A 59,571-nucleotide genomic window follows, 5' to 3' on the forward strand; every position below is an offset into this window, starting at 1 on the left:
GAGGGGCGCGCGCGCCAGACGACGGGCTGGGGGAGCCCTAGGGAGCCACTATAGGGCAGACGGCGCGCGCGTCCCCGAGGGCCTAGGAGCCGCGAGGCGGCGGCGGCGGGCTCGCGCGCGCGGTGCCGCCGCTGGCTCAGTTCTCCTCTCCTCCCCTCCCCCCGCGCCGCCCTCGCTCTCCCCCGGGCGGCCGGAGACGGCGGCGGCGTCTGCGGGAAGCCGTGTGTCTCCGCAGTGACGTGGGCGGGCCGAGGGCTCGGTGACGTCAGAGGGCTGTGTGTAGCGATGTGTGTGGGGTTCGGAGCGGCGCCGGCACAGCCAAGGGGAGCGGGCGAGCGGCGGCGGCGGCGGCGGGCACAGGTGCGGCCTCGGCTCGCGGGGGGCGGACGCGGCGGTAGGCTAGGGGCGCGCGGCTCCCGGGGCGCCCGACGGCGGCGCCGGGCGTCACGGGGAGTTAACAAAGATCGTCGGGCTTCCTCGGGTGCGGAGGCCGTAGTCGGGGGTCCGGATGCTCGGGTCCCGGGTGGGGTCGGGGCCACTGGGGGGCGCGGGCCGGGTGTCCCACGGCGGGTCATGCCTCGCTGATCCCGGGTGATGGCCGCGGGCCGGGGCCAGGTGCTGCACTTGACTGGACCCGTCGGGACCCCGGACCCTGGACGCCCGTCACTGTCCCTTCCCGCCCCCCGCCGCCCGTCTGCGCTCCGCGGGGATGCCCCGGGCTCGACCCGGTAGGTCGGCGCTCAGCGACTGGGAGGTCCCGGCTCGGCGCCCCTCCCGCCCGCTGACCCCTCTCTCCTCTGCCCTGGGCAGGCGAGGGGAGGTGCAGCCTTACGGGTGCTGGGGTAACACCCGAGAACTTCCCGGGGAGAGGGTGCGCGGGGGATTTCCACAGTCCTGCCTGCGGCCCCCTTAGCGGGGCGGTGTTGGGAGGGCACCGGGGTGTTCCGAGACTGCGGGGGGGGGGCGGGGTTGGGGGGACTCCTTTTCTTCCACTTCCCACTACCCGCTTGCAAGCCCGAGGCGTCCCGGGTCCCTTGCCCTCCTCTCCCCGCCTCCGCCTCGGGGTTTTAAGGTGGGTGAGTGGCTTTGCGTGGGCCGAGGATTTCAGGGTTTGAGGGCTCCCCATTCTGTCATGCCTCCTGCCCTCTTGCTTGGCCTGCGTAGGCTGAGGTGTTCCTGTGGTGGGCGAAAGTCAGTACGTTGGCTAGTGGCCTTGGTACTTAACCCTTTGGGTCTGTTTTAAGGTAAATTGCTGGGAGTTTGGCTGGCAAAAATTTCTGTTCACTGGATTTCTTTTGGATTTTCTCTCCAGAAGGAAGTGGAAGAAGAAGCTTTGCTTTTTCCCTCTTCCTCCATTTGCATTCTTTGTGAGGTCTGTCTGCCTTGTGCTTTTTGTCCCGGATTAGTCTTATTCAAGGATGGAGATTCCCAGGAGTGGAGTCTATAGCTTTTGGCTTCCGTTAAGCAAATTCGCTAACCTTTTAAAGGGAAAGTTAATTTTCGCCTACAGCTATTCCAGAAAAATAACGTACACTGACTAGATGAATTATGCACTTAAGATTGTGACTTGCGTGTAGTAGATGTGTTATAACTGATATTTGATTTTTAGATGAAACTGGTGGGTTTTTTGTTTTTGTTTTTTAATTAAGAGATGAAGTAATAGGTTATTTTAGTTAAAATAGGTTATTTTAATTAAAATCTCATAACTGAGGAAAAAACCTCTAGTATTGAGTTTTGGGTGAGATGATCTGTTTAAGGTTTTTCCTTTTCTGGGTTGGAGTAACCCTCTCCCTTTTGAGGGATATTACTGCTCCCTTTACTCATTCGCCAGTTGCTTTCCTATTTAAATGAAGGTACTTCTAATTAACTGGTGTTAGATTTAAAGAAATCACTCAAGTGTCACCTTTGGTAAAGTGAACTCAGTTTAAGATTAAGAAACTAGTTTCAAACTGACCCTTTGGCCTCTGGAACAAATTCAAATGTAACTCTTCCCCAACCCCCTTCTCTTCCAGATTAATTAAAAGAAGAATGAACAGTAATCCTTGAAGATAAATGGGCAGATTTTTCTTTAGGTTTCATTTTTAATCACAGAAATTCAAGTGGAGTCAGAGTCTCTTGTTACTGGTGTGAGGGTTTATTCAAGCCTTCATTTTGTCCACACAGACCAACAGATCATCATTTTTAGAGAAGATATCCCCCCCCCCCCCCTTTTTTGGTGTCCTTGGTGCCAAATACTAAATTTGGGTGTATAATTTGACACAAGTGATTTTTGACACAAGCATAAACTTTTTGGGTTTTGTGCCTAAAACCAAACCAAACTGTTGCATTGAACATGGACATCTTGAATTGAGAGAAGTGGTAACTTTATTTTAGTACATATACCTGGAGATTAAAAAAAACAAAACCAAAAGGTTTCCTTGGAGGTGTGCCTCTTAAAATTATTTTCTTTGCTATTAGACATAATTTTTTTATAGCACTGGTAGTGCTTATACTGAAGTATTAGCAGAACCAAACAAAGTTGCAAAATCTATTGAGTAGTGTAGGGATCTCTTTGGAAATTTAAATTTTCTTTGAGAATAAGTTACCATAAGTATTGGTATACATCAATTCTCTCTCAAAATAAGCAACTAAATAATAATGCAAATTTCAGACTTACTTGTTTAACACAATAGTTTTTAGCAATGGAAAACCTACAGACGAATTTTTCTTTGGTTCAGAGCACAAATAAAAAATTGAATGGGATGGAAGATGATGGCAGCCCTCCAGTGAAAAAGATGATGACAGACATTCATGCAAATGGAAAAATGATGATAAACAAGTTGCCAACAGTAAAGAAGGAACACTTGGATGACTATGAAGCACCAATGGAAACCGATGAAGAGCATGTCAAGAGGACCTGCCCCTCTGTGCCTGAACCTTTACATTTAAATCCTAGTTTGAAACATACTTTGGCCCAATTCCATTTAAGTAGTCAGAGCTCTTTGGGTGGACCAGCAGCCTTTTCTGCTCGGTATTCCCAAGAAAGCATGTCACCTACGGTATTTCTGCCTCTTCCATCTCCTCAGGTTCTTCCTGGTCCACTGCTCATCCCTTCTGATAGCTCCACAGAACTCACCCAGACTATGTTGGAAGGGGAGTCTATTTCTTGTTTTCAGGTTGGAGGAGAAAAGAGACTCTGTTTGCCCCAAGTCCTAAATTCTGTTCTCCGAGAATTTTCACTCCAACAGATAAATACAGTGTGTGACGAATTGTACATCTATTGCTCAAGATGTACATCAGACCAGCTTCATATCTTAAAGGTCCTGGGAATACTTCCATTCAATGCCCCCTCCTGTGGGCTGATCACATTAACTGATGCACAAAGACTATGTAATGCTTTATTGCGGCCACGCACCTTTCCTCAAAATGGTAGTATACTACCTGCAAAAAACTCATTGGCCCAGTTGAAGGAAACTGGCAGTGCCTTTGAAGTGGAACATGAATGCTTGGGCAAATGTCAGGGTTTATTTGCACCCCAGTTTTATGTTCAGCCAGATGCTCCATGTATTCAGTGTCTGGAGTGCTGTGGAATGTTTGCGCCCCAGACATTTGTGATGCATTCTCACAGATCGCCGGACAAAAGGACTTGCCACTGGGGCTTTGAATCAGCCAAATGGCATTGCTATCTTCATGTGAACCAAAAATACTTGGGGACACCTGAAGAAAAGAAACTGAAGATAATTTTAGAAGAAATGAAGGAGAAATTTAGCATGAGAAACGGGAAGAGGACTCAATCCAAGGCAAGTTTTTTTTTTTTCTTTTAAATAGCAATTTTGTACACTGGTAATGTTGTACTTTGACATTGTCTATTTAGAATATAACTTAAACTATTACTGCTCATTCAACAACAGCAAAAAATATTGATCTGTATAATATGTTTGTATTACACATTTTAGGCTGTGAAGTGCTGTCCTGTGTGTGTGCTCATTTGATGTTCCAAACAACCTGCTGAGAGAAATGGGATTATTCCCATTTTACAGATAAAGAGAATGAGGCTCAGAGAGATCAAGTGACTTTCCCAAGGTTATATAATCAGGGAGTGGAGGATTTGGGGCTTTTTTCTCGAGTCTGCTTTCTTTTTCACACATTTTGCCTTTTGATGACTGAATCAGTTGTTTTCTTAGGACTCTTAGTTTACACTTTGGTCTTATCTCCATTTGCAAATGGTGTATAGCTAGCCAAAACAATTCTGGTGATGGGCTCCGAACAGTATTTTTCAAAGGTATATTTAGGATCTCTGACATTGTTTCTGTAATTGAATATTCAGACTTCATCAATATTGGAAACAAATGCAAAAGACAGATTGATCTGAAGACTTTGTGATTCTAGTCGCCAAGATTTTTTTAAAGAGAGGAATAATTTAGAAAGTTGTGACAGCTAGAGTAAAGATTATTCTAGATTAAATAAATATGAATATAAAAACTTACCAGCAAAGAGATTTTAAAGTTATTATTTTCTCACTGCATTATTTGGTAGGCTAAATGAGTGTCTTTATTCCAAGAGTTTGAATACCTGGCTAATAAGATTTAGGCTATTAAATATTCAGTGTGTGGATCTGGTTTTAAAATATTTTCCTACTTGAATAAAATCAGTATAATAGCTAACACTGTTAAAATGTACTAAGCATTGTTCTTGAACAGTTTTACACACATAATTTTATTTTATTGGTACCACAAAAAAGTTGGCTGTATTTCATCTTAAAAATCTAATCTTTCCACTGTTAATTAGCTTTTATTCCTTGAAAGAGTATCTTTTCTCCTCACAGAAGAAATAAATGAAGTGTACTAAATGACTGAAGGTTATTTATAGCAAGACTAGAGCTTAGACAAGAACCTAAGGTTTGGTGTCCTGTCCTTCAATAGGGTATCTTTCCCTATTGGGGGAAATTTAGTTACAATGTAGGTCTAATACAGTGATTTGCTTCTGAAGCCCAGTGAAGATACTTTCAGACTTGAATTCAGGGTAGTTTGCTCCTTGCTGAATCCAAAGCATCAATACTTTGAAATTCCTTGCCTGTGGCTACTAGATAAGTTTATGTTGTTCTGGTGCCATTATTAACTGATTTTAAAGCATAGTTGACCTCAAGCCAGTTCTCATGTTGTTGGACTTGCTTACAACTGGCCTGGTCACAAGCTGAAGATTGTGCTTATTATTAGAATTGTTTATATTCTCAAAATGTGGAATGCCCCCCCTTAATATTTATGGTATTTTGCCCTAACCTAACTAGAACTCTTACATGTCTGTAGGTGGCCACACTATTTGCTAGATGTTCTTGGTCTGATCTTGATTGCTCTGACTTAAGCATTTTGGGGATAAACTGCTTTGCCTAATGTTCCTGCTCTGTGTTTATGAGAAAAAAATACCTGAGAACCATGATAAAGGTTAAAAAAAAAGGTGATGAATTTACTTAACTGAAACTGAATGTGCTAGGGTTTGGTTAAAATTGAAACCGTTCTTCATCTGGATGTAGTCCTTTTATTGTATCAGAATTTATTAATTTGAATTCAGTTTTTATTTGGGGAAGATGTGAGATTTTTTTCACCATCTTTTTACTATGTTATTTTTTGCAGTATTTGCTACAGTGTTTTTGGCATATTTTGGTACTTTTTCTAATTTAATGTGAATTTTAAGCAATTTAAGAGAATTTAAGAAAATTTCCAATAATCAAGCTTTTCAGAAAGAAGTTTGGGGGCAGTTCATGTATAATAATGTGTGCTTGCCAATTCACATTTTGGAAATATGTTCCTCAAAACATGTTAAAGTATTTCTTTTTTGAAGTTCAGATGAGAGACCAGTCCCAGATGGGTTGCATGCTCCTGGCTGTGTAACTGATAAGACAGTAGAATCAGGAATTGAATGCAGGTCTTCTGACTTGACGTCTAGAAATTTTCACTACTTTTCCCTAAAGCACACTCCATAGCAGAATCTGAATTTTGAGAAACATTAACTTTTCTTGTCAACTTACCTTCGTATAATGGTTCTTAAGCTCTCTATTAACTTTTATATAGTCTAAGACCAAGGTATTTTACTGGGAAGGAAGTAAGGAGAAGGTCTTTTGACTGGGGAACATTTTTCATTATCTTCTGTGAGTCATTGAATTAGTTGCCCAACAAACCAAGTAGATCCAGAGGAAGATCATTTTAAAAGTCAAAACAGACTTTAAAAAAAAATTAAAGAATAACCTACCATATAGCTCAAGGAACTCTGCTCAATGTTATGTAGCAGCCCGGGTGGGAGGAGAATTTGGGGGAGAAAGGATACATGTGTATGTATGGCTGAGTCCCTTTGCCACCCAACTTGAAACTATCAAAACATTGTTAATTAGTTATGCTCCAATACAAAACAAAAAGTTTAAAATGCTTAAAAAATTAAAGGATATACTAAATATATTAAGTTTTTATCTAAAGGGCTTTAGGTTTAATCTGAACACTAATGTAATTGGGTATGTTTAGTTAAAGAGTAGATTTTTGCTTTTAAAAAACCCCCTCAAATTCAGTAGGCAATTGTTTGAAATGTAGCAACTGTTAAATTATTTCTAAGGATGAAAGTTATATTGGTCATGGTCACCAAACTATTTGCATAACTATATTGACTGCATAGTTAGGACTTAGATGAGAGAAATAAGTGGGATATGGTCAGTGTTCTAAGTGGAGAACTGACTATTCTTTGCAGACACCAGAGATAACAGTATTTTGAACTCTTTCTTAGGTCACCACAAGAAATAATACTTGATATTAGATCTGTCTAGCTTGCTTCGCAAAATGGTGTTATAAAAACTAAACTATCTCTTCATATCATTTGAGTTTTTTATGTTTTTATTAGAAAAATGATTATAGCATTTTACAGTGTGCAAATATATGCAAGAATATAATTTTTGATTCTTTTCCAAGCTTCCAGTGTTATTTGATCTAATTCTGATTTTGTTGAATGTTTCTATCTGGAAAAAGGTTTGCCAAGCAAACTGATCATTTGTAAATAAAATTTGAAGGGTAATGTTTACTTTAGATTATTTTCAAGCACATTAGAGTAACCTATTTGTAGTCAATTGATAAGATCTTTATAGGTGATTCTTTCCTGTTACAGCATGTGGCCAACAATCTCCAGTTCACTAAGTAAAGATGATTTATGCCCTTATTTATTTTTAGGAGTTAAAATTTGGATTTCTAGCATTTCGACTTGACTGTAAAATAGTATGGGGTTTACTCTACTTAGGGAAAAGGCCCTATGGATTATCTGTGACGCGAATAGATTACCTAAAGATATCAACTTAGAAGTTTTCCTCTTAAAGTCTATTCAACATTTCACTTTTTTTTTTAGTTTTGCATTTTTCTTCCAGTTCATTTTTGTAGAGGTCATTTGAAATAATACTACGAAAACTTTCTCCCCTCTTGTAAGCTATTTTTGAGAGCTACTTTTGTTTAGAAGTTGTGTTTCTTTGTACAGACCTAAATGAGGGAAGGAAATAAACTAGAGAGGATGGGTAACTAGAAGAGTTGTGTTGGGACAAAATATGTAACAGTAATTAATAATTGTGATAGATGTGATGGTACTTTGTTACATCAGAGGCATAGTTTGCATTTTATGATTAGCATAAACTTTTATCGAGTGGTGGTAAGGTCAGAATCAAATGAAGTGTTTGTGCTCATAGAAAGGACCAGTATGAATATTTTTGTCTGACTTTCTAAAATTAACAACTATCTTATTGAGTTTAGAGACTCCTGTTTTCCCAGAATTTAGTCTGGTGTTTGTCATGTCAGTTACTCAGGGAAAAGGAAACTTTTAAACTGAACAAATTTTTAAGAGAGAACGCTGTATTTTAGAATAATTGGGTTTTTTTTTTTTTTTTAAATGATAGTTTAACCCTTAATAAACATATAATTTGCAAGTAAACTATTGAATAAGACAACTGATCAAATGAGGGAATGGATGTAAAAGTATTTTAAAAGTTGAGTCTAGAAACATACCATGATACTTCAAACTATTATTGAAATATTTACTAATATGTAGTTTTAGATTTTTCCTTTCCCCACTTTTTTGATTTATCTAGAATTATCTGAAGATATTTCTAAGTAAGATAACTGAGTATTGGGCTCAAATGTATCTCACATTAATGGTTTGTATACAGTAATTATACTAGTTGGATATTTGTTTCCTTACCAGAATGAAGTTTGCAAGAACAAAGTACAAAACACATTTGTTATAAAATATGTTATAGGGACATTTCAAGTGAAATCATTAGAATGGCTTTGGGAATAGTGCCCCCTTATGGTTTAGAAATACAGTCTATTCATTTTTATCATTAAAAAATGGTAGAACATTTGAAAATGTTAACATTTTAAAAAAGGCTTCTGATAAAAAACTTTATCCTTTGGTCTGAGAAATGGGGAAAAACTTCAAGGAAATCAAGTCTCCTTAAGAAACTTTAAGGAAGAAAAGGGATAGGCCTGAATCAGTGCATAGTCAGCTAAATAGTGTTCTCGTAGCTATGCATATGTTATAATTTATGTCAGTTGAGAATAAGGAGGAAAGCAAGAATTGGATAATTTTATTGCCTTTAGAATTCTGAAAGCAGAACATATGGAGCCAGAACTCAATTTGATCAAGTAAAGAGGTAAAACTAGTTTGGGAATATGTATTTTGTTCCATGTGTAAAATTTTGCTCTTTTGAGGTTTTATGTATGCTACATATACATTAAGGTAATGTAAGGATTTTATTTGACTGCAAAAAAACTTAAAGAATATATAATTAAACCTTAACCATTTTTAAGGGTGTGGCTTAGTTCCATCACTAAATAAAGTACCATAGCCCCATGTTAGGCAAAAGAGGAATGAATAGGACAGATGTAAAGTTAGTTTCCCTGGAGGGGGCCATGGTGGCCCATTCCAGCATTCTTGCCTGGAGACTCCTGTGGATGGAGGAGCCTGGTGTGCTGTAGTCCATGGGGTTGTGAAGAGTCAGCCATGACTGAAGTGAATGAGCGCGCACACACACACAGTTAGTTTAAAACTCATTTTGATTCCGAAACAGAAATGGATCACAGAAGAGTGTGTGTAAAGACTAGCTGGAGGAGGCTCCCTAGGGCAGGAATTCATCTTGTAGTTTCTAAATGTAGAAGGTGGTAGATGCTTAACAAAGGTTTGGATAAAACTGAATGAAAAGTCCTAGCAGCCGTAGAAAGCTACTAGTGATTTTCAAGGAGGAAAACAGTTTAGTTTTAAAGCAGTACAGCATTTTGTTTTTATTTGTGGTATTGAATTTATCTTACGATTTCAAATAGCCCTAAAAGTATGTATTTTGATTATCTTACGGGGACAAAGAATACAAAAATTAAAGAAACTTAACTAAAAATCACTTTCGTACATAAAAATAGGGCTTTTACTTTTTTTTGAAAAGGTATGTGATTATGGAAGCACTATAGGCCCATTATAAAAGTGCAAAGAAGAAAATAGTTTTCTCATCATTTCACCATGGAGTGATAACCTCCATTGGAATTTATTCCTTTATACCTGTAATGGTTTGTATTACAGATCTGCGCAAAATCATCTGTAGAGTGCACTTGTTAATTTAGGACTAATTGTTGAAATAATACATTTGGACCAACTGTAGAACTTGCAGTTAGAGCAGTAGTCATCAAATTGCAGTTTTTCATCTGTATACCCTTTCCCATCCGGGGTTCTCTGAGGAGAATTAAGCCCTTTAGAAAGATTGTATATAGTGCTGTTCTAAGTACTTTGGAGCGAAGTTAATTTAATGCATACAATGGAAACTTTGCAGAATTTAGGCTTAGTTCTCTTGAGAACCTCAGTTGAGAAGGATGGGAGGATGTAAAGGAAGTCAATTTAGTGGGTCATCAGCACTTTAAAAATACATGAAATAGAGTAAGATTTTAAAAGTGCAATCTGTAGCACATAGTAAAATAATTCACATTCTGATGTTAATTTACATTATTTGAAGGTCAAAATAATCTTAGTTTTTTAAAAGCGTATATGCTGAAATGGAATAGAAAAGCAACAATCTATCTACATTTACATAGATTAACTTTTGACAGAGAGTTTAGTGAAAGGATGTATATGACATGTACATTTTCAAATAATTTGCAATATTAAGTGAACTAGACACCATAGAATTCCACTGTAAAGAAGTTAATTTTTTTTAAGTCCCAGAAATTAACAGGATTTTTATTAGTTTGTTCTGATGGAAAAGGGAGTGATGTCGTACTACTGATTTTTACATGTCCTTTGTTTCCATGAAGGATTTAAATGATAATTGCACATAAGAATGTGAGCCTTTGCTTTTCCTGTGAGAGTTTTTAAGCACTTTAAACCTAAAATTGGCTTTGTGAGGTAGATGATACCATTTTGTAGGGTTGAGTAGCAGGAGACATTGCTGATTGCTGCTTGTTATGGTTGTTGCTTAGTTGTTACGTTGTGTCTGATTCTTTGGGATTCTGTGGACTTGCCAGGCTCCTCTGTTCATGGGATTTCCCAGGTGTGGGTTGGAATTTCCTTCTTCTGGGGATCTTCCCCATCCAGGGATCAAACCCGTGTCTCCTGCATTGGCAGGTGAATTCTTTACTGCTGAGCCACTGGGGAAGCCCATGATTTCCTGCAGATCATCTTTGATAAGTTAGTGGAAGTTGTTAGATCGTATTGTTACAGGTTTGTATCAGCTTGATTAATAATTACAATTAATCATTACAGTGATTATTTTTACAGTGAAATGAGGCACAAAACTAAGTCTTAAAATCTCTTAAGCACCTATTGCTACCTTGTAACACTATTCCTATTTCAGTTGTTGAAACACTCATTCACAACATGTTGAAAGTATTCAGGAAACCGGATCCTATTCTGAGAGATTCAGTTTCTTTCAGTAAGAGTATGTTGGCAGCTGTCTGATAGAGTGGTAGGGTGTCTTGTGTCCTGAAATCATTTATGGACCACTTGAATGTCTTAGTATTATATATAATAAAAGGAACTTGGCAGGGATATTTGCTTTATACTTAAGGAGTTATTGCTTGTGAGTTCAGTCGTGTATTTACTAAGGTTGCTAACAATTTATGTTTGACTTGTACAAAATAATGTGTATTTAATATGCATTATATTTTACTTAATGTAAGCACACCATTATAGGAGGATAGACTATGAAATTTACCAATCTACCAGTCCTTCATACATGTACTGGCTTATAAATACCAAAATGTACAAATTAATCTTTGTCTTTCTAAATTCTATTTAAAAAAATTCTTTTCCCACAGATTAAAAAAAATCTAATCCTGATTTTTTGAGGGGAACTTTTAAAATCCCATCAATACTTGGAGATACTGTCTTGATCACTTTAGTTCAGCAGTGTTTGTCACTCAGTTCAGTCGCGTCTGACTGTTTGCGACCCCATGGATTGCAGCACGCCAGGCCTCCCTGTCCATCTCCAACTCCCGGAGTCCACCCAAACCCATGTCCATTGTGTTGGTGATGCCATCTGACCATCTCATCCTCTGTCATCCCCTTCTCCTCCTGCCTTCAGTCTTTACCAGCATCAGGGTCTTTTCCAATGAGTCAGCTCTCCACATCAGGTGGCCAAAGTATTGGAGTTTCAGCTTCAACATCAGTCCCTCCAATGAACACCCAGGTCTGGTCTTTAGGATGAACTGGTTGGATCTCCTTGCAGTCCAAGGGACTCTCAAGAGTCTTCTCCAACACCACAGTTCAAAAGAATCAATTCTTCGGCACTCAGCTTTCTTTATAGTCCAACTCTCACATCCATACATGACTACTGGAAAAACCATAGCCTTGACTAGACGGACCTTTGTTGGCAAAGTAATGTCTCTGCTTTTTAATATGCTGTCTAGGTTGTTCATAACTTTCCTTCTACGGAGTAAGCGTCTTTTAATTTCATGGCTGCAATCACCATCTGCAGTGATTTTGGATCCCAGAAAAATAAAGTCAGCCACTGTTTCTACTGTTTCCCCATCTATTTGACATGAAGTGATGGGACTGGATGCCATGATCTTTTGTCATGTTTGTCATTAGGGTTTAATTAAAGATCACAATATTAATCTGCCACTATAATTAGAAACTAAGAGTGCCACCTAAATTCAAAGTTTACTATTGAAGATAAGTCTGGGAGTTTTAAAGAGTTTTTGTCTTATTGGTCTATATTTTTTTTAGTGCAAATTGGAATATATAGGTACTAATGGTGCTGAGTGGATGAAATTGCTTTTGTTACTAAAAGGTGATGACAGAAATTCTTATTGGTCTTTTTGTAAATGAAACCAAGTTCTCTATATTATTTGTCATTGTGAGACTAATAAGCATTGTACCGAAATACAGTAGTTCTTTTATCAGGACGCCTGATTATTAAAAGGTCATGTATATATAACACAGTAAGTTGAAATTTAGAGAAATTTTGTGTAAAACATTTTCTAATATTTACTTATTTAAAATTCTTCTACTGTACATTTTGGACTTGTTTAAATTTTGCTTTCTTAGACGTATTTGTTGTTTTATGACTTAGAGAAAGAACTTTAGGAATGAAATCATATGTCTGAAATTTTACTTATGTGTTTCCGATGAGGATGCCATCTGTTCATTTTGTGGTAGATAATGATGGGAAAGTTGAATGATAAAAGTATTTTAAAATGTTAAGGCTCTGACTCGAGCTACTAAGGGATATATTTCTTTTCTTTGCTAAATAATGTAGTCTGTTTTAGTGTTTAATTACTTGAAGGGAATAAATTATCCTCATATTGAAAGGTAAAAGAAAAGGCAATAGCTGTGTGTATCCTGGTATCTCATTTTTAATTCCTGATCAGTAGTAAGTAGCATTACTGCTCTGCCATTTAATTACACTATTATTTTTTTGAAGACCTAATTTGTATGTTGCCACAAATGCAGAATAGATGAGAAGATCTGGCATGACTGTGAATGTTCTGTTGTGTACTATGTGCTTTTCTTAATTGTTTTTAACATGCAGTTAGGATAATTTGCTGTAAATGTGTTTATCGCTTACCACAGAATATTAGGTAAAATTAACTCCCAGCATTTTATCATGGTTAGTGTTGTGCAGTTCCCCATCATTTATATTATTTAATTTGTAAGTCTGATCTCTAAAAATGCACCCAGAGACAGTTGAGATTCTTCGGCACTTCATGGAATAAAGGGGTATTAGTAGATGTGAAAGAGACTAGTAGCAGAGTAGCCTTAAAGGGGGCCACCCTGGGAGTTTAATGAGCTACGCTGTCATTCAGAATTCATTCAGCGAATATTTATTGAGTCCCTACTGCGTTGCCAGGCGTGGTGCTAGGTACTAAAAATACTAAAGTAATTAAGACAGTCCTTGACCTCAAGCTGCTACTTAAGCAGAGGCCGGATAACCACTCCTCAGGAGTTTTGTCTAGGAAATTCAGACATTTGCGAGAGGACTGCACTAGGTGATCTTTAATTTTTTAAGAACCCCCTCCTCTGGGTCTCTCTTCCTGTGTAGGTGCAAGAATAGGAGGCAAAGTAAAGGTCAGAAACGAGAGGGATGGGTGTTGGAAAAGAAACAAATGTGCTAACAGCTACTCAGGGTGGCATTTGAAGTTAGAGATGTTATCAAAACAAAACTAGACTGAGTTTGGATCATGAATAAAAAAGTAAAACTCACACAAACTTATCAAGCTATAGAATTTTGAAATGAACGTGATCAAAATTGAGTCAGATCTGAAGTCAAGATCTTTGGCTGAAGAAGTTTAGAATTTGTTATTCTGAAGACTTAAAATTCCAGCTATCCATAATAGGAAAAACTTTTAAATATAAATATCAATTTTAATAGTTTTAATTTAAAAAATCTGGAAACAGTTGATTTCTTGGGCAGTAGTACATCCAGGATGTCTCAGATATAAAACTGATGTAAAGTGGAGCTTTCTTTATTTTCTAAATAATAGAATTTAACAAATGACCTCTAAAAAGGAATTTCTCATTTAATTTGAGCTGATCTTATATTTCATTGATTTGTTAGAATGAGCTTTTTGTTCATTAACACCTCTTTTATTACAGTGTTGGGGTGAAAAATGTTCTGCCTAAATGAGTTTTCTAGATAATGAAACTGTTCTCAGCACTGTGTCTTTTTTTAAAACTTTAACCTTTTTTAAAATCTAAAATGTCAAATACTGTTCAGTCTAAGTGTATGTATGAGTGCGTATGTATATGGTATGCTACTTATAAGTATAAATATTGACTATAATTATGTCATATTGACTCAAGACGTCTTAAACGTCAGATACTCTGTTGGAATAAGGATAGGGAACAGTTGAGATGTGTTATTTTTCCTAGCCTATGTATGATAAAGCTCTCAGATTGTCTTGTTTTTGAATCAGTTTTTGTGTTTCTGTCTTGTAATTCTTCTCTCTCTGTAGGCTGTCAGCTGGCACCTGGCATCTATCATTTAGTATTTCTGTTGCCAGCAGTCAGTTCCCCTTCTAATTTATGGTAGAACTAAGCTATAGGCTGAGAAACTATGTAAACAAATGATTGTTGTGTTTTTTAAATAAGCAGTTGATGTTTGCCCCAGATCCTGAACTTCTTTAGAACACTTGACCAGGATTGTGAAGTTTTAAAACAAATTCTACTCTGTATATAGAGTCTAGAGGCCCTCACTGAATACTCACCTGTTAAATCCTTTCAAAATATTATTCTTTTCCCTATAATCTTATGGCCTTGTTAGTCTTTTAAATTCCTTGCCCAATAATTCTTAACAACATGTTGATTTCCCAGTATGTGTGTGTAGGGGGAGGGGAGACATGTAAAACAAACCAAATGAGGAAGTTAGTAACCACAGGTTATTTATTCTTTCTCAGTTTCTGAGCCTCAGTTTTCTGATCTGTAAAGTGGAGATAATTGTACCTACTTAATAAGCTATTTGTTAGAATTAAGCAGGATATAAAGTTCTTATCATGAACTTTGAGGTAGCCAGTTACCCTCTCCTTTTCCTTTACTTACAAGTGCAAGGCTAAAAAGAGCTTTTCATATATGATAAAATGTGGTTTACTGATAAGTGTTAGCAGACAAAGTGGTTTCAAAATTTGGCAAAGTATTGTTGTAGGATGTTGTCTAATATAGTATGCGAAGAAATACTATAGGGATGGAGCGGGTAGGTTATAGTTGATTGTAGTAGCAAGAAGAAGAGTCAAACTTATCAATGCTTTACATTTGCAGAGTACTATTATTTAAAATGGATTTTTAACACAGATTCCATAAGTATGATATTTGATGAAATCATTTCTGGTAATCCATGTTAATATACATGCTGAAGCTGTTCTTGTGATGGGGTAGTTAATGTCTCTTTGAGTTTTAAGTGACTAGACATGGTATTTTAAAGAAAAACTGCCCTATTTGAAGATGATTCTTGAATTACATAATTCTTTACTAGTCAGTGTTCTCCAGAGGCAGCCTACGGCTCTGTTGAATAAACACGTAAGATTTACCATCACATCTTCCTTCAATAAACTTTTCCACTTCTACATTTTTCTACAGATAGATACACCGCCAGGAATGGAATTGCAGTCATGGTATCCAGTTATAAAACAGGAAGGTGACCATGTCTCTCAGACACATTCATTTTTACATCCCAGGTGAGTGGGTATTAGCTCGTTCATTCCTTCATTCAACATCTATACAGCAGCTGCTTTTCTAGGCTCTGGGAATTCATTATATCATTTTAGGGTTTTTTTTTTTTTTTTTTTGCTAATTCAGGGAATGAATTCTAAATGCGTTGAATATTTGAATTAACTTCTTTTGTGTGTTTCCATGTTTTTTCCTGGAAATACGTTATTTCCTTTTTGCCCTAAAGTGGAAAAAATGAAAGTTTTTAAAAATTTTCCTTATTTCCCTTCGAGAGGTAAACCAACTCTACCAAGAGTGTGGTGTGCAACTTTGATATTTTAAAATGAACCTTTTTTGGAACTTAGAGGTTTTCATAGTAGCTGCACCCCTCAAAATCAATGTTCATATTTTCAATAAAGATGCACCTTAGATTATAAACTTTTTATTTAAAAAACCTAGACTTTCATCTGTTGCTGTACACATTTATCTCCCCAAGTACAGTGATGAAGAATCTCAGTCTTACTTACATTTGTATAGTTCCTTCTATTCCTTTTACATTTGAAATAAACTTTGGAGCAGTATTAAACCTGTCAGTTTTCTTAGCAGGATACTGAGTTTTCACCCTCAGAATTCATGTAATTGGTCAAGAGGGACAATATAGATGTCCTGTACAAAGAAAATGTAATGTAAGAGGAGATTATTTAGAACTTAGAGGATGAAGTGTTAGGTCACTTAAATGGTTGCATCTTTTGGCCAAAGGTTAAGCAGATTATAGTTAATCATATGGTACTTAAATATCTAGCTCAAATTTGTTCCATTAGTCTCTCAGATAATCTCTTGCACACTTTTATGTGAACTTTGAGCAAAATTGGTATTGGTGGTTATCCCTTTGATCCTAGCTTTGCTTGATTTTATTATTGCTGTTTTATCAAATTAGGTAGGAAATATCGAGTATTTTCAGAAGATTGCTTTGTGGAGTTTGATCCAAGGAGGATAGCCCAGTATATGGGCAGTGTTCAGAACGCGGATTATCTTCTTGAAAAGGGAGAAGGGCCCTGGGAGCTCTTCGTTGGGGCTGCGGTGAATCAGGCCATAGCCATGCAGTGTGGCCTGAATCGTCCTCGCTATAGCAAAGAGCGTGGACTCCTTGCTTTGGAGGGGTGGCACACAGGGAAACGGTCCTCCGAAGTGTCACGTAGTCTGTTTTCTCTCGGCATGAACATGACCGACTCAGGGTTGTTGAACTGCTCTGTAAAGTACTTCTTGGTTTTAGTTCTCATGAGGTTTTGAGGGAAGGAAAACTGGTTTTCTTTTCAGTGAGTATCTTTGTACTGTTTAGAAACTACTTTTTGCAAAATAACAAATATCCTCATAATTTTGCTCTTTGTGCCTCAACTACTTAATGACATTTTCAAGAATTCTTTTCTAAGACCCTTATTTTCTGAATTGTTGCGTTATATTTTTTAGTTAAAAAAATTGTTTAACTATAGAAATTGATGTTAATATATTTTTACCTAAATGTAATATGTATCTTATTTTGCCATTCTTTGTTTTCAGCTACTACTTATACATGTGTGATAAAGTGGTTGCCCCAAATGTGTCACTTACTTCAGCTGTACCCCAGGCTAAAGAGATCACAAAAACAGAGGCAAGCAAATCTATACCAAGACAGTCAGAGAAGCCTCACAGTAGTGGGAAACATCAAAAAATAGTGTCTTATCCAGATGTCTCTCTGGAGGAACAGGAGAAAATGGATCTAAAAACAAGTAAAGAATTATATAGCTGCCTAGGTAAGTATTCAGAAATTACCTTTTAAAAATCATGTACCTAATCAACATATTTATCCAGCATTTTCAAAAAGAGGGTTTCTTTTAATAAGAGACTTTTCCTGATAATTGAAGCTTATATCTTAAAAAAAAAAAAAAACCACCTTTCAAAACTCTGAAGTCTGGGAAGAGCCCACGTGCCAGGGAGTAACTGAGCCCATGCACCACAGCTGCTGAGCCTCTGCTCTAGATCCCAGGATCGGCAGCTGTTGAAGCCTGCACTCCGTATAGCCTGTGCTCTGCAAGAAGGGAAGCTACAGCAATGAGAAGCCTGCACACTGCAATGAAGAGTAGCCCCCACTTGCTTCAACTAGAGAAAAACCCGTCTAGCAACGAAGAGCCAGCACAATAGATAGCCAAAAATAGATTAATAAAATTATCTTTAAAAAATACACGATAATCTGTAAAAGTATTGAATCAATTATGTTGTGCACCTGGAACTAACATGATACTGTTAATCAACTATGCTTCAATTAAAAAGAGAAAGTGTACTAAGTGTAGTTAGGCATAGGACTCAGAGACATTAAGTTGTGGAATAAGCAAGGATTGAAAATGAATAGCCGTGGGAGCCATGCAGATGGCATAAATGCAGAATGCTGGCTGGACATTAAAAAGAAAAAAGCTGCATAGCTCCAGTGCCTTTTAAAATATGGTCTACCGAAAAAGATGTGTCTGCTCACATGTTGCCTATGTTACCCTCTCTGTAGCTGCAGAGTTTTGCCTACAGCTTAGGCAAATGTAACAGTTCTTTCAGCTTTCTCAGAGCAATGGGAGAGTCCTTTGGTTATGTAATTGTTTTCATAGATAGTTGCAATTCTTTGGGGGGAGTTTGTACGTTAATTTTGAGATCTTCCTTGGATTTAAGTATAGCAAACAATAATTAGTAACATACCTTTATACCATGTTTGTATTATATTTCCTAAAGTATTGTAGAGGCTTTAAAAAAATTGAGGTGTAATTCATATACCATAAAATTTATCCTGTACAATTGAGTGGTTTTTAGTAAATTCACAAAGTTGTGTAATGATCACAATTAATTTCAGAACATTTCATCAACCTTAAAAGAAATCCTGTAATCCAGAAGTTACTCTTCATTCTTCCCTTTTACCAGCCTCTCATCTGTTTTCTGTTTTTATGGATTTGCCTGTTCTGGACATTTCATATAAAATGATTGTATAGCATGTGGCCTTCTGTTGCCTGGCTTCTTCCACTAAGGGTGTTTTCTCAGTAGATGTTATAGCATGTATTAGCACTTCTTCCCTGTTTATGGCTTAGTAACTTCCTGTTGTGTGGATGGATAAGACCCTGTTTTGTTTATCCATTCATCAGCTGATGGACATTTGGATGTGTCCACATTTGGCTGTTATGACTAATGCTGTTATGAACACTTAAGCACAAGTTTTAATGTGAACATATGTTTTTATTTCTCTTGGCTATATATTTAGGAGTGGAATTGCTGGGTCATATGGTAACTCTATGTTTAATATCTTGAGGGACTGCCAAACTGTTTTTCAAAGCAACCATACCATTTTCATTTCTAGCAAAGGTCTCTGAGGTTTCCAGTTTCTGCACATCTTTGCCAACAGTTGTCATTGTTTGTCTTTTGATGAGAGCCATCCTAAGTGGTTGTGAAGTGGTATCTCATAGTTTCGATTTGCATTTCCCCAAGTTGACTAATGATACTGAATATCTTTTCATGTTTTTATTGGACATTGCAAATTTCTCTTTTTTTTTTTAGTGTTTATTTTACTTATCTGGCTGCGCCAGGTCTTCCTTGCGGCACATAGGTAGGATCTTTAGTTGCATGTGAGCTCTCAGTTGCAGCGTGTGGACTCTAGTCCTCTGACCAGTGATTGAATCCAGGTCCCCTGCATTAGGACTGCAGAGTCTTAGCCATTGGACCACCAGGGAAGTCTACATTGCAGATCTTTGGAGAAGTACCTGTTGAGCTCCTTTGCCTGTTTTTAAATTGGGTTGTCTCTTTATTATTGAGTTGTAAGAGTTACTTGTACATTTTGGGTGCTAGAGCCTTACCAGATAGAGGATTTGCCATTGTGTCAGTTGTCTTTTCATTTTCTTGGTAGTGTTCTCTGAAACACAGAAGTTTTAAATTCAGATGAAGTCCAATTTGTTGTTTCTTTGGTTGCTTACTTTAGGTGTCATGTCTAAGAAACCATTGCCTAATCCAGTTAAGAATTTTAGCTCTTAAATTTAAGTCTGTGATCCATTTTTAATTAATTTTTATATAAATGTGAAGTTCAACCTCAATCGTATATAGACACAAGTTGTCCCAACACGGTTGAAAAAGCTACTGTTACTCATTGAATTGTTTTGGCACCCTGTTAAAAACCAGTTGCCTGTAAAAGTATACATTTATTTCTGGACTCAATCTTTATGTCAGTACTACACACGGTTTTGATTTCTGTAGCTTCTTAACAAGCTTTGAAATTGGAGATTGTGAGTCCTCCAGCTTTGTTTTTCTTTTTCAAGATTACTTTGGCTATTTTGGTTTCCTTTTATTTCCATATGAGTTTAGAATCAGTTTGCCAAATTCTGCCACACAGCCAGGTGAGATTTTGATAGGGTCTGCATTGAAAAAGTAGGTCAGTTTGGGACTACCATTTACTGTAGTCTGTTTGGGCTGCTGTAACAAAAATAACATGACTGTGTGACTTATCCTGTAGGCACTTACCCTTTCACTGCTCTAGAGGCTGGGAAGTCTAAGATCAAGGCACTAGTGGATTTGGTCGCAAGGGTTTGCCTCCTGGTTCATAGATGGCCGTCTTCTCATTGTGTACTCTTAATTGTGGGAGAGTTCTCTGGAGTCTCTTTTATAAGGGCATAAATCCCATCATGGGGTCTCTACCCTTATGAACTAATTATCTCCTAAAGGTTTCATTTCCTAATACCATCACACTGGGGGTTAGGATTTCAGCATAGGAATTTTGGAGATCACTGACTTCCAGATCATGGTATCATCTTAATGATACTAAGTCTTCCAATCTGTGAACATAGGATTCCTTTCCATTTATTTAGGTCTTTTATTTCTTTCAATAATATTTTATAGTTCTGTTGTATAAGTTTTATACTGCTTTTGTTAAATTTATTCCTGAGTATCTTTATTATTTTTTTTATTTCATTTATAAATGAAGTTATTTTCTTAATTTCATTTATGAATCATTCTAGTGACTTTTGACAGAGTGGTATTTATATTTTGTTACTTCTTTTTTTGCCTTTGAAGATCCATCAGTCTCAAATAATTCTACCAGCAAAAAGAAACCTGAGTCTACCACTTGCAGCTTAGCCAGAGACACAAGCAAGTCAGGAACTGACTGTGATGTTGCAGCTTCATCTCCACTTCTTGTCAAAGATGTCGTTTGTGAGGATGATAAGGGAAAAATCATGGAAGAAGTAGTGAGAACTTACGTAAAACAACAGGAAAAACTGAACTCAATTTTACAGAAGAAGCAACAACTTCAGATGGTAAAATTGTTATTTAAATGATAGTCCATTGTGAAAAAATAGTTTTTTGCATATTCTTCAAGATGAGATGCTGTAAATGCATTTAACGTTCAGTTTTATACTTACAAGAAATATTAATATACTTTTAAATTTTTAGAGAAAATAGTTTTCAAGATAACTACTTATGTATAGAATTGATATGACACCTCAATTTTATAATAGATATTTTCTGTCCTGTTTTTTTCTGAATTGAAAGGTTTGATGTGACAGAAATAAAGTAAAAATTATATTGTGACTCTTTAAATTACAGGAAGTTGAAATGTTGAGTAGTTCAAAAGCTATGAAGGAACTTACTGAAGAACAGCAGAATTTACAGAAAGAGCTTGAATCTCTGCAGAATGAACATGCTCAAAGAATGGAAGAATTTTATGTTGAACAGAAAGACTTAGAGAAAAAACTAGAGCAGGTAATGAAGCAAAAATGTACCTGTGACTCAAATTTAGAAAAAGATAAAGAGGCTGAATATGCAGCACAGGTAAGAATTACACAGTTTGTATAGTGTTGCCTTTTCAATGTGGAAATTGAAGCTATTACTTTAATTTCATTAAAGAAATTACTTTTTGTTAAAACTCATTTCATTTAGGCTAGACTTCAAAAAAGATAATTCTGAAAAAAAACAAAAACAGATAATTCTGTTAAACAATTTTATGCTGTATCATTCAAGATGATTGTTTTGATCTTGGTTGTTGCATTACTTTAAATTTTTATTGGATTTCTGTAGTTTAGTTGTCCTAATTGCTAATCTCTAGCTATCTGACTATCAGTGTTATTTTAATGTAATATATGGGCTTTCAAATCAATGGCTTAACAAACATAAACTGTTGCCTACTATGTTCACAAGCCCTGGGGCAAAAGTGGATAGTAGCTCACAACTTGGGAAAGATGAACAAATAACTCCTAATCTGAGCATGCTGTGGTAAAAGGTATACTGAGGTGTAAGGCATAATGAAAGTGTTCCAAGTGTTCAGTTCCCTTGACCCTTTGTTTTGCCCTCATTTTAAGGTCATTTCAAAGTCAGGTTAATAGTATTGGATACTCAAGAGATTATAATATGCATGAATAGTTCATTTTTGCAAAAAGTGGTTTGAAAGTAGGTCTTTGCCATGATGTGAGAAGTAATGGAAAACCAAAACTGAATGAAAAACTGACAGAGTCTTCTAAATCACACAGCTGGCAGAGCTGAGACGGAGATTGGACCATGCTGAGGCTGATAGGCAGGAACTCCAAGATGAACTCAGACTGGAACGGGAGGCAAGACAGAAGTTAGAGATGATGATAAAAGAGCTAAAGCTGCAAATTTTGAAATCATCAAAGACTGCTAAAGAATAGAAACCTTCAAAGAAATCCATCTGTGTGTTCCCAACAGGGTTTATTTTTATTTGTTTGTTTACTTTGGTAAATGGATTCTGAACAATTTATCTGCATGAAATAACTAGGCATTCTATCCATTTGTAGATCAGAGAAAGTGAAGAGATTATATATTAGTATATAAATTTTTACATTTTCCAAATGAATGAAAATGTATGTTTCTTTGTACTTTTCTTTTCAACCAGCTTCAAATCAGTACTTTGCAGTTTCAACTATTAGATATGATGCCTATATTTCTAATGCAGTTTAACAGTTGCATACTTTTTTTAAAAGCTGCATTGTGTGATGGAAACTAGTTTTGATCAATTTTGTTATCCATATTTTAGACTCAATTTTAGATACAATGGTGGCTTCATATTTCATATATAGAGCTACTCAAGGAGTTTTCCATTTTTTTCATTAACACAATCTCCTTTCTAAGTTGAAAGTATACTCATTATTATAATCAAAATTTTTTATTTTGTTTTGTCTTGTGGCATGAATTTCCACCAGTTCCTTTCTATTTAATGTCTCTTAAGAGACATTTTGTCAGTAGAGGAATTTCATTGATGAGGTTATAGCACACCCCAAGGGGAAAGATAATATGCTTTCTTATACACTGCTGCTAAACTCAAGAAGCAGTTATAATTAGATTTTCTGTTTAAATGTGGTTATATTTAGAGAAAATTTTTTATGCAGCAACTTTCGAAGAGGGAATAAAATGTCATAATTTTTGAACTTTTGTTTATGTTAATAGTGAAATTGTGAAAATATTAATGTACTTGAGAAAAACTGATACCATTGATGTACATCGGTTTCTATACAATCCATAATCCTGTACAGTTTTTATATGTAGTTGTGAGTCTTACTGAAATTTATATAATGGATTTGTTTTCCTTTAAATTGTAAGATATTAAACACTTTGAAGGTTATTTTGGACTTTTGTATGTTTAAATGTTAAGTCTTACCAAATGTGCACGAATGGACCATTTTCAGTTATTATTTAATATCAAAATCATGAATTTACAGTCAACTAGTAGTGTATGATAGGTTAATATAGGGAAGTTTACTTATCTGCTACTAAGAGGTTTTTAGATAGTTTTTAGAAGACAGGAATTCCGTAGTTTGGGGAGGGACAACTTCTTCTGCACTTTTTTTTTTTTTTGCACAGAAAAGTCTGTCATTCTTTAATGGCAAATTTCATGTTAGTTAATTCTTGGCTTAAAAGATACTAGGTAAAATTCTTAGTATGCATTTTTAAAAAGAAAGTTTCCTGAAGCTACCATTAATTGACATTATTATCCCATGAATTTAATTTTTATATTCTTGTTTATGGTACTATATGAAATTACTTGAGAGCTAAATTTATTTTTTAAATAAATCAGCTAAAGTTAAGGTTTACTCTTCCCATCATAGACAATAGATGCTTGGTATAGAACTTCAAAAGTAAGTAGGTTATCATTTAACCAGTTATTTTCATATTTTGCTTAATGGTACTTACATAGCCTAAAAGAATTTTTGTACTTCCCAAAGTATAGTTTCTTTACTAGCGTATCATCTAAATGTGTGTTTTCTATTTTCCATTTAAGTTTTACTGTGCTAACCCTGGAATTTAATTGGTTGATCCTTGGAATCTCCTTAAGGAAGAACACATGTTAAAATGACATACAGGAATAAATATTAAAAATGACATATGCTTCTAATACTTTTTATTTGCCTTTATCTGGAGAAAGAAAAACAGAAAGATATTTTATGACACAGTTTAGTTTTAGTTTGTGGATTAGTTGCGTCACAGCTAAGCTTTTTGGGAGGTAAAACTCAAGCCTATATAATTTATTTTTCTATTTCACTCAAAATCTACTTATGTTACTTAGTTTAAATGATAAGCTATTGAAGTTTCAACTCAGAACATCTAAAATAATTTGTTTAATTGTTAAAATAAGTTTTTAAAAATTCTAAGCAATGCTTAATCACTTTTAAATTATCATAAGCTCTTAATTTATTAGCTTTGAATAAAGAACTATTTTTTCTAGTCCTTCACATAAGGGAAACTTGCCACATGAAATTGTATAGTCTTCATTTTTCAGAAGATACATTGATGTGCCATCAGTTTCTAACTTCTTTGAAAATAGTGATTTTTTTTTAAGTCAACTGTAAATAGTATGCCTATTCTAGATAAAAGTAATTTTAAGTTAAACTGTACAACATAGCTTGAAAGTATAGAGATTTTGTAATACTTTACAAGTGGCCTCTGCTAAAAATATCTTATTCATATAATTATTCTATTCTTTGCATGCTCATTTTGTGTGTTGGTTGTTAGCTTAAAGTTTGTTTTAATGTTAACTTTTGTGTGCCAACTCATCAGGCAAGCAGATTTTCCCTCAGACTTCATGATATTTTTCTTTTTAGGAAAAATATAAAAGTATTTACTTTCAAAAGCTGCGTTAAAAGAACGACATATCAGAAGTGCTAGAACATCTTTGAAAGGAAGAAAAGATAGAATATTAGTTGACTGGGTGATAAGTGATGTTAAATTTGAATGATGATAGTTTCTGTATTCTAAACTTGATGAGAAAAAGGTACCAAATCTATTGTAAATGTAAAACCTGCTATCATTGAGAAAGCTCTGAACAACCCTGGTTTTGCAAATAACACTTTGAAAGAATTTGACCAATAATGTAAGTTTGGCTTGTGCTTTAGTTTTGTAAGGCATACTCTTTTGCTTGAATTTCTGTGTCCAGGAGAGTTTGGATGTTTTTTGGTTCTTGAACTAATTTTATAATATATTTAATATTACCAATTTTAATATTACCAATAATTTAATATTACCAGTTGAGATATAAAATCATTTGTACATATTGAATTAAAAACCAGTTGCTAAAATAGGTGTAATAGACTGAGTACAATGATACTTGCAGGTTACCCATATGTTCTAGAAGTCATGACAGAACAACCAGTTTATTTACACGTCTTTGGTTTCTGTTTGAAGAAAAGTGAAGTGATAAAGAAACTTGAGCAGTATAATACATGCTCAGAGTTATTTCCCTATAAGTAGTAGTAAAGCTGGTGCTGAAGATTTTTGATCAGTTTCTAAAATTTTCTTCTCAATGATTTATGTTTTGATTGCTTAGGGAAGAATCCTTACTTTTATTTGCTCTTATGCATTTAATCTGCACGACAGCATATTACAGATTAATAGAATGAAAAGTTGTGCTCATACTGTACATTTATTTCTGTGCTTAAAACTACTTGTTAGTTTTTATTGAAGCTGCCAGCAATAAGGGACACGTTACTGCTGTATTATACATTGTGAGATTGAATAAACAGCTTAAATTTTTTTCCTGGCATAAGACACTTAAGCATTTCCATTATTGGAAGGAATTTGTATGGGTATTCTATATTGCATCTTGTTTAAAAGGACAGTCTTTTTTTTTTTTTGTAAAATCCATTTTAAATGGCTTCTAAACTACATAATGCAATTTGGAGCCTTTTTTTTTTAGTGATAGTAGTAAATGTTTTATATAGTGCTACTGTGTTTGAATTAAAGAGAACAAATGTAAAAACTGAAATTAAAAAATTAGGCCCAGAAAACAAAATAGTGTATTTAGTTGAATGTAAAAGAAATTTATAAGATTTTTTTCCTTTAATATAGATACCTCACTTGAAAATAAAGCACAGCATACTTAAAGTAGTTATAGTTAAAAAAAAAAATCCTACTAAAAGAATTGCTAAATCTTGAACAACTCTTGGGGAATTGTAGTTTGGGAGAAATAGAATATACTTGCTTTTAACCATCCTGTTAGAAGTATTTATTTATCCTGATAATTTTAAGCCAACACAGTAGTCTTAAGTTATTTCTGAATTTCTAATCTGTGAAAGCAGTAAATGAAAGATCTGTTGTGCAACTGTTGAAACAAATTGTTGACTACATTGACCATAATTCAATTTAAAATCTTGCCAATGATGTACAGTTTTATGGTTAAAATTGCTGTGGTTGGTTGCATTACATGACACACAGAACTGTCCTCTACCTCACGTGAAATAAGTATTTTATATGGTTTTACTATAAAACAAGACTCATCTATCTGGTCACTTAGTTTACAAATTTTGAATTATATTTATTGAAACATGACATACTGTGCTCTTAGCTTATACCTCAATTGTATTTTGTGCTGTTTTCCATTTTCATGCCTTGTAAATAACTTGTATAGATTGTGGATCAAATTCCAAATAAAAACTTTTAATGCCAGTGAAATTGATTTAAGCCTTCTTGGTATCCTGTGTGAACTCGACTTTCTTATTTCTTAAGATTGACATTTTCTCCTTTGGTTCCTTTAAAGTCTATTCATTACACAGCAAGTGACTAGAAACTTTTTAAAAATAGTAAAATGTGAAATTCTGTGTGATTTTGTTTTATTCTGTTAGCCATACTGCACGACATCTGGGACTCTAGTTCCCTGACCAGGGATCTAACTCTTGGACCCTGCGTTGGAAGCACGGAGTCTTAACTAGTAGACTGCCAGGGAAGTCCCCTATGTGATGTTTTATGTGATGAACATCTTAGCATTTTGTGTTTATTCTTGCTTTAACATCCTTTCCTCCCTCCACCTCAGGTATTAGTTATCAATTGCTATATAACACATTATTTTAAAAGCTAGAAGCTTAAAGTATCACATGCAGTGTCTGAGGGTCTGAAGTCCAGGAGCAGGTTGGTTGAACGTGATGGCTCTTAGAAGGGTACTTCTATGGTGTTACCTGGGGCCGAAGTCGAATGAGAGCTTGACGGCTGTGATCTGCTTCCCAGCTCACTCACAGGGCCGTTGATTGACAGGAGCTCAGTTCCCACTGTATGAACCTGTCCATGAAGCTCTTTCAGTCTGGTGAATGACATCCCTCAACTGAGTGATCCAAAGGAGGGAAAGAGTGATGCCACAATTTCTTTTATGATCTAGACTCTTAAGTCATATGCTGTTAGTTTTGCCTTATGCAATTTGTTAGAAGTCAGTCACAAAGTACAGCCTGCACTCAGTTGGAGGAGATTATACAAGGGTATGGACCCCAGGAGGCAGGGATCACTGGGGACTTAAGAGTCTGGTTACCATATCCTCCAAATATTTTTGTGTGTGGCAAAATGTACATATCATTAATTTTACTATTTAACCATTTTAAAGTAATTCAGTGGCATTAAGTATATTCACAGTGTTGTGAAATTATCATCCCATATCCAGAACTTCTTAACTATCCCAAACAGAATCTCTGTACCTATTAAACAGTAACCCCCTATTCCCCCTCCCTCCAGCCCTTGATATCCTCTCCTATTTCCTATCTCTATGAATTTGCCTATTATAGGCAATCCACATCTACAAGTGGAATCAAAATATCCTTTTTCTCATTCTGCGTTGTGTTTCACTTAGGATAATGTTTTCAAGGTATATCATGTAGCATGTATCAATTTCATTCCTTTTTATGGCTTTATAACATATCATTGTATCTGTATACAACTGGAGAATGTCTATCCAGCTGCTTTGCCCATTTTTAAACTGGGTTTTTGTTGTTGTTGTTGAGTTGTAAGGCTTTATAAAATGTTAAGGATATTAATTACTTATCAGATATATGATTTGCAAATATTTTCTCCCATTTAAAAAAAAAAATTATGTATTTATTTGACTGCACTGATCTAGTTGTGGCATGCAGGATCTAGTTCTCTGACCCCATGTCCCCTGTGTTGGGAATGTGGAGTTCTGGCCACTGGACCACCAGGGAAGTCTCTCTCTCATTCTTGGGGGTGTGTTTTCACTCTCAGTAGTGTCCTTAAGTTTTGATCAAATTCATTTTATCTATTTTTTCTTTTGTAGTCTGTACTTTTGGTGTTATATCTAAGAAATCATTGCCAAATCCAATGTCATGAAGCTTTCTCCCTTTGTTTTCTTCTGAGAGTTTTTATTTTTAGTTCTTACTGGACTTGTGTTAGTTTCCATTTCAGATTGTTTATTGCTGGTGTTTAGAAAGTACAGTTGATTTTTGGGTGTTGATTCTGTATTCTGGAACTTTACTAAATTTTTTTATTAGCTAACTGTGTGTGTGTGTGTGTGTGTGTGTGTGTGTGTGTAATCTTTAGGGTTTTCTGTGTGTAAGATCACATGACTTGGTGGTGGTTTCGTGGTGGTGGGCTTCCCTGATGACTCAATTAATAAAGAATCCTTACCTGCAATGCAGGAGATGTGGGTTTGACCTTTGTGTTGGGAAGATCCCCTGGAGAAGGAAATGGCAACCCACTCCAGTTTTCTTGCCTGAAAAATCCCATGGACACAGGAGCCTGGCAGGCTACTGTCCATGGGGTCAGAAGAATTGGGCACAACTTAGTGACTAAAACCACCACTACCAAGATCACATCACTTGGGAATAGAGATAATTTTACTTCTTCCTTTCCAATTTTGATGCTTTTTGTTTCTTTCTTTTGCCTAATTGCTCCAACTAGAACTTGCAATGCTATGTTGAATAGAAGTGGTGAAAGCAGGCATCCTTGTTTTTGCTCTTATCCTAGAGGGAATGCTTTCAGTCTTGTACCTCTGAGTATGATGTTGGCTGTGGTTTTTTCATATATGGTCTATATCTTGAAGAAGCTCCCTTTTATACCGAGTTAAACGGATTTTTTTTTTCTTTAAATGATGAAATGGCGCTGAATTTTGTCAAAGGTTTTTTTTTTTGTATCAGTGGAGATGATAATGTAGTTTTTCCCTTCATTTTATTCCTGTGATATAGTACATTGCTTGATTTTCATAAATTGAACTGTCTTTTGCATTCTAAGAATAAATCTCACTTGTTTATAGTGTATAATCATTTTAATGTGTTATTTATTTATTTGAAATAATTTGACATACAACATCCTATAAATTTAAGGTGCACAACAAGTTCATTTCATACATTTATATGTAGCCTATTATTCTTCTTTAGGCTATATATAGCTTAAAATTCTTCAAGAGATGGGAGTACCAGACCTCTTTACCTGCCTCCTGAGAAATCTGTGTGCAGGTGAAGAAGCAACAGTTAGAACCGGACATGGAAAAATGCACTGGTTCCAAATTGGGAAGGGAATACGTCAAGGCTGTATATTGTCATCCTACTTACTTAATTTATATGCAGAGGACAACATGAGAAATGCCAGGCTGAATGAAGCATAAGCTGGAAACAAGACTGTAGAGAGAAATAATAACCTCAGATATGCAGATAATACCACCCTTACAGCAGAAAGCGAAGAGGAACTACAGAACCTCTTGATGAAAGTGAAAGAGGAGAGTGAAAAAGTTGGCTTAAAACTCAACATTCAAATAATGAAGATCATGGCATCCAGTCCCATCACTTCATGGCAAATAGATGGGGAAACAATGGAAACAGTGACAGACTATTTTCTTGGGCTCCAGGATCACTTCAGATGGTGATTGCAGCCATGAAAATAAAAGATGCTTGCTCCTTGGAAGAAAAGCTATGACCAACCTAGACAGCATATTAAAAAGCAGAGACATTACTTTGCCAACAAAGGTCCGTCTAGTCAAAGCTATGGTTTTTCCAGTAGTCATGTATGGTTGTGAGAGTTGGACCATAAAGAAAACTGAGCGCTGAAGAATTGATGCTTTTGAACTGTGGTGTTGGAGAAGACTCTTGAGAGTCCTTTAGACTGCAAGGATATCACACTAGTCAATTGTAAAGGAAATCAGTCCTGAATATTCATTGGAACAACTGGTGCTCAAGCTGAAGCTTGAATACCTTGGCCACCTGATGTGAAGAACTGACGCATTAGAAAAGATCCTTAGGCTGGGAAAGATTGAAGGCAGGAGGAGAAGGGGATGACAGAGGATGAGATGGTTGGATGGCATCATCGACTTGATGAACATGAATTTGAGCAAGCTCCAGGAGTTGGTGATGGACAGGGAGGCCTGGTGTGCTGCAGTCCATGGGGTTGCAAAGAGTCGGACACGACTGAGCGAGTTAACTGAATATGCTGAATTTGGTTTGTTAAATTCATGGATGTTTGTAGCAATAGTCATAAGGGATACTGGCCTGTAGTTTTTTGTATGTTGGTTATTTTGCAGTGTCTTTGTTCTTGCGTGCTTGCATGCTCAGTTGCTTAACTCCTGTCTGACTCTTTGCAACCTTATGGACTGTATCCTGCCAGGTCCCTCTGACCAGGGGATTCCCCAGGCAAGACTACTGGAGTGGGTTGCCATCCCCTCCTCCAGGACATTTTCTCAACCTAGGGATCAAACCTACATCTCCTGCTGCAGGTAGATTCTTTACCTCTGAGCCACCAGGGAAGCTCCATCTTTGTTGTTGGTATTAAGTTAATCCTGCATCATAAAGTGAGCTAGAAATTGTTCTCTCTGTTCTGATTTTTTTGCAAGAGTTTGAGAAGGATTGGTGTTAATTCTTCTTGCAATATTTGATAGAACTCACAAATGAAGCCATCTGGTCCTAGGCTTTGCTCTGTTGGGAGGTTTTGATTGCTGATTTAATTTCCTTAGTAAGTTATAGGTTTATCTGTCTCCTGTTTCTTCATGAGTCACTTTCATTTGTTTCTAGGAATTTGTCAGTTTCATCTAGTTTATCTAATTTGATGGCATACAATTATTCATAGCGTCCTCAAAATCCTTTTATTTCTGTAAAATAGTTTAAAGTGTTCCTATTTTCATTTCTGATTTTAGGAATTTGAGTCTTTATTTTCCCCTTAGTCAATATAGGTAAGGGTTTGTTAATTTTGTTGATCTTTTCAAAGAACCAAGTTTTGATTTTTATTTTCTTTTTATAGTTTTTATTTTACTTATTTCCACTCTATATTACTTCCTTCTACTAGTTTTGAGTTTAGTTTGCTTTGTTTTTCTGGTTTCTCAGAGTTTGATTTGAGATCTCTTTTAACGGATGCTTTTGTAGTTATAAATTTCCATCTTAGAAAATAAAAAATAGTTACAAACCAAAATTGCAATAATTCTGGCTTTTATGTTTGTCCATGTATTCACCTTCACTGGAGATCTTTATTTCTTCTTACTTCTTTAAGTTACTGTCTAGTATACTGTGTCTAGTGTACTGTCTACTGTGTCTTTTTATTTCCATTTAAAGGATTCCCGTTAACATTTCCTGTAAGACTGGTCTAGTGGTAGTCAGTTTTTGTTTTTTTTTGTGCATGTGTGTTAGTTGCTCAGTCGTGTCTGACTCTTTGCCACCCCATGGACTGTAGCCCTCCAGGCTCCTCTGTCCATGGGATTCTCCAGGCAAGAATATCTGGAAGTGTCTTAATTTCTCCTTCATTTTGGAAGGACAGTTTTGCCATATATAAATTTCTTGTTGAAAAGTTTTTCTTTTGGCATTTTACATCATTCCACTGACTTCTAGTCTTCAAGGTTTTGACTGAGCCACTGTTAGTGATCTTACTGAGAATTCCTTATTCATGATGTTACGTTTCTCTAGCTGCTTTCAGGATTCTCCCTCTATTTATGTCTGTCAACAGTTTGATTATAATGTGTCTTGGTGTGGGAGTTTACTTTATGTGCAATACATTAAGCTTTTTAGATTTGTAGATTTTAAGTATTTTGTCATATCTGCATTGTTTTCAGGCATTATTTCTTCAAATAATCTGCCATTTTCTCTCTTCTTCTAGGACTCCCATAATTTTTCAGAATTTGGTTTATTTTTAGAATTTCTATTTTATTGATATTCTTATTTTGTTCATAAGTTATTTTCCTGATTTCCTTTATTTTTTGTCCACATTTTCCTTTAGCTTTTTAAGCATATTTAATACCTTTATTATGAAGTCTTTGTCTAACAAGTCCAATGTCTGGACTTTTATGAGGGTGGTTTCTGTCAGTTCATTTGCTCTTTGTAAAGAATTATATATTTCTCTTTTTTTTTGTATGATTTTTTGTTACTGAAAATTAAGCGTTTGACAACTATAATGTGGTAACTGGAAATCAGATTTTCCCTCTTCCTGAAGGTTTGCTGGTTGTTTTTTTTTTTAATTATTATTGCAGTAGGCTGTGATAGTCCACTTGCTTTGAGATTTTTCCACACTGTTTTGCAAAGACTATTCCTGATTGTGTGTGCTCATGAAAGTGTTTATTCCTTTAGCTCATGTTCAGCTAATGTTTTGACGGAGTTCCTTGAATGCCAGGAGCTAAACAAACAAAACAATAACAAAAACTCACAAAACAGAAAAGCAGAAAAATACAAGATCTAACTACTTCTCTCAGCCTGCAGCTTGGCTCTAAGATGCTCCTTCAATACTTAGGTAGGCTTGCTCTGATCCTAGGAATCAGTCCAAAGTGAAAACTTAGGGACTCTTAAGTCTTTTCCGGGTATGCATCTTGCTTGGGCTTTCTAAATTCCGCATCTTATAGACAGCTGTTTTTGAATGTTCTAATTTCGCAGAGAGTCTCATCCTAATACCCTCCCGTTCTTAGTCTGTTGGTTCTTTACACCTGTGATATTTTGTCCCAGGCATCTGAGTCTATAGTTCACCTTGCATCTTTTACAAGCAGTACCGACTGCTTTTTCCATCTAAGTTCCAAGTTAGGCAAATTGAAGATGAAAGTCTTGTGTTGGTAGTACAAGGATTCCCCAGAGAGGTCAGATCAGATGTACATGATGGTTTTCAAATAAGGTCTGCTTTGCTCCCTTGTTAAAGAGAAGAACTGGCAACAGGGCTGCTGCTGCGCCAGGATAGAAAGGTGAAAAAAAGTGTAAGTTGCTCAGTCGTGTCTGACTCTGTGACCCCATGGACTGTAGCGCACCAGGTTCCTCAGTCCATGGGATTTTCCAGGCAAGAATACTGGAGTGGGTTGCCATGCCCTTCTCCGGGGGATCTTCCTGACTCAGGGTTGAACGTGGGTCTCCTGCATTGCAGGCAGACTTTTTCTCTGATCTGAGCCATCAGGGAAGCCCTAGGAAGGTGAAAGTATGAATAAAAATGTCCCAAACTTTCCTATCATTTTGAAGATGGCTTTTCTTGATTGGATGTTTGCTTGGTTGCTATAAGCATTTGACTGTTTTCCAGAGCAACAACAAAGTTGGTCCTGACATTTTCTTGTCTCTCTCTTTCTCTCTTGGGGCTTCCCTGGTGGCTCAGATGGTAAAGCGTCTGCCTGTAATGCAGGAGACCCAGGTTCAATCCCTGGGTCGGGAAGATCCCCTGGAGAAGGAAATGGCAACCCACTCCAGTACTCTTGCCTGGAAAAGTCCATGGACTGAGGAGCCTGGTAGGCTACAGTCCATGGGGTTGCAAAGAGTCGGATACGACTTAGCGACTTGACTTTTCTTTCTCTCTCTTTGGATCTTTTTGTGGGAGAATGAGAGCTTGGAGTTTCCTAGTTGATCATTTTTCTTACCACTCATCTATTTAGCCACAGTCTTTTTATAACCTGATCCTGCAAGTGATACACCATCACTTCTGTCATGTGCTGTTCATACAGACTCACCCTGGAACAATGTGGGGCGAACTACACAAGAGTGTGAATCCTAGAGGTGGGGATCACTGGACATCATCTTGGAGGTTGCTTACCACAGGCTAGGACCAGAACTTTCCTCCAAAGTGATTTGGATTGAGGCTGCAGCATTTTAGACATTCAAACTAGAACTTTGGTTTGGAAAGCTTTAAGAGAAGGTGTTTAACTTAGATAAAAATGATTACTGTTTGCCTGGCCTGACACTGATACTCTGCTAGATATTGGACTTCCTAGAATGAGTCAGGCACAGCTTTGGCCTTTGAGGAACTCCCAGACAGCTGCATAGCAGAATGACTCAGTCATATACAGAGGGCTAGGGAAACATGAGGAGTAAACTTCACTCAACCTGGGGTGAGGAACGTTCCAATTCCAAATGATACCTGGACAGAACTTAGAAGTGAGCTGGAGAGAGAGGGAGCTGTGGCTGTGTTGGGAAGCTTTCTAGGGAGAAGGAACTATGTGAGGATAGGTTGGAGGCTAGTAATGAATGACATATTATGAAAGTGAAAGAAATTGTTAGTTGCTCAGTTGTGTCCAACTCTGTGACCCCATGGACTGTAGCCCACCAGGCTCCTCTCTCCATGGAATTCTCCAGGCAAGAATACTGGAGTGGGTTGCCATTCCCTTCTCCAGGAGATCTTCCTGATCCAGGGATTGAACATAGGTCTCCTGCATTGCAGGCAGATTCTTTACTGTCTGAGCCACCAGGAAAGCAAAAAATTCAGTAATGAATGCAATATTATACTTTCTGAGAAACAACTCACACAGTTAAATTAGAAACCAGATGGTAAAATATGGATAATTTAAGTTTTGTTGAAAACATGCACAAGGTATTATGGGAACTGTTCAGAACTTCATCAGAAGAGGTAGGATAGTCATGTCACAGGAGGTTCTTATGCTAATTTTGGGTGACTGAAAATTAGCTGGGTGGAGAGGTCACTTCTTGCAGGACGAAGGGCAGGTATAAAGCATAAGGGATGAGACTGTGATGTTTCCCTACGAGGAACTACCAAGGGGTTTATTATGACTGGTGTGGATGTTACGTGGGGTAAGGGGCTATACAGTGGAGGGAAGAGGTATTGAGGGGGTTGTGTCATAAAAGGCCTGTATCCTGTATCCTCAAGGGCTTGAATTATATTCCAAAGAGGACTGCCAGTGAGGTAGTAACATGATCATCACATAGTGTACAGGGACATGAGTATTCTTTATAGACCCTTAAAATAATGAGTATTTTTAAAATGTGAAAATCTTTAATTAATTTATTTATTGGCTGTGCCACATGGCTTGTGGGATCTTAGTTCCTAGACCAAGGATCAAACCCTTGCCCTCTGCAGTGGAAGCATGGAGTCCTAACCACTGGACCACCAGAGAACTCCCCCCAAATATTTTAAATTTAAAAATTAAACATTTTTTTCTCATTATAAAATCAACTCATGTTCATTACGGAAAGTTGGAAAATGCTGAGGCACAAAAGAGAAAAACCCATCAATATCACTACTCCAAGGAACTGCTTGTTAACATTTCAGTGTAATTTTCCAAATATATTTATATATATTTAAAGATCAGTCTCCAACTGCACAGATATTTTGAAATTAGCAGTTTGCACTTTGAAATTAAAGTGTGATAAGATATCTACTTCTTAGTTGAACACCTAATTGAAATGTAAATTGAAAAAGTTAATTGAACACTTTGATAATAATTTTTTAAAACTTTTTATTTTGTGTTGGGGTATAGCCAGTTAACAATGTTGTGACAGTTTCAGGTGAACACTAAGGGAGTCAGCCGTACACATACCTGTGTCCTCCCTCCCCCAAGCTCCCCTTCCATCTAGGCTGCCACATAATACTTCTTTTTAGATAGACTGTTAGAAGCTGATCAAAGAATATACATATTTTATTCTATTTGCCATATATTGCTGCATTACTTTTGAAAAGAGATTTGCCAGTTGTGTTATTGACATTTTTTGATGTTCATTCTTTGAATTGGTTATTTTTATTGAATCATTTTCAGTAGCATTAATGAGAGACTGTGCGAGCCCTCTAGTGGCCAAGCTAATTCCTGCAAAAATATTGTCAGTGGATTAAAAAGGAATTGAATTTAGTTTTCAAATCTTAATGGTAGAAAGAGGAGAGTGGCTAGAAATAGCTGATAAAAAAGGGATTATCCTGTAGTCAGAGAAGAGATGCCATTGGCTTTCCTTTCAAATTCTTGCTCATCTGCTGTTAGACTATGACATGTTTTGAATTTCACAGCTTTGTAAGATGAAGGTTGAGACTGTTAATTTCAAACAGGTTTACAATCAACTGATTAACTATTTTTGGTGTAAAAGCTAATACATATTGAGTACTTACTATGTATTAGGCAATGCTGCAAGCATTTTACATGTAGCAATGCATTCTCCATGGCTATTATGAAATAATTACTATTCTTAATACCATTTTACTGACAGGAAATAGAATTTGAGTTTCTAAACACAGTTACTTATTACAAAGGTTAAATAAATTGCCCAAGCCTGTATACCTAGTAAGTAACAGAGCCAAGATTCCAACCAGTGCCCTTAATTTCCCTTGTCGAATGTCTCCCTGGAAACTTGGTGTCCAAGAATGTTCTCATCCAGGATCGTTTCATAAAATAGAATCTTTATTTATGTAAGAAACAAACAGTAAAAACTATTGGTGTGATTGAGACATAAGCTTCTCTTCTAGCCATTTAAAAAAATGGAAATAGTATAATATTGATGCTTCCTCAGTAGCTCAGCAGGTACAGAATCTGCCTGGCATGCAGGAGCTGCGGGAGAAGATTTGGTCCCTGGTCTGGAAGATGCCCTGGAGGAGGAAATGGCATCCCACTCCTGTATCCTTGCTGGGAAAATCCCATAGATAGAGGAGCCTGGTGGACTACAGTCCATGGGGTCGCAGATGGCGGCATAGACCACAATAGGCCTTCACTCTGCCTCTTGCCCTCTTCCTGCTGCTGCTGCTGCTGCTAAGTCGCTTCAGTCGTGTCTGACTCTGTGCGACCCCATAGACGGCAGCCCACCAGGCTCCCCCGTCCCTGGGATTCTCCAGGCAAGAACACTGGAGTGGGTTGCCATTTCCTTCTCCAGTGCATGAAAGTGAAAAGTGAAAGTGAAGTCGCTCAGTCGTGTCCGATTCTTAGCGACCCCATGGACTGCAGCCTACCAGGCTCCTCCGTCCATGGGATTTTCCAGGCGAGAGGACTGGAGTGGGTGCCATTGCCTTCTGCCCTCTTCCTAGACCAGCTATAATCCGCACCTGATTTCTTCTGTGCTGTTTTCGGAGTCCCATCTGCTAGAGACTGTATTGTGTCCTACCATTCATACGGGGAAACCTAATCTTCAGTGTGATGATGTTTGGAATTGGTGTCTTTGGGAGGTGATTAAGTCGTGAGGATGGAGCCCTCATTAATGGGATTGGTGCCTTTATAAAAGAGATCCCAGAGAGCTCCTTTTTGTTCCTTCCACCATGAGAGGACACAGTGAGAAGACTGCTGTCTATGAACCAGGAGGAGGACTCTAAGCAGCTGGTGCCTTCATCTTGGATTTCCCATCTCCAGAACTGTAAGAAAGAAGTTTCTGCTGTCTATGGTATTCTGTCATAGCAGCCTAAACAGAGTAGGACAGCATCCCAGTGAAACCTGGAGGCTTGCAAATTCAATCTCCTTTTTGGAAGGATCCTTCAATTCACCTGGGAAGTAGGGGCTTCCCAGTAGTACCAGCAGGAAACTGGTGGTAAAGAATACGCCTGCCAGTTCAGGCGACATAAGAGACTTGGGTTTGATCCCTGGGTTGGGAAAATCCCCTGAAGGAGGGCATGGCAACCCACTCCAGTATTCTTGCCTGGAGAATTCCATGGACAGAGGAGCTTGGCGGGCTATGGTCTGTAGGGTCACAAAGGGTCTGAGACGACTGAAGCTACTTAGCATGCATACGTGCACTTCAGTTCAGAAGCATCCAACAGATATTTACTGAGCACCTTTATGCTTGCCAGGCACCGTGCCAGACCCAGACTTCAGTGACCAACCAACCAGACAAAACCCCCAAACTCCCAGGGCATTTAATTTTTTTTTAAGGGGCAGGTCAGAAAAGATAAATGTTTTATGTTTTTTTATATTTATTTTTATTGATGTATTTATTTTATTCTTTATTGCTTTATAACATTCTATAAGTTTCATGTGTATAGCATTATATTTCTAATTCCATATACCACAACATTCTCCCCGCTGCAAGCCCATTCCTTTGGAAGCTTTGCTTTCAATGTGGGCTTTTGATACCTTGCCAGTATGATATGCATTTGTGCCCTAACTGAATTACACTGTTTGATTAACTATTTTTAGGTATAAATGGTAGAGGAACAGTTAACCAGGCTGCTTCCTTTTTTCAGTTTCTAGCCATTATTATACAGTTGACACCTTTTACTCATTTTGCCTTCCTTCTGCCCCTTCTCCTGATAATCGCTACTCTGTTCTCTGTATCTACATGTTTGTTTTTGTTCGGTTTACTCACTTATTTTGCTTGTTCTACATACGAATGAAATAATACAGCATTTGTCTTTCTCTGACTTATTTCACTTAGCATTAATACCCTCAAGATCCATTCATGTTATCACAAAAGGCAAGGTTTCACCTTCTTTAAGGCTGAGTAGTATTTCACTGTAATACACCACATCTTTTCCCATTCATCTGTTCATGGACACTTTGGTTGTTTCTATATCTTCATTATTGTAAATGGCATTTCATTTTTAAAGCTTGTGTTTGATACCTTAGTTTACACTATGGATTTGCACTACAATATTTCTAAAAATGTGTGTGTATGTGGAATTTTTCCATTACCAAATAGAAAAATCCACAAGAGAAATTTCTCCTTTTAAAAAGGGATCCTATTAAAAGTACATTATTTTTAAATGAATAATCTCACCTAAGTAATTTCATATATGTTCTGTTTTCATGTTTGGTTTCCTAAAGAGATGCCTCTTAATATATGAGGAGAACTTTCTCAAGTAAATGTACATTGCATTTGGATCGAATGGTCATGCATTTGGAATTTGTGGTTAATCATGTTTCCCTGTGAGTCAGGCTCCTTTACACAGAAAATGTTTTCACCAGCTATGCAGTGATAAAAGATAACCACTAGTAGGCGCTGCGAGCCCATGCCTTTGAAAGCTTCGCTTTCAATGTGTACTTTTGATGCCTGTCAGCAAATACATTTGCCAGTATGATATGCATTTGTGCTTTAACTGAATCACATTGAGTTTGATTAACTATTTTTAGGTATAAATGGTAGAATAACAGTTAACCAGCCTGCATCGTTTGTTCAGTACACATCTGGGGTTTAGGACACTGGCCATTTCTCTAATCTTCCCCTTTAAATATCTTTAAATAAGAATAATGTTGAGAAAAGTATGCTCAAACCACAGGAAAGACCATTCTTATATTATTCATAATGGAAAGAATGTTGGACTTAGGGACAGAAGACCTGAATCAGATTTCAGGTGTACCTTACTATTAATAGCTCTGCTATATACTAGAGAAATGTGAAGAGATGGCAAAATTTTCTGAGAGAAAATTAACTGGAAAAACCTCTGTCCGGGAGGTCTGGGGATTCATTGTTCTCACTCACTTGCCATAACTGGACTCTGAGAGACTGTTTCTCACAACTAAAAGGATACCCGGAACAGTGGTAGACCTAGAATGTCAGTTTATTAAGTTACACTATGTTGGAAGTCAGATTCTAATTATGAGGAAGGCTTAGGGGAGCAGAGTCAAAACCAAAGAATGCAGATGACTTTAGGAAAAGTCCCTTGGCTAAGACAGCTTGAGGGACTTCCCCACTTTACAAAGAGCCTTGCCAAAGGGACCACATCCTTGGATTCTGTGGCCACCATACCATCTGCATCTCCTGTGGATAGCAGAGGATTCTCATGGTCTCACTCTGCTTTTTGGCTCCCAGTTTTCTGTGATTGCAGGGCTGCCCAATTTCCTTTCCAAGGGACACACTCTCTTTATTGACAGCTAATTCCTCCAAACAGGGTATTCTTTGCTGGCCTCCCTTGAGCAATCTTCTGTTCATCTGTGCTGTGATTGTTTACACACAATCTCAGGATTGTATCTCCCATTAATAGAAAATGATAATAATAACCTAATTATATAAGTTTTAGTCTTTATCAAAGGTAACTCATATTTCCAGTTAACCCGTATTGCCTGTGAATAATACTAACAGTAGCTGACATTTCTGAGAATCCATCCATGCTGGTGCATAATTGTTAAAGTTATCTCAGTCCATCCAATAAACCTGTGGGGACATCTGCTAGTCTTACTTTAAAAGATGAATCACATAGGATAATGGACAGCCCAAGTGGTAAAGTCAGACTATGAACTCAAGAAATTCCATTCCAAGATCTTAACTTCACAACTCTTTCTACCAGTTAGTGCCTAAGTTCCGAAATCCGGCTTTACAAAGCCTCTGTGTGTATGTGTGTGTGTGTGAGTGACCTGTGGGAGATCTGAGCATTGTTGAATTATGATTGGTTTAATTTTTATCATTAGAATGTCAATTCTGTGCTCATGCCAAATGCATGAGATCAGATTTCCTAACTGCTGTTTCAATGAATGATGTTGCTAGGGTTTTATATTTATATTGCACTTCATAGAAAAGCTATTTTTTATGTTATAAGGAAATACCTGAAAGCATCCAGGTCAATAAACCCTGGTGATGACAAGCCCCCAGACACAATGACTCACTCCAAAAAAAGGACATAGTCCTATAATATAGTAGTTTCCACAAATCAAACTTGTATGAATTCAAGAACACATAAAAGTACCAAAGCAAGAGTTCTGAATTTAACGTAGATAAGAATTCTATATACAAGAGCATATGTAGCACATACAATAGCAGCCCAGGTTCCCTGAGGCCTTACTTTGTATCAGACATTGTTTAAAGCTTTAAACACGTAATCATTATGATTACGTGATGATTAACTCATGTTGTGATTATCACAGTTCTTGCACTTGATACTTTGGCATCTATTACAGAGGTTTTTCTGTCTATGCACTTGATTTCTTTGGGGTCTCCTTGAGGCAAGTCTTCTCTAGGAAACATGGTGATTTACCCTGACACCCAACAGAGATAGAGGGAAGCTTAGTACTTGTGACTTATGATTCATATCTTAAGAGTGTTGAGTAGGAAGTTTTGTGTTTGCTGAAATTCTTCTCATCTTTAAATCTCATGATTGTTGATAGAAGGATACAAGAAGCCAAATGTGTGAAAGAGAGTTAAAACTGTTTAATGTAAATATAGCCCAAGGAGGACTTCTCCACATGATAGAAAAGTACATATAATAGGTCTTTATTGAATGCATGGTGAGAAGGTGACTTGATGATGTTGACGGTGGTAATGATGGTGATGGTGATGATGGTGGTGGTGGTGATGAAGGCAATGGAGATGATGGTGGTGGTGATGAAGGCGATGGAGATGGTGGTGGTGATGATGAAGGCAATGGAGATGATGGTGGTGGTGATGAAGGCGATGGAGATGGTGGTGGTGGTGATGAAGGCGATGGAGATGGTGGTGGTGGTGATGAAGGTGATGGAGATGATGGTAGTGGTGATGAAGGCGATGGAGATGATGGTAGTGGTGATGAAGGCGATGGAGATGATGATGGTGGTGGTGGTGGTGATGAAGGTGATGGAGATGATGGTGGTGATGAAGGCGATGGAGATGATGGTGGTGGTGATGAAGGCGATGGAGATGATGGTGGTGGTGATGAAGGCGATGGAGATGATGGTGGTGGTGATGAAGGTGATGGAGATGGTGGTGGTGGTGGTGGTGATGAAGGTGATGGAGATGGTGGTGGTGGTGATGAAGGTGATGGAGATGATGGTGGTGGTGATGAAGGTGATGGAGATGATGGTGGTGGTGGTGTGGTGATGAAGGCGATGGAGATGATGGTGGTGGTGATGAAGGTGATGGAGATGATGGTGGTGGTGATGAAAGTGGTGGAGATGATGGTGGTGGTGGTGGTGGTGATGAAGGCGATGGAGATGATGGTGGTGGTGATGAAGGCGATGGAGATGATGATGTGGTGATGAAGGCACTGGAGATGATGGTGGTGGTGATGAAGGTGATGGAGATGATGGTGGTGGTGATGAAGGCGATGGAGATGATGGTGGTGGTGATGAAGGCCATGGAGATGGTGGTGGTGATGAAGGCGATGGAGATGATGGTGGTGGTGATGAAGGCCATGGAGATGGTGGTGGTGATGAAGGTGATGGAGATGATGGTGGTGGTGATGAAGGTGATGGTGATGATGGTTGTGGTGATGAAGGTGATGGAGATGGTGGTGGTGGTGGTGGTGATGAAGGTGATGGAGATGGTGGTGGTGGTGATGAAGGTGATGGAGATGATGGTGGTGGTGATGAAGGCGATGGAGATGATGGTGGTGGTGATGAAGGTGATGGAGATGGTGGTGGTGGTGGTGGTGATGAAGGTGATGGAGATGGTGGTGGTGGTGGTGGTGATGAAGGTGATGGAGATGGTGGTGGTGGTGATGAAGGTGATGGAGATGATGGTGGTGGTGATGAAGGTGATGGAGATGATGGTGGTGGTGGTGTGGTGATGAAGGCGATGGAGATGATGGTGGTGGTGATGAAGGTGATGGAGATGATGGTGGTGGTGATGAAAGTGGTGGAGATGATGGTGGTGGTGGTGGTGGTGATGAAGGCGATGGAGATGATGGTGGTGGTGATGAAGGTGATGGAGATGATGGTGATGGTGATGAAAGTGGTGGAGATGATGGTGGTGGTGGTGGTGGTGATGAAGGCGATGGAGATGATGGTGGTGGTGATGAAGGTGATGGAGATGATGGTGGTGGTGATGAAGGCGATGGAGATGATGATGGTGGTGGTGATGAAGGCACTGGAGATGATGGTGGTGGTGATGAAGGTGATGGAGATGATGGTGGTGGTGATGAAGGCGATGGAGATGATGGTGGTGGTGATGAAGGCCATGGAGATGGTGGTGGTGATGAAGGCGATGGAGATGATGGTGGTGGTGATGAAGGCCATGGAGATGGTGGTGGTGATGAAGGTGATGGAGATGATGGTGGTGGTGATGAAGGTGATGGTGATGATGGTGGTGGTGGTGTGGTGATGAAGGCGATGGAGATGATGGTAGTGGTGATGAAGGTGATGGAGATGATGGTGGTGGTGATGAAAGTGGTGGAGATGATGGTGGTGGTGGTGGTGGTGATGAAGGCGATGGAGATGATGGTGGTGGTGATGAAGGTGATGGAGATGATGGTGGTGGTGATGAAAGTGGTGGAGATGATGGTGGTGGTGGTGGTGGTGATGAAGGCGATGGAGATGATGGTGGTGGTGATGAAGGTGATGGAGATGATGGTGGTGGTGATGAAGGCACTGGAGATGATGATGGTGGTGGTGATGAAGGCACTGGAGATGATGGTGGTGGTGATGAAGGTGATGGAGATGATGGTGGTGGTGATGAAGGCGATGGAGATGATGGTGGTGGTGATGAAGGCCATGGAGATGGTGGTGGTGATGAAGGCGATGGAGATGATGGTGGTGGTGATGAAGGCCATGGAGATGGTGGTGGTGATGAAGGTGATGGAGATGATGGTGGTGGTGATGAAGGTGATGGTGATGATGGTGGTGGTGATGAAGGCGATGGAGATGATGGTGGTGGTGGTGATGAAGGTGATGGAGACGATGTTGGTGGTGGTGACGAAGGTGATGGTGAAGATGTGGCGGTGATGGTGATGAGGGTGATGGTGATAATGATTATAATGATGATGATGACAGCTTACACTTGCAGAGCACTCATTCTAGGCTAGGTAGTGTTCTCAGTGGAGAACAGGTATTAACTTATTTACATTGAGAAGGCACTGTCAGCCTAACTTTTAGGGTAACAAATGAGACACTTGAGTCCTTTAGGAATTTTCAGAAAGTGACAGTTAGGACAGGTTCCCAGGAATAGTCAGTGAGGAGGGGTGAGATGGGAGGGTGGAATCTATCCCTTCCTTGCTATTGTACTCAGCCAACTTACCCTCTCTCATGCTGCCTCTTCATGAGTACCATGTATAAACAATTGTTCCTAGGACAAAGGACAACTTGTTCCTACGTTTAAACAAATGTAGCAATCGTTTAAATGAGATAAGTACATACGCAAAAACACATTCATCAGGCTTCCCCGGGTGGCTCAGTCGGTTCAGAATCTGCCTGCAATGCGGGAGACCTGGGTTCGATTCCTGGGTTGGGAAGATCCCCTGGAAAAGGGCATGGCAACCCACTTCAGTATTCTTGCCTGGAGAATCCCCAGGGACAGAGGAGCCAGGTGGGCTACAGTCCATGGAGGACTGAGCAACTAAACACAGCTCAAATACAAACACATAGTACATGACACAGCTGCACAAATGTGAGTGGCTACAGACAGCAACAATGGTGGTGTTGTCATGTCAATGGCCATGGCCACCTCTGATGATTTGGGCAAAGGTTCATTTTCTTTCCGCCAGTAACTAGGATATGCTGAATGCTTCGCGGCTGTTCTTTAGGGTAATTCTCAGCTCATCAGTTACCATCATGGGTCGAGGCGGAACTGTACTGGGCTCCCCCTGGAGTCCCACGGTCCCTGCTCTCAGCTGGGGAAAAGGAGTAGGGAGAAGCCGAGGAGGGATGGAGCGAAGCGGAGACCCAGAGATAGAGATGAAAGAAGGGCAGCAAGAAGGGAAATAATTCTCAGCAAAATAGAACTCGCGCCCTACGCGGGCCCTCTTGTCGCTCTTCATCACTGGGACGTGGTTCGATTTATTTTATTTCCAAACTTTGCTATTTCCAACACTAACCGTGCAAAGCCCGCCCGCGGGCCCCCCTTCTCCCGCTTCCCTCCACATCCCACTCCGGACCCCGCCCTGCAATTGGCCAGAGGACAGGGAGCCGTCGCGGATTGGAGCTCGCCGGCGTGGTCTGCGGGGTTTAAAGAGGGGGGCGGGGGCGAGCTGCCCAGCCGCTCTGCTATCCCCGCCGGGTGCCCGTCGCGCAGCTGGGCTTGTAGCCTCTCTTGGCCTCCCGCCACCTCCAGCGTCCCGCATCGCGCCGTCACCGGCCGGCGGCTCGAGAGCGCGGGAGAGGGGCAGGCGCCGTCCAACCCGGACGCGGGCACAGCTAGTAAGGGGCGAGGCGCGGGGACGCCAAGCTGGCTACGATGGTGGCCACATGCCTGCAGGTAGTGGGCTTCGTCACGAGCTTCGTGGGATGGATCGGCATCATCGTCACCACGTCTACCAATGACTGGGTGGTGACATGCGGCTACACCATCCCCACCTGCCGCAAGCTGGACGAGCTGGGCTCCAAGGGGCTGTGGGCCGACTGCGTCATGGCCACGGGGCTGTATCACTGCAAGCCCCTGGTGGACATCCTCATCCTGCCGGGTAAGGACCCCTCCCCATGCCCCGCAAGTGGCTGCTCCTGAATAAACCCTTTCCTTCTGGGCAGACGCGGGAAGGGGGCATTGGGAGGCGTTCACAGAAATATGTGGGCGCTTGAAGGTTTGGGGGGCACCGTTTGACATCTGCAGTACCACTCGGTTGAGGAGGAATTAGGCAGCCCTGAGATTAACCTCTCTCGGTCTCAGTTTTCTTATCTGAAATTTGGGATGACAGTGGTGACCACTGGCCGAGTCACCCTGAGAAGGTAATGAACTGGGACGTGGACACACAGTTGGAACTCCGTGCATGTTAATTACCTCCGCTTCATCCGCAGCCTGCTCCCACCGTCCATGATAGATCAGAAGTACTTCCACACCCCCCATCCCTCCCCACCTCTCCCAGGCGCCCTGCTTTCCCAGTAAGAATGTACCCACACGGGCGAGGAGGAAAAAGAGAAACAAAAGCATTCCTGCGATCGGAACAGGCCCAGGCTGAGTTTCCCAGTCCTTGTGGGACGGCCGAGGTGTCCTGGCCAAGTTAAGATCTTCCTAGCTGCGCCCGAAGGGTCCCCGCGGTCCCCGCGGCCTGTCTCTTTCCCCCCACCCTCTGCCCCTCGAATAGTAATAGTAATATTAGTCGGGCCTGCCGCGACTCCCCTTCGCGGCTCTGCACCCTGGGGTCGGACAGAGAAGAGCGGGTGCGCTGCAGGCCCCACCCACCCTAGGAAAAGGCGCACCGCCGCGGGCCGCCCCCTCCTCTCCGGGAGCGTCCCACAGTGGGGCGGGGAGGGAAGCTTGCCTAGTCTCCTCTTTCCCCGACGCCACTCGAGTCCCATCCTTACTTGCTGCCCCGGTGAAAATTCTGGGCCAGTTTCAATTCAGATTTAAACCTCTAGCCAGTTGGGTGATCGACAAGGTGTCGGGCGCCCCTGTGGGTTTTCTGCTCGGAATCTTGGCTTATCCCTGCCCTGGCGTAAGCACCACTGCCTTCTGGGCCGCTAGCCTTGAGGATGGTGCGCCTCTGAAGGCCTTTCCTGGCTTCTTTAACAAGCGGAGTAACTGGGGCCCCAGGCCGCCAGTCTGACTGAGATCCTTTGGCTTTTGCCTTCCCTGGGTGAGCCTTTCGCTCCCTCCCTCCTAGAGGCTCTGTGTGTGTGTGTGAAAGTCGCTCAGTCGTGTCCGACTTTTCGCGACCCCCATGGACCGTAGCCTCCCAGGCTCCTCTGTCTATGTGATTCTCCGGGCAAGAGAGCTGGAGTGGGTAGCGATTATTTTCTCCAGGGGATGCAACCGGGTGGAACGCGTGTCTCCCGAGTCTCCTGCATTGCGGGCAGGTACTTTACAGTCTGAGCCTCCAGGGAAGCCCCGCCTCCTCCCCGCCCCCTCCCCCCCAACCCGTCCCCCCTCCAGGCTCTGCCCTTCTTTAAGCCTCACCTCAACGCTTCCTGTTTCCAGGTCTCTGTAGTCGGAATCTATCCCTTCCTCCTTGTTACCGTGATATTTGACTCTTTTCCCCGTTAGTGCAGATTAAGGGCTTTTTTACTCATTGTTTGTGAGTCAGGTTCTACTTTGTTGTTCAGTCGCTAAACTGTGTCTGACTCTTTGCGACCCCATGGACTGCAGCAGCATGCCTGGCTTTCCTGTCCTTCACCATCTCCCAGAGTTTGCTCAAACTCATGTCTGTTGAGTCGATGATGCCATCCAACCGTCTCATCCTCTGTCACTCCCTTCTCCTGCGCTTAATCTTTCCCAGCATCAGGTTCTCCTACCACATTTTAAATTCCTCAGAGATATAGAGATAGCATCCTGCCCTTCCTGCATCTTCCCCTGCTCTGCTCTCCATTTTAGACTTTCAGAATGACAGAGATCAGGGACCCAGATCTGGATATGCCTTCAGTTAAAGCTGCTGTTGGTAGATCTGGGTCAGACTCTGGGATCCAACGCTCACAACCTGGGTGATTGGGGACATGTTACTAACCTCTATGAACCCCAGCTGTCTTCTTCATTCTATCTTTCAGAATTGTTTTGGGGATTAAATGAGATGAGAGATGCAAAAGCCTCCTTAATGTAGTAAAGGCTTCATAAATGGTAGTTTTATTAATTTTTTTTTTATTAAAAGCTGGGCATGGTATATGTTAGACTCTGAGTGAAGCAAATAATTACTCTCTGCTTCCTTTTCCTGAAATTAAGTTTGCTGAGCATTTGGTGAAAAGTGGTTTGTTTTCAGAGAACACAGACCATCCCACAGATGGGGTGCATTTCGGGGAGGGACTCATTCTTCCTGGGGTCCCCTCTCTCACACTCTAGGTGGGGACAGGGACTGATCTCAGTCTCCTTCTTTAGATTCTCAAACGTGGCCTTGGCACCTAGCTTGTGGACCGCCTGAGCCATAAATTTTGGAACCTGGGTGGCTGACTGACTCTCTTTTTTGCCAGCCCTGGTTCTCAGCCACAGGGGCACGGTCCTGTGGTCAGAGGTCTTGCCTCAGACCAACCTGTAGCTGCTTTCTGGGGGTCTTCAGGTCAACAGATACTTGATTGATTATCCTTAATTCAGAAGAAACTGAGGTGAGCGATGGTTGAGAGTGCCCTTGTGGACTCCTGCGGTTCAATTGCTCAGTTGTGTCCAACTCTTTGCAGCCCCATGGACTACAGCAGGCCAGGCTGCCCTGTCCTTCACCACATCCCAGAGTTTGTTCAAACTCATGTTGGTGATGTCAGTCACTGTGGACTCTGAATTCTGGCAAACTACATCTTGCTAAGAGGCAATCTTGCAGTTGGGTCTTGGTGCACAGGTAGGCTGGTTTGGTGTCAGGGTCCTGGCACATGAGGCAGAAGTTGGAGCTTGTTTCTGGTTTTGCCATTAACTCTTCCTCCCCCAGGCCACTGGCTCTACTTTTCACTGAGTAAAGAGGAGGGTTAGATATGTACCATTCCCCTCCTTTTTTGGAAAGAAGGAGTGTTTTAGTGAGAAACAGTGTATTTAAGTCTGTCTTATTCTCCCAGCATTTCATATTTATTTTACACAAACATTGAACATATTCTAATCTGTTTCTTAATAAAGTAGTTACCTGGCATTTTATTGGAGGGTATAAAGTTCAGGTAGTTTTGCTCCACTGTTATTATTCAACTTGTTAACGCCATCATTCATAATTGTATGTTTGCATCATCTGCTGTGACCACTGTGTTAACTCCACAAAGGCCAAGGCAGGTGTCTGTTCTCCAAGAATCCTTGGGGGGGTTGGAGAGATTCCTTTATGGATAATTGACCATTGTGGAAGTATGTCCAGGGCACTGTGGGGGAGCCTGACCATCTTTGGGGACAGGATTCATGAGCATAGCAGCTTCTCAGGAGATAATCAAGAAAATGACCCTGAGCCTTAGCTTAGTCTAGTTAGAACCACACACTATACACAATGTGAATTAAAAACACATAGTTAAGGGACAAAAATCACCCAGTACACCTGGAGATAAAAGTACTGCCTTGACACAGAATAATATTGGCAATACCAGTAATAATAGCGGACCCCTTTTTGCAGTACTTAGATTGGGTTAGGCACTGTTCGAGCACTGCATGAATTTACGAATTGAATCTTAGATTCCATTGGCAAGACGTAGGTGCTATTATTATTTTTACTCTTTAGATGAGGAAAAGTGTCAAGGCACTTGGCCAAGGTCACGCAGGTAGAGCACGTCAAGCAGCAGAAGACTTCTTGGAAGATTTAGATTTCAATCTGAATCTTTTAGAAGGTGATGTAACAGTGTAATTGGACTCTTGGCGCCTTCATCTTGGAAACTTGGATGAGTGGTCTAAAGCCAGGGATCCTTGTTCAGTCTCTCCTGCCCCCAGCCTCTCTTTCATCTGTCACTGCGTTTGGACACCTTTGAACATATTTGAAGTCCTGCAGTGGGACAAAGGGAAAGCAGGCACATGGTGCTGAATTCTGTGAGGCGGGATTCAGGATCCAAGGGGACCTGTGGCCTAACCCACCCTGTCTGCGCTCTTGTTTCCAGGCTATGTGCAGGCCTGCCGAGCCCTGATGATCGCTGCCTCCGTCCTGGGTCTGCCGGCTATTCTCCTGCTGCTCACAGTTCTCCCGTGCATCCGAATGGGCCACGAGCCTGGTGTGGCCAAGTACAGGCGGGCCCAGCTGGCTGGTGTCATGCTCATTCTTGTGGGTAAGACAGCTTTTTGTAGAGCACCCCAACTCGGAGTGGACCTGAAGAATCTCAGGTCTTGCTGCTCAAGAGATGTGGCCAGGAAGACATGTGAATCCACTGGGGAAAATACCTCACCATGTGTATTCCTTTATGTTTCCTGGTGGGTGAGGCAGAGGGACAAATAATGTCTGTGGGAGTCACTGGACATAAAAATAAGAAAAAACAAACAAAAAGGATTTTGAGGGAATACGTAAGAGAGAGACCAGAGGGCAGAAGAGGGTTATAGGGTGGCCCTCCACTCAGGCTTCACCATGGAGTCTGTTTTTGGAAACACCTGCGCCCAGGTCCCACTGCAGGTCCATTGACTCAGAATTTCTGGACAGCTGACCAGGCAAAGATATTTTTTTGAAAGCTTCCCAGGTGGCTCTTAAGTGCAACCAAGATTGAGAACTTAACATATAAAGACTAGAGGAAAAGAAGGGCAAGAGAAAAGTAAGATGTCAAGGGTAGTAGATCACTAGGTGATGAATCACTCCATCTTTTATTCTGTACGCATTTCATTGAGCACTTGCTGAGGGCCAGGCACCATGGTAGACACTTGGCACATTGGCAAACAGAAGGCAGCCTCTGCCTTGAGTATTCTTGGACATCTTGATAGAGCGTGGGACATGCTTACCTAGAAAAGGTACACGGGCTGTGCATACCTAGAGCAAGGTATCTGGTTCAGACTGGAGGAGTTTCCCAGAGCAGAGGATCCCAGCGATGACTTTTGAGAGTTGGAGAGAAGATGGTCAGGTCATGGATTGGAGAGAGGGACAGCTCATACCAAGGACATGACATGTGCTTGTTCAGTGTTTCTATTACGCCTGCACACTGGGGTCGTGGTTTACCAACCTGGGGAGGGTCCTTGCTCTCATCAGTGATTTCATCTCTTGGTTTTTTTTTGAAGGTTATTTCTACCATTCTAAATCTTAATAGAAGACAGGCATTTTCAGAATGGCAGCTCTTGTTGCAAAATGCACTGAGCTATCAGTGAAGAGACATTGGTCTGGGTATAAGTTAGATATAAATTAAGTTCCCCTGGGACAGGAAATTTCCATCCCCAAACTGGTATCAGACTGGGTGTTTGAGGGGGCAAGGTAGGGAGTCAGAGTTCTGTGTAGGTCAGTGCTATTTAGTGATGGTCACCCACAGTGTCACTGGTGAGGTGAGGGGGACATAAGAAATAGGGGTGCCTATGATTGTAAAGGTGTTTAGAGACTTGTGAAGCTATGGAGAATTCAGAGGAGGGGCTTGCCTGTGTATGTGTGAATAGGAGTAAAAAGATCAGAAAACCTCTATAATTTGGGGAGAAGAATCTGGGCATGGACCTTTTGGTTCCAGCCACAAAGAATTTCTGTGGGAGTGCCATGAGGAACACATGGTGGTCAGCATCACATGTGTTTCATCCAACTCACAGGGTCCTTCCTTGTGAGGCTTTTTGGTGGTCAGATCTTTGTATCTGAACTCCCTTTCCAGTAAGTAGACCAAAGTTCTGCAAGTAAGCTGTTTTGCAGAATCCAGGTGAAACCCTTCTCATCCTAAACGTTTGCGGTTGTTTGTAACTTTCCTCACAGTGTTACAGACGCCCCAGCAGGCTCTCTCTTTGACTCTGAGGATGCCAAAGCCAAAGAATGGGTCTGCTGTGTTTCTTTAGAAACCCTGGTCATCCGTATGAGAGTCACATTAAAAGAGAATACATGAAAATATCCCAAACCCAAATCTTGTAGGAAATAAAGACATAAAAGCAAAGTCATACACACAAATTGGTATTTAAAACTCTCCTGAAAACCGCTGAATTATCTAGTTGAATATAATGGCTATTAAAAAAAAATAGCAACCTATTGTCTGAAACTTCCTAGTCAAATTATATACAGTTAATCTTTTTCAAGTGGGCTGGTGGATATAGACAGAATCTTAGGAGATTGTGAGGTGGGTGGGCAGGTAGGGATGGGAGCTCCTCAGTCCCTGTTTGCAGCCTGGAGGGAGCCGGTGGAGGGGGCGTTGAGTGTTTGGACGCCCCGCCGCATGGGGAGGCTGCCCCTTCTGACCCGTCACTGTTATGATGGAACAAGGGCACTGTTCCTTGCATCTCCAGTGGTGCCTGCGTTCTCTTTGATTGCTCCTGTCCGGATTTACTTCTCAGTGGGTCGCCCCTTGCCTTTGGGCTGGATGTTGTTTAGACTGGAACCAGCTCGCTCACTCTGGAAATGTAAAGCTCATTGTCTCAAGTGTGGCACCTGCTGGCCTCGCCGGTCTTCTCTGCTGGGAGCCCAAGAGCCTTGCTTCCCCGGCTGGCAGCGGGTGGGAGGAGCAGGAGAGAGTGAAGGCTCCCTTTGTGTGGCTGGGAGGGGCTGCTGGGGCTCTTCTAGCAGAAGCTGGCACTGGGCTCCTGCTGGGTCCTCGGGGTCACTGACAGTGCTCCAGGTGAGGTGTGGTCCCTGACCAAGCACACTTTGGGTGTGGGGACCTGGGAACCAGAACAGAGTCGAAGCTAATCTTGGAATGAAAAATGTAAGCACTATTAATTAAAATCCATTCTTCCTGACTCTGGAAACCTTTATTTTTCTGAAAGTTTAAAAAATTATGACTCCCATACAACAGCTTGTCGTCTCAGGAGTCTGAGTTCAGTGGTGTGAGGATTTGGTTCCTGCTTTGAGGGAAGGAATGGGAGCCTGATGCTGCCGACTTCTTAAGCCAGATGAGTAGTTCAAGGAGCATCTGGCTTCTCAGATCCAGGATGTATATAATTCTAATCTGTGGCTTTTCAAGAGCTCCTGCCGAAGCAGGTGATACCTATGCCTTGAGATGCTTCATCTTATCATGTGGAGTCAGACCAACTGTACTAAATCTCAGACCTGCCGCTTTCTAGCTCTGTGAACGGGGACAGTTAAAGTCACTTAAAGCCTCTGAGGCTTTATATAAAATGGGGACAATACTGCCTACTTCTGAGGTTGGTAAGAACAGTGAAATGAGATATCCAAGTTATTTAGTGTCCTGTCTGGCACATACTAAGTGCTCAACAAATGGTTGCTATTTTGTAGCTATTGTTGGTTACAGGAAATAGAGAGGTAACCTAGAAAGGAGCTGCCTAGAAGGCAACTGGGTATTCCTTCCATCATGTCTAATTTCTGCAGGGTCATGTCCCCACGTGGAACTGGTAAGGAGAGATGACACCAGGTCACATCCTGGTCTAATGGAAATACTGCCTTTGCTTGCTTTGTGGAAACTAGAATGTAGGGCTTAATGGTTTGAGTTTTTGGCTTATTCCATTATAAAAAGTCACAGGAAGCTATACAATTGAAAGTGCTCAAGCTTAGTTCTGATTCAGACTAATCTGCACCTTGCTATAAGTTAGAAAGTACTTGATTTTGGTGTTTCTTGGGGAGACAGGGTAGGGAATGGAAGGAAAGGAAAGTGGAATTCCTAAGTGGAATTCTTTGTCTTCTGTCCTCCTTTTAAAAGATTTGGCCCCAGGAATCCTATTTGTATTGAAAAGGAGTTTTTAACTTGGAACTTTGTGATTAAAAAATTTTTTTACTAATAACCATGGAGCTTGTTTTTTTTTTTTTCTGAAGGGTGCAGGAAAAAGAGATAGTGATTTGTGGAATAGAAATAAAGGGGAAAGTGTTGAAAACAAGCTAGGAAAATAATGTACTCAAATATTCCATTGACTTGATGATTGTTGTAAATATTAGATATTCATAAAAGTCGTTGTGTCATCCCACCACGGTTTTCTTTTGTCAAAATTTAGAGAGTGGCAAGTGAAGAAAGTAGGACCAAAGTTCTTCTGGCTTCAAATTATAGAGAAACAACAAAGTACACATGACTTCAACCAACAGGTCCTTAGAAATCTCACTACTTGTCGCCTTGAGTTAACTGGCTTCTTTGTGACAAGCTGATGTGAATAGCCAGTTAGATCATATGATATAATAGTATCAATTGTAGAAGACTGTGTTCAATGCCTCCTGAAATGTTACATGGAGGGGGATTTTCAAAAAGTTTTTATTGTGAAAAATTTCAAACATACACAAAAGTAGACTAGTATCATGAACTCCATGAACCCAAACTCATTCCCAGTAATGATCAACTCACAGTCAACTTGCTTCGTCTCTGTACTTCCACTTCTCTCCCGGTCTTCAGACTTTTTTTTTGGAAGCAAATCTCAGTTATCAGATAAAGGAAGTTTCCCCCCCACCCCCCCCAGTATTACTAATGAAACTCAGGGTAATTTAAGTGAGTTTAATGAAAAATATTAGTTTGATCTAGAAATGATGCTTTTAAAAGTTTTTTCAGTGCTTAGTATAGAAAGTGACAAAGTCTGAAAACAGGTGTTCGTTGGAGGAAGGAAGAAATCTGCTGCTCTTTTGTCTCTCTAGGCTTCTCTGTCTATCTGCCCATCTCTTTCTAGGTTGTTACCTCCAAAGCTAAACACCTGTGCCAATTTCATTTAATTTCATCATACTTATTTAACTCCATATATATGTATTGTCTAACCCTAAAGAGATGAAAAACTGCACTTAATATTTCATTGCTCTAAAACTGCTTTCCCAAATATTTTCTGTTTGGCTACATCAAGATCATTGATAACTTTTAATGAGGCTGTTTTCTATCAACTAAAGAATTGATTATATTAAATGATTTGAAATTTATCAAAAGAGACAAGACTATTTTCTTTTATGAAGAGCACGGAATTTTGCTTGTGAGAGGACCGAGTCCAGATGAATCTCTATCTACAAAGTGAAGCTTTCTTTCTCCCCTTCTTCTTCTTTTGATTTTTAAGATGATGATATTTCTGATTTTCCTTTTCTACTCCCCCGCAAGTGGCAAAATTTTTTTCCTCTTGTGCAGTTAACTGTTGCATCTTCTGAAGGTAGAAGGGGAAAAACAGAAATATCTGAGTGTTAAAATTCCCCTGTCTTATTTTTAGAGACTTAAATTCTGATGACATAAAAATAAATGAAAGTTCCCTTCCATGTTCTTTACTTTATGGGTAACTGTGGGTTTTTAAGAAAAACATTGTATTTTCCTCAGATATGGAGAGAATCATTACAAATTCGCGCGTGCACACGTGTGTATGTATCTGCAAGTAGAAATAAGTCTAGCAGGCCTTCTATGTCTTTAAGAAAGCCCAAAATTACTGCCAGTTCTATTAACATTTCACATCTTTTAGTTGAGTATGATATGACTTGCATTTTTAACTTTACTGATTAAAACATATTCTTCTTTCCCTTCAAGCCATGCTCAAATTGAGTAAACTCTCCCTTTTTTAGTTTTTAAGCATTCTTCAATGTGAGTTCAACTGAAGGTCACTGTTCCCAGCGAACCTCTCATTCCCTTATGTTGTGTGGTGGTCTGTCATCTTCTAGTGGTTTTTGATGTGGTTGGTCTCTGAGAGCCACAGGATTTCCACCCAGAGTTCAATTATCTATGAGGAAATAAAGGGTCTGCTGGTGCTCATTTGCCTTGTTTTGCATGGATTGTAAAAGAAGGAAATCTAATGAGGTAAATCATGAGTTTGTAGCTTTGAGTGTGTTAAGTTACATTAAAGTTTTATAATTTTAGAAGCCCATTTTGGTGTGAATGAAGTGGAGAATAGACTAGAAATGGGTCTACCTCTCATCTATCCATTTGTCCATCCATCCACCCACTCACTCACCCAGTCCTATAAGTTCATTATTTAAATCTTTAGACATTTTTCTGATTTTTCCTTTTCCTAGTAAACTATATAGGAATAAAGTCTAACAAAATCTAACACTCAAAATCAAAACTGATGGTTACTTTTGGTATGTTGAGCCTGATTCTTTCCCTATATGAAAATAACCTAGTTTTATTACTTTGCTTAGTAAAAGAGGAAGAATTCAGTGAAATTAGAGGCAATATTTAAATCTTACTCTGTAAAATCTAAACCAAACCTGAAGTTAAGTGAGATTAAAATGAAATGTGAAGAATGCCCATGTGTGTATGTGTGTGTGTGAGTGTGTATGTGTGATATGTGTAAATAATTGGAAAATATAAAACTTTACTTGAACTGTAACCTGTTTTGAATCCAGTTAATTGTTTATAGGAAAGATCAATTGGATTGAGCCACATCAACTGGGAATCAAATCTTTTTTTCCTATGGAATTCAGCTTTTCCCTCTAATCAAGCATGGGTGTTTGGAAGCCCTTGCTAGATTGTCCATCTCAGAACACATGCCCCCTTTTGGTATTTAATCGTGTATAGCTGGATCGTATTTTGATGTGGAGAATCTAGAGCAATTCTTTCTGGCTCAGACACTCTAGATTATAACTATGACAATAGCCAAGCAGTTCTCCAAGAGTGCCAGACTTGGAATCTGTGGCCAGAGGAAGAGAAAGAAAAAAATGTATCATAGATCTTTAAAGCCCTGTGCTAGAAAGGGAAGGTTTGGTCAATCAGATCAGCTGGTCTTTTTGAGTATACTCTATTCACAGAAGGAAAATACATCTTCTCAATCTCATATAAAAATATTACAGAAGCTGGCATGATGGGGCATTGCTGTTTAAGTAAAGTGAAGTTGTTAACATATGAATAGATTTTAGCATCTAAGATAATCTATATAAACTCCTTAAATATGTGAGTAGTTCACAACTAATGGAGTGGATTTAGGCTGTTAGAAAGCCAGTTAGAGCAATTCAGAGCCCCCAGATTCACTTTTTTACTCTGACTTCCTCTTAGAATCTATACATTTTTAGGACATGAATCATGTCTATTTATCTATACATACCTTGCGGGGATGGGCTTAGTGTGTTGTCAACAAAACCTTATTGTACAAGCTAGACAAGTGCAATGGAATAGTCTAAGAGGTCTTTCAAGATGCGTAAGACTTAAATCTTTTCTTTAGTTTGATCTAATGTACAAGGCTGTAAGATTTGAGTGCTATTAAAGAAAAATTACGTTTTTTTCTCTGTGGGCATAGAGGTCAGTTAGAAAATTACTCAGGATGAGCAGAAATCAAAAAAGGTGTGCTAAGTGGAAGTGACAAGAGTTCCCTGGGTAGCAAACAGTGCAACGACTGCCTTGAATTTATCAAAGTGTTTATGACTAACAATTAGAAACATGTTTATTTTGGCCTGTCAACTTTAATGTGGCATCCTAACTTAAAGTTTTTAAAAAATATTTATTTTAATATTTGTTTAAAAAAAATGTTTATTTGGCTGCCTCAGGTCTTAGTTGCAGTGGGCAGGCCTTAGTCCGCCTGCAACATGTGAGATCTTAGTTCCCCAACCAGGGATCAAACGAGTTCTTTGCATTGAGGAGTGGATTCTTAACCACTGGACCACCAGGGAAGTCCCCCAACTCAAAGCTTTACCTAAAATTTCTGTCTAGTTGTAGTTGTGAGAAATCAGATGACACCAAAGTAAGAATAAAGTTACTTTCTAGAGCTTTGTGGCTTAGTACATTAGCCACTAGCTACGTGTTCACTTAAATTTAATGAAAACTCAGAATTTGGTTTTCAATCTCACTAGCCTCATAAGAAGTGTTCAATAGCCCATGTAGCTTGTTAGCTACCCTATTTGACAGTGCTGGTGTAGCGGTTTAAAACCTTCTAAAAAATCTTTATAGGCTCCTGTCTCTCCTGTTTTGTTACTTTGCTTAGGAGGAGGGGAAAAACTAACTGATGTAGAGGCTCTTTCTTATGATGATGACTTTTGTTGTGATGGGTCACAGTCCTTGAATGGGTAACTTCTTTTACTCTGGGAACTGTTCATGTGTGTGTGTATGTGGAGGTTTTGTGACTCTGAGCAGCACAATCAGACTCAGACTCCTAGCTGATACTCCGCTGATACCTGGCAGTATTCCCCACAGCAAGAGAATTTGTATAGCTTCTTCAGGTCTTTGTACTGTGAATTGACCAAATAGAAAAAAAGAGTGGACATTGAAATGGGTACCATCTTGTTTCTCATTTCTGAATAGCTCAGGTCATCCAGTCATTCACCTGGTATACACCGAGCACATACTCTGTACTTGGTTCTGAGCTAAACACTGACTTTACAAACATAAGACATGGGCCCTGCCTTCAAGGATCTCAGACCTTGGAATGGGAAATAGAGTTGTAAAGAGATAATTACAATACAATTAAGGAAGTGTAAGAATAGAATTATAAGTATATAAAGTCAGGATATATAAATAAATACAGATGCATAGTTTTTGGACTTAAATGACTTATTTCTAGGTTTTTACATTGGACTTTTATTTTGTTTCTGGGGAAGATCCTCTGGAGAAGGGCATGGCAACCCAGTCCAGTATTCTTACCTGGAGAACTCCATGGACAGGAGCCTGGCAGGCTACAGTCCACAGGGTCTCACAGAGTTGATGTGAGATAGATGTCAACCTTTAGGTTCAGATTGTCCGCGAGGGAGCAGAGCTGAGCGTGCTGAGTTTTGGAGTTGGTTGGAAGCCAGAGGGGCGCATGTGTGGGCTGAAGGGGAGCCTGGTCTTGTGGGTGTGTGATGGGGCTCCTCAGTCACAGCCCTCTTCTTGTCCCCCCAGCTCTCTGCGCCATGGTCGCCACCATCTGGTTCCCCGTGTGCGCCCACCGTGAGACCACCATCGTGAGCTTTGGCTACTCCCTGTATGCGGGCTGGATCGGTGCTGTGCTGTGCCTCGTGGGGGGCTGTGTCATCGTCTGCTGCGCTGGAGATGCCCAGGCGTTCGGGGAAAATCGTTTCTACTACTCTTCAGGCTCCAGTTCCCCAACTCACGCCAAGAGTGCGCACGTATAAGACAGCTGCCAGCCTGCCCACGGAGGTGCTGTAGATGCCGGGCCCCTGGCCCTAGGTTCGCTTGCCACTGCGAGGGGGTGGGAAGCCCACTCCTCTGCCAGGCTCCAAAGCCAAAGTTCTAGAAGGGCATCCTGTCTGGCATTCTGTAGTCTTAACATCTCCTTCTCCTTCTGTCGCCTTAAAAGAAATGTTTAGCTCAGATAATGCCGCACATTTTTTTTCCCATGGTTTTGCCCATTACTAGCTCTTTTCTTGGGCATTCTTTTGTCATACATATATATATGTATATATATGTACACACACATATATATATTAAAAAATTTTTCCTCTCTCTTTAAATTTCAAATATCTTGCAAACATTGCCGAGTTGGGTGTGGGGAGAGAAATAAAAGACACTTTCAAACTGTTACAGATGACAATGGGAGCCTCATAGAGATGCCTCTCTGTTCCCTCCCTCCTCTCAGCTCCAAGGTCACTTAGTTATAACCAATAGAAAAAGATAGAATTGGGAATGCGGGGTGGGGTAGGGAAGGGCATTGTGGACCTTGCCCTTCGTGGGGATGTTTCCCTTTTGTAAGGTGAGGGCAAGGGGTGGGGATATTTTTTAGTTTGTGATTTTACATTTATCTGTACATACTTTTTAAGGTTGCTCATTTTTATAACCACGGTTTTCCTGAAATTCTCAATGCATCAGTATGAAGGAAATGAACCAAACAGACTTTAATGATACCGTAAATAATAGCACAAGTGAGTATAACTAACTGACATGCCACAGAACATTCTTGATTTCCAGGTTTGTAGGATATAGTTTTTAATCCTACACTTGCATATGCTTCAATTTAACATATTTTAAAAACTTTCTCCCTTTTCTATTTTCATTCTGTTAGCTGTCTTGAAGTGGTATTGTTTAACATAAATTGTACTGTTGAATTTGGCTTTACGGGTGCAAACACTGATGGTGTACCGGTATCCAAGACCCTAAACTCTCCAAACATTGATGGTGCATTTTGTTCTTTAAATAAAATCTATGCAATAAAATAACAGACTGTCTGCAAAACTGGCCTGTAATATTCTGTTGTATCCAAAGGTATCTTCCATCAATTTAAATTTTTTGTTGATCTCTACTAGTAATTTATAGGGAATCTGGTCAGGGATTCAAGAGTAAGCCTTTCTGCCCTGAATAATTGAAAAGAGATTTTATTCACTGTATCGTGATGGTTACATGTGGTCATAAGGGGAACCTAGATGCTCTGTGGGTCTCTTAAGGAGGGACATTATGGCTTCTTTAAGTCATACAAATAGGCAACCATCAGATACCGAGTGCCAAGTATCACATACACTCCTTTATCTATTCTCAGCATAGTAAAG

The 59,571-nt window shown here is 39.8% G+C and overlaps 2 protein-coding genes and 1 non-coding gene across 3 annotated transcripts; all 3 read left to right on the top strand.

Annotated features, from left to right (window-relative positions):
- Nucleotides 1–225: 225 nt before the first annotated feature.
- On the top strand, nucleotides 226–26,572 carry SKIL (SKI like proto-oncogene). The gene is made up of 7 exons (XM_061168311.1): nucleotides 226–360; nucleotides 2,013–3,783; nucleotides 15,554–15,647; nucleotides 17,176–17,408; nucleotides 20,686–20,927; nucleotides 21,217–21,441; nucleotides 22,137–26,572. Exons 2-7 carry the CDS (start codon nucleotides 2,682–2,684, stop codon nucleotides 22,293–22,295), a joined length of 2,055 nt encoding a protein of 684 aa, XP_061024294.1. The 5' UTR covers nucleotides 226–360; nucleotides 2,013–2,681; the 3' UTR covers nucleotides 22,296–26,572.
- A 6,839-nt stretch (nucleotides 26,573–33,411) lies between these two features.
- TRNAY-GUA (transfer RNA tyrosine (anticodon GUA)) lies at nucleotides 33,412–33,483 on the top strand. The gene has a single exon. It is a non-coding gene; the product is annotated as a tRNA-Tyr (tRNA).
- Nucleotides 33,484–44,894: 11,411 nt separating this feature from the next.
- On the top strand, nucleotides 44,895–58,715 carry CLDN11 (claudin 11). Its single transcript, XM_061167877.1, has 3 exons — nucleotides 44,895–45,261; nucleotides 49,271–49,435; nucleotides 57,971–58,715. The coding sequence occupies exons 1-3, from the start codon at nucleotides 45,036–45,038 to the stop codon at nucleotides 58,201–58,203; spliced, it is 624 nt and encodes a 207-aa protein (XP_061023860.1). The 5' UTR covers nucleotides 44,895–45,035; the 3' UTR covers nucleotides 58,204–58,715.
- The last annotated feature ends 856 nt before the right edge of the window (nucleotides 58,716–59,571 follow it).

This window comes from Dama dama, chromosome 19 (assembly GCF_033118175.1).
Source record: "Dama dama isolate Ldn47 chromosome 19, ASM3311817v1, whole genome shotgun sequence".
In the NCBI taxonomy this organism is placed as follows: Eukaryota; Metazoa; Chordata; class Mammalia; order Artiodactyla; family Cervidae; genus Dama; species Dama dama.

Bases quoted from the DNA above. Each gene is read 5' to 3' on its own strand.
- SKIL (XM_061168311.1), top strand. From the start codon at position 2,682: ATGGAAAACCTACAGACGAATTTTTCTTTGGTTCAGAGCACAAATAAA. The intron at 3,784-15,553 runs GTTTTTTTTTTT...TTCTACAGATAG, and splicing joins GAGGACTCAATCCAAGGCAA to ATACACCGCCAGGAATGGAA. The intron at 15,648-17,175 runs GTGAGTGGGTAT...CTTTGTTTTCAG, and splicing joins CATTCATTTTTACATCCCAG to CTACTACTTATACATGTGTG.
- CLDN11 (XM_061167877.1), top strand. From the start codon at position 45,036: ATGGTGGCCACATGCCTGCAGGTAGTGGGCTTCGTCACGAGCTTCGTG. The intron at 45,262-49,270 runs GTAAGGACCCCT...TCTTGTTTCCAG, and splicing joins GGACATCCTCATCCTGCCGG to GCTATGTGCAGGCCTGCCGA. The intron at 49,436-57,970 runs GTAAGACAGCTT...TTGTCCCCCCAG, and splicing joins TGTCATGCTCATTCTTGTGG to CTCTCTGCGCCATGGTCGCC.